We start from the raw sequence: 72,089 nt of genomic DNA on the forward strand, positions 1-72,089 counted from the left end.
CCCTCCCCTTTCCCTGTAACCTTTCTCTCTTTTTTCTTCTATATTTCTATACCCTATTGAGTGTGTATGCTGTTTCCTCTCTGAGCCATTTCTGATGAGAATGAAGGCTCCCTCATTCCCCTTCATCTTTCCCCCCTTCCATACCATTGCAAAAGCTATTTCTTGATTCTTTTACATGAAATATCTTACTCTATTCTACTTCTCCTTTCCTTTCTCCCAGTACATTTCCCTTTCACCCATTGACTCCATTTTTACAATATATCCTACTTTCAAATTCAGATCCCTCCTGTGTCTTGACTATGAAAGCTCCTTCTAACTGCTCTAATAATTGAGAAGGTTGATATGTGTATTATCAGTATCATCTATCCATGCAGGGATATACACAGATCATCATCAAGTTCCTCATAATTTACCCTGCTCACCCACCCTCCCTATGTTTCCCTTATTTCATTGAGAGGCCAATTTTTCCCCTAGAAGAGGATGTTCAGTTTTGTTGAGTAGTTGATTCTCGGATGCATTCCAAGCTCTTTTACCTTCCAGAATATTATATTCCAAGCCTTATGAGCCCTTAATGTAGTTGCTACTAAGTCCTTTGTGATCCTACTGTAGCTCCACAATATTTGAATTCTAGCTGCTTGTAATATTTTTTTTGGGCGGCAGCTAGGTGGTGTAATGGATAAAGCACCGGCCCTGGAGTCAGGAGTACCTGGGTTCAAATCCAGTCTCAGACACTTAATAATTACCTAGCTGTGTGGGCTTGAGCAAGCTACTTAACCCCATTTGCCTTACAAAAACCTAAAAATATATATTTTCTTTTTGACTTGGGAGTTTTGAAAATTGGCTATAATATTCCTGGGATTTTTTTTGGATCTCTTTCAGTAGGAGATTGGTGTTTTCTCTCAATTTTTATTTTGCCCTCTACTTCTAGGATATCAGGGTAATTTTCTTGTAGAAATTCTTTTAAAATGAAATAAAGGTTCTTTTTTCTGATCATGACTTTCAGGTAGCCCAATAATTTTTAAATCTTCTCTTCTGGATCTGTTTTTCACAGATCAGTTGTTTTTTGAATGAGATATTTCACACTTTCTTCTAGTTTTTCATTCTTTTGGTGTTGAATTATTGTGTCTTTATTTCTCACAAAGTCATCAGCTTCCTTTAGCTCCATTCTACATTTGAAGGATTTGTTTTCCTCAGAGAACTTTCTTATCTCCTTTTACACCTGCCCACTTCTGCTTTTTAAAACATTCTTCTCCTCATTAACTTTTTGAACTGTTTTATCCATTTGACCTAAAATGGTTTTTAATCTTATTTCCTTCATCTTTTTTTTGGATCACCTTGACTAAGCTTCTGACTTCATTTTCATGTTTTTCTTGCATCTCTCTCATTTCTCTTCCCAATTTTTCTTCTACCTCCCATACTTGATTTTCAAAATATTTTTTGAGTTCTGTTATAGCCTGAGCCCAGCTTCTGTATTTCTTAGAGTCCTTAGATGCAGCAGCTTGGACTTTGTAATCTACTGAATATGTGTTTTGATCCTCCATGGGATTAAAGTAATTGTCTATGGTTAGGTTCCTTTTTTTCTGTTTATTCATTTCTCCAGCCTGTGCCCTGGTTTGGGGATGCTCCCTGACCTTTTAAGAATTATTGGAACACTCCTGCAAGGACCTCAGTTCCTTCAAGGTCTTATGGGAGGCTCTGATTGCTCTCCTGGTCTGTACTCTGGTCTGTGGATGACCACAAGCACCCCCTTCTGCCCTGCAGCTGTGAGAAGGATCCCTGCTCTATGGGGGCCCCAGATTGTGGCCAGAGTCTTAATATGGTCAAATCCTCAAAATTCTGTCCCAGGGGCAGAGTACAGACCCTGACAGTCTCCCTCCACTCCCTTACCTTCTGTGAGCTGAATGCTCAGGGAGCAGCTCCAAGGCAGCTCCCTGCTGGGTGGTTCTGTGGGCCTGCTTCTGTTTCATGGAATCTGGGCAGCATTGAGGGTCACAGCCATCCTGAGGAGGGCCATGTTGGCCTGGACTTCATGATCGCTCTGGCAGAGGTCTCCCTGCTGATCTTACACTTAGTGCTCCCTGGGATGCAGGTCAGGAAACTGCTTCTGTTGCCCGGAGCCAGGGCCCACCATGTACCAGACACCCTGGGGCTGTTCCCAGAACTACCTTCCAACCACATGGAACAGAGCTTTCCCCACTATTTTCCAGGTTAGCTTGAGCTGGAGAATTTCCTCACTCGATCTTTCTATAGGTTCTGCCTCTCAAAAATTTAGTTAGAGTTAATGTTATGGTTTTTGAAATATTTTGAATAGAGCTCTTAGAGAGGCTGTTCTTCTGCCTCCATCTGCCGGCTCTGAAGGGGAGGGAAAATTATGAAGGATTTAATGATGTTGACCTGTTTGCATTCCTGCATGGGAAGATGCTACTGATAACTCAAATCAACCATCTCAATTAATAGAACAGTTAGAAGGAACATAGATAGACAAGGCACAGGTAAGAACTGAATATGAAGAAATATATACATATTATATAGATAGATAGATAGATAGATATAGATATAGATATAACATATATATATATTATGAAGATGGAGTCAATGGGTGAAACAAAATTTCATGCGAGAAAGGAAAATGAATAGAATAGGCTAAGATGTTTCATGTAAAAGAGTCAAGAAAAATCTTTTGCAATGGAGTAGATGGAGGGGGGAAGGTGTGCGGGAATGAGGAAGCCTTCATTCTCATCAGAATTGACTCAGAGAGGAAGCAACATTCATACTTAGTAGGTATAGAAATCTCTTATCACAGAGTAAAATGGAGAAGAAGGGGATGGGAGAAATGGCTCAAGGGGATGGGGGATTGTAGGTGATAGAGAAGAGGGATGATAGTGGGAGAGAGTAGTCAGATACAACAAACTTTTTTGCTTTTTGCAAGGTGATTGGGATTGTGTGACCTGTCCAGGCCTGCAGAGCTGGATAGTTGCTGGTGTCTGGGGCAAGATTTGGGCTTGGGTCCTCCTGGCTCCAGAGCCAGTGCTCTTTCTGTTGTGCTATTTGGTTGTCCCACAACATGCTTTTTAGGAGGAATGAAGTTAAAAGAGAGAGAAAATAGAGTAAATGATAGTGGGGAGGAATGGTTGGAGGGAATTACAATTAGGAAAAGCAATTGTGGGAAAAAATATTGAAGCAGATTCTCTGATGGATTTAAGATTAAGAATGTGATCCATTCCAAAGACAGAGCTGATGTTATCTGAACATAGACTGAAGTACAATTTTCTTTTTCTTTCACTGTATTTTTTTTGTGAGGTTCTTCTATTTTTTGTGAGAGAGAGGGGACTTTTAGTAATATGTAAATAAATAAAAATTTTAAAATAATCAAAATTTTTCATTTTATTCTTCAACAATATTCTCATTATAATATAACATAAGATTTGATACTACTGAATGTGTTGCCTTTACATCTTTCTTCCCCTGGATTCTACACTTTCTAATCTTTTGTTCTAACAAGTGAACTTTGTTTTTATTTTTTCTTACTCAGTAAGATAAATTTTAGTAATTATATTAGGACAGTTTTCCTTAAATAAATTAGTTGGGTAAAATTATCATTTTTTTATTATATTGGTTTTACCTAGCCATGAGCAGTAAATACCACTTTTATTATTCAGATCTTTATTTATATAAAAAGTGTTTTATGTTTATGTTTTTGTAATTGCAGTATCTGTTTAGGCAGATATAATCTCAGGTTATTTTATGCTGTCTAGTTATTTTAAATGAACTAAAACAATATTGAATTGGATGACTGACAAGTGTATTTTCCCTATTTTTGCTTTTATTGTTTATCTGAAATTACAATTACTACTCCTGCTTTTTTTTACTTAAGAAATTCTTCTCCTGATCTTTATATATGTTTGTATATATTTGTATATACATATATATATATATGTATATATATATATACCTAAAATTTTATAACATTTCTTCAAAATGACATATTTTTGAATTCAAAATTTTAATTTGCTCTCAGTTACTATCCTATAGGGAAAATTCATCCCATCTATATTCAAAACTGTAACTCCTGATTACTTTTCTGCACCATCCTTATCCTATTCCTCTCTCTTCTCTCTTCCGCTTTATTTTTCCTAATTATACTTGCCCTCCTATCTCTTTATCTACTCACTGCTCCAGGAATCCAACCTTTATCCTATCCCCCACCCTATCCCCTTATTCTCTTGTTTCTTTCTGAAATTAGAGAACTTTTACACTCTTCTAGATAGATATGGTTTTCCCTCTATACCCCATTGTGGATGAAAGTAGGATTTCAAAACTGCTCACTCTGCCCCACTAGTTTTTGTATCTTTTTAACTTTTTTTACCTCATCTGTGTGAGACAATTGCTACAATTTTGTATTCCTACACCAATTTTTTTACTTACTCCATTTTACTCAGTTCACTTCAAGCTTTTCTTTCATACTACCTAAATAAAAATGACATTCATAAAAGGATAAATAATATTATATATATATATATAAATTAATAAGTTGACCTAATTATATACTTTATAATTTTAATCTTTAATGTTTATTTTTTATTCTCCTGAATGTTGTATGTTGAATTTTCTCTTAAATTCTGTTTTTGTCACAAATACTTGAAAATCATTTTGCTCATTAAATGTTCCTTTTTTCCATTTAGTATTATACTTAACTTTTTTGATTCTATAATATTAATTTTGGTTGTAGCCCCAGTTCTTTTGTTCTATTAAACATAGTATTCTAAAGCCTATGGTTCTTCAATATAACAGCTACTGTCTTGTATCATCCTTATGGTCATACCATAATATTTAAATTATTTTATTATTTCTATCAATATTTTCACTTTAATCTAGAAGCTTTGAAACTTGGTTATGATAATTCTGCAAGTGTTTCTCCTGGAATCTTCTTTAGGTGGTGATTAGTGCTTATTTTTTTTCTGCATTGTCTTCTTTTTCTAAAATTTCAGCATAATTTTCTTTAATACTTTATTGTACTGTTATATCAAGATTTTTTTCCATCATAAATTTTAGGTGGTCTATTCTTATATTATTTCTCCTCAGCCTTTTCCTCAGAACAGTTGCTTTATTTTCTGATGAGATGTTTCACATTATTCTTCATTATTTTTATTTTGTTTTATTTCTTTGCATCTTAGAATGTCAGTTTCTTTGTCCAACTCTAGTTTTCAAAGAATTATTTTTTTCCTTAAGTAGTTGATTCTCCATTTCAAGTTGGTTGACTTTCTTTTCATAATTTTTTGATAGCTTTTATTTTTTGCTTGATCTCTCCTATCTGATTTTTAAGTTCTTGTAAAGCCTTTTTCCAGTACATCTTTTAGTGCTTGGTACTAGTTTCTCATTGAAAAGGGAGTTGTTTTGTTAGCTCCATTATCTTCATCTGAATGTGAACCCAGATCTTTTCTATCCCCTTAGGAGCTATCCATGGTTGGTTTCTTTCTTCTTTGCTTGCTCATTTTTATTTACTTATTTATTTTTATTTTGTTATTATTATTTTTAGCAACTATTAGTGTGATTAAATTCTGCTCCCAAGGTGTAGGGAATAATGCTTCAAGTCTCAGTTCCTTTTTATTGTTACTTTCTGAGATCTTTTCCAGGAGATTCAAACTTGGGCTCTGCTATCCACTCCTAAGTCATGACTAGAGCCCTGATCATATTGTCCTGCAAATGTATACCACAGTTGGCTTCTCTGCTCTGAAATTGAAACCAAGGACTGTTCTGCAAGTAGCCACAGGCAGCCAGATCCCTACCCCTCTGCTACTGAATTCTCCAGTGTGTGCTAATTCCTTCACCACAGAAATGGTGGTCTCACCTGGAATACATCTAGTTAGCACAGCTATGCTTTGCATTCCCCAGTGGTAGAAGGATCTTCCATATATCTCCTCCTGGTGTTAGACCTCTTTCTCATACACTGTCCATAAGATGACAGTGTCTATGTTTCCACAGAGCTGGCCTATTGATGTCTGTGTTTCTCTCAGGTCCAACCTCTGCCCCTGGTGTCAGCTCTTCCTGGGGTTTTCTCAAGAACAAGTGCCTTATTTTTCATTTATTTTCTCTGATCTACCGTGAGAATCAGTCATTTTTTGTGGAGGAAATTTGAAGAGTGAAAAGCTTCTTAACTTATTGTACCATCTTCCCAGAATGCTGTTATTTCTTTATAAAATTAGAAGATTTTTATATCCTTCTAAATATGTATGTTGTTCTCTCTAGAGAACATCCAGATCTGATGTAAGTCAGATTCCTTCTAGAAATACTTCCCTTCTCTTCTCCCCACTCCCTATCCTTTCCCCTCTTATTTCTTTCTGAATTTAGAAAACTTTTATACCCTCCAAGTCTAAGATACTCAGGATGGCATAATGTTGAACTGGCTCTACTTGAAGTTTTCACATGATCAGATTAGTTTGGAGGACAGTTAGGGCTAATGATAGTTCTTCATATTCTAATAGCATAAGAAGGCGAGATGCATCAGTATAAATCAGAAATGCCATTAACCCAATATGCTGGAAATGCTTCAGTGAAGATAACATTAACTACTAAAGTAGGCAAACCATAAGTGTCCATGAAATGGACTGAAGACATGAAAATTTTCACTATATACCAGCACTTTATTACAACAAAAATCTGAGGAAGGGGGAAATCTTATCAGTTATGGACAAGGTAATCATATTTTTTTGGTCAATCATGTGATCAGATATGTTAAATAACTGTATATTGCTGGGTAGTACAAGTAAATGGACTACTTCATAAACCCACAAATTCATGAAATTTAGTTGTTAATCAAATTTGAAAAGGCAAAATGGAAAACTCTACATTACCTTAATGCAAATGCAATACATTTTAGCTAATAACAGTAATAACATAATGTATAAGGAAAATAGTGTCAATATATGAAATGATTTTGAAATGGAAATAAACATACTGAGAACCGAGTAAAGTTCTCTTTGAATTTCATGTTCTGGATGCAACTACTTGATTTATCACATCAAAACAAACTGAATTGGCTTATCTATGATAAGGATAGTAATGATTATTGATTATTTATTATAGATTATAGAAACCTACTGTCAGGTTCAAATCAGAGTATAAATAATTTCTATGTGGCATTAGTTTTAAAAGAACATCAAGAATTCTAATATGAATCATCAATAAGAAGAGAAAGAATTTTCCTAGGAATATTTCTATCTTTAATAGATTAAAAAAGATGGACAGAAAGAAATAAGGAGGAGGATAAAGATGATAAACATTGAAACATCTAAAATTTTATTCTTTATGTATTCTTTTAGAAATGTAAAGTGTAACAAAAATTTAGAATGGATCCTAAGAACATAATGAAATATTAATGAAATAAATAATCTAGTACTCAAATAATTGATAGAAATTCTTAGATCAAATAATAAAGTGGTTAAAAAAGCTTATAAACATTTATTTAGAGTAAGCAGGCTATCACTTCCCCAATTTTTAAAACTGACACAAAATGCATGTCACTGAATTTGTTAAATATTAATATATTCATAGTATTCCATTTGTTAAATATTAATATATTCATAGTATTCCATTTTAATAGACTTACAGTTGATAAATATCATAAAAATTCAAATTCTAAAAATTTGACAAAACAAATTCAAATTATAAATTCTGAAAATTTGACAAAACAAAACAAAAAGCACTGTCATCATAAAGCAAACTATTACCTATAATGGATTAACAATTAAACAAGGAAACCTGTAATATTTTTATTATATTTTTTTACCAAATACTAGGAGCAACTCAAGTTGACATAAGTTAGAACTTTGAACTTGGAATCAGGAAGAAATTTCCATGAATTCAAATCCAGCCTCAGACACTTTACTGTGATCCTGGGCAAGTCACTTAACCCGTTTGCTTCACTGTTCTTATTTGTAAAATGAGTCAGAGAAGGAAATAGCAAGCTACTCTAATATCTTTGCCAAGAAAACCACAAATGAAGTCATGACAAATTGAACACAATGGAAACTCCTCAACAACAATAAAAATAGTGAATACTAATAATCTTTAATTTACAGACCTGAAAAACTTTTAAACCATATTATTGAAATCTAGTATGGGAGATCAAAATCATGTTGGAACATCATGAGGTTCAAATAATACATTTGGACTTATGCCAGAACTGTACCCTTGGATGATTTCAATAAATGTATAGCTACCAAGTGATTTTGTTCATTTCCTAAAAACCAGCAATTGTTGTCAATTTTTGCATTATTTCATAAACACTATGAAAAAGAATAACAGGATTGCAATTAGTCATCAGAATTGTTTCTGTCTGAATTTCATTGAGAAAGATGAGAGAAGCAAGATAGCAACTTGTCACAAGAGCAGAATGATTTTTCTATTATATTCCTTGTAATTCCAATAATAACATCAACAAAGACTGAAATAGTAACACTATTAATATCTGAAATTTATTTACTTATTGCATGTTCAGTGCTTTATATACATGACTTCATTTAATCAAATGCCAGATAATGCTAACAATGTTGATTGTTAGTCAAAACAGTGAACAACAGAAGATTGAAGACAAGTTAACAGCAGTAGTGCTAGTTATACTACCCACAACAAAACCTCTGTGGTCTTTTTTTTTTTGACAGATAAGGAAACTGAGACTCAGACATGATGTAACCTACCCAATGTAAAAGAATAACTTAAAAAATGGATGTCAATATGCAATATGTATCTTGCTTAGTAACATACTATATTGAAAACATATTCCAAATATATTGAAAACTGATTGACTACAGCCCCAAAGGATGACTATGTATTTAACCTACAGGTTACACCTAAAAATGTTTGACATGAATCCCAGGTGCCCTAAAGGTATTGTGCTTGGCCCATTGTCAGTTAACATTTTTTATCAATGACTTGGATAAAGACCTAGATGACATGTTTGCTGAATTTACAGATGAGATCAACCTATGAAAGATTGCTGGTACAGTATAAAGGGTCAGATTACAACAATTTATTGAAAACAAAAACACTAAGTTAAAGCTAACAAGATTAAATTTTATGCATTGAAAAGGCTTATAACTGAATAAAATTAACTTAACAAGCATGAGTTGGGGCAGATAGTCTAAGGAGTAAGATTTTTTTTTCCTTAAATGAATCATATAATCTGAGGGGAATGACAAGCTTAGTAAAATTCAGCTATAGGGCAATTGATCTTGTGCTGCATTGATAACCTCTGGAAATAAGATGATAGAATTGCGGAGTTCTCTTCTGTTCAGGCAGAATTTATTTGCAAAATTCATTTCTGGGCACAATATTTTAGGAAAAAAAATGTTTCCAATCTTAAAAGCATCCAAGAGTTAGCAATCAGCATGCTGAAAGTGCCTCAAGTCCATGCCCTGTAAGGATTAGGCAAGGCAATATTTATTTTGGAGAAGAAAAATCTGAAGAAAACTAGACATGATAGTTACCCTCAATTATGTAAAGAATTACCATTTGGGAAAAATTTACTAAATTCTTTAGTTTAGTCCAACACAGCAATACTAGGAGCAGCACTAAGGAGTGATATATCCTTTCTTGAATGCAATAAAAAAGTAAAACAATTAAAATATAATATACGCAAATGTATACATACACAAATTCATTTCAGATTAGGTGGAAATATACTCTATTTCCTGTCAGCTAATGAAGTTTCTTTAATGGGTGGATGAACCTTCTAACTGCACACCAAAATTTCATCTTCTATAGTCTTTCCACAGGGGACAGAGTCAAGTCAGCGGCATGAAGGCAGGAATTCCCAGAAACTCTTTCCCACAAAAGCTGAAATACTGTAAAATGATGACTCTAACCAAATTATTGAGTGGAAGAACCCACAGAAAGACTGGGTGAAACAATTTTCCAGCCCAAGACAACTTGGTAGATCCACAAGACAAATCTATTTCACTGGAACTGGGATTGGAAAGAGTGTCAGAGAAGCTCAGGTCACAGCTGCACCATGTCAGAGCAAACCAGCTTTAGCCTTCCAGGAATAGTCCAATGGGCACCTGGGTCCCTGGCAGCTGGAGTGGTTTTCATACTTCTTTTTTAAAAAAAAATTATCAATTTATTTTAATATATTTGAACATGCATATTTCCAAGTTACACAATTTCCCTCCACCCTCCCTTCCCACCCCCCTCCAGCAGGGAGCAGTCAGATTAACATTTTACGTACATATTTTGTTAAACATATTTACAACAAATTGGTAATTTTTGGCATGAGGAATTAGGATTAAGGGAAAGAGATACAAAAGACATGATTTTTATAAAGTGTTCATCAGATTCAGAAGAGTTGGTGGCTTTTTTTCCTGTGTTTTGTTTTGTTATGTTTTGCTTTTCTTCCTCTGGTTTGGGATAATATAATCCATAACCAGTCTAATACAGCTGCCATAGCTCTAAGACTGCCAAGAGTAGCTGCTTCCATCAAGGTTGATCATCTCACAATGCCAATGTGTACATTGCTCTGTTGGTGATTTTCATACATCTTGACCTGGGTTTTATCATAGGTCTTTCAGACAAGTTGTTTCAATATTTTTTTATTTTCCACAATTGCAATTATTAACTGTACTTCCCTCTATTCTATTCCATTTGTTCTATTCTTTTTCTCCTTTTCTTGTCCATCCTCAGATGTGTGTTGTAACTGAATACACTCCTCCACAGATCTTCCCTTTCATCTGTCTTCTATTTCGGCCATCTTCTCCTTCTGTTTGCTTCCTGCCATCCCTTTCCTCTCCTTTTTTCCCTCTAGGGTAAGATAGATTCCTCTACCCTATTGAATTTGCAAGTTATTTCCTCTCTGAATCACTTCAGATGAGAATAAAGACCCACTCATTCCTCCTCACCTTACCCCCTCCCACTCCATTGCATAAGCTTTTTCTTGCCTCTTTTACATGAAATATCTTAGCTCATTCTATGACTCATTTCCTTTTCTCCCAGTATATTACTTTCTTGCCCTTTGACTCCATCGTTATTACATATTATACCATCATATTGAGTTCTCTCCTGTGCCTTTTCTATATATGTTCCTTCTAATTGTTCTCATAATATATACATATATATAGATATATATATATATATATGGTGTGTGTGTGTGTGTGTGTGTGTGTGTGTGTGTGTGCTCCTTCTAATTGTTCTTATTGCTTAATATTCCCTTTCCATGTGAGGATAAAAGTGTTTGTTCATGATCCATGTATACACCAAGCCTAAGTTTTAACATTTTACCCTTTCTTCCCACATTGGAACCCAAAATAGAATTGTTCTTCTGGAATTAGGTGAGAGTAGAATTGGAACATTAAGGAGGTAGTTCCTTTAATAAATACATACATTTCAATGGCAATGATCTTGGGGGAATTTAATAGGAAAGAAAAAATTGAGGGATTGGTGAGGGTTGCCATTCTCTTCAGCGTTAACATTGAGGAACCTGGTTGTATATGTGTATGTATGTTTGTGTATGTGTATTCATATCTACATTCATTCATTAATATGTATAAATATATTTATTATATAAATGCATGTATTATACACTCATTTATGTATGTATATGCACCTTCATGGATATTATATTTTTTAATAATTTAAATTTAAATTTTATTTTATTTTCCCATGTTATATTCAAAAATAACTTTCAATATTCACTTTTAAAACTTCGAGTGCTTACTTTCCTCTCTTCTCCCACCCTAATCCCCCTCATTGAGAAAACAAGTTATTTGATATAGGTTAGAAATGTGTAAAGTGTTGCCACAATCATCATACTGTGAGAGAAAGCAAAAGTCTTCCCCTTCCCCCACCCAAGAATAGAGAAATCTCAAGAAAAATGGAATTAAATCTGTATTCAGGGGGCAGCTAGGTGGCGCAGTGGATAAATCACTGGCCTTGGAGTCAGGAGTACCTGGGTTCAAATCCGGTCTCAGACACTTACTTAATAATTACCTAGCTGTGTGGCCTTTGGCAAGCCACTTAAACCAATTGCCTTGCAATAATCTAAAAAAAAAATCTGTATTCAGATACCATCAGCTCTGTCTTTGGAACTGCCTTTACCATAAGGCAGTTTCTTGGGTTGCTTTGGATTACATTGTTAAGGAATGGTAAGTCATTTACAGCTGATCATCCTATAATATTGCTGTTATTTTGTATATGGTACAGTTTCCATTACATCTAAGTTTTTTTACTGAGAGCATCCTATTCAATTTTTTTTAACAGAATAACATTTCATCATAATCACATATCACAATTTATTCAACTGTTACCTAATCAATGAATATGTTCTCCATCTCCAGTTCCTTGTCACTAGAAAAAGAGCTGCTATAAATATCCTTAAATGTGTATGAGTATATACATTAGCATATGCATATACACCAAGATAGTAAATAGATAAATACATAATATATATTTAACATGCTATTAATAAAATTGCTTAATTGTTTCTGTGGCTTTTTAAAAGAATTTTAATTTCTGTTCACTAAAAAACTCAACATTTTATTGATGCTCTTTTAAAACATATTTGTCATTTGCCACTTATCCCTGCTTTCTTGCCACAAAAAAAAATAATAAAAGTACATTTACCTTTCCTGAGAGACATCTCATTCTGCAACTCACATTCTACCTCTTTGGTAAGAATTAGGAGATGTGTCATCATCAAACTTTTGAAATTGGTATTGTTCACTTTTTCTACATAGTTTATCTTTCACATTAGTTTCTTTCATATTTTCATTGTGGTCTTCAGGAAATTTATTCCCCTGATTCTGCTTGTTTTGCTAAGCACTATTTTGCACCATTTTTTCCTGATAGATACTTGTTTACTTAGCAAATACACTTTTATTAAGCACCTACTGAGTATCAGACAGTTCTAAAAACTGAGCGTACAGTAAAGACAGTTCCTGTCCTCAAGGGACTCACTAGATTATCTAATAGGAGAGGACAGCAAGTAAACATATGTACAAAGCAAGCTCTAAACAAGCTAAAGAGGAAATAACAGAATGAAGTCACTTGAATTAATAGGAACTAGGGAAAACTTTCTGTAGAAGATAGGATTTTATTTGGCACATGATGAAGTCAGTGGAAGTAGTAGACAGAGATGAGGAAGAAGGACATTCCTGGTATAGAGGATGATCAAAAAATTTCTGAAGTAGAGATATGGAGTGTCTTGTTTGTGAAACAACAAGGAGGCTAGTGTCACTGGATGGAAGGCTATAAGGTATAAGAAGAACAAAAAGGTAGATGGGGGCAAAACATCAACAGATGAGTTTGTTTTAGAGCCTGGAGGTAACAGAGCTTTTGGGTGTCATTGAGTGGAGGAATGATATGGTCAGACAGACCGAGACTTTAGAAAAGTTACACTCGTTATTGAATGGAGGATGGATTTGAGTAAGGAGAGATTTGAAGCAGGCAGACCCACCAGCAAGCTATTCTAATTGTTCAGGCTTTAGGCTCGCCATTCTTATGGGGCAAATGGCTAAGAGAAAGCAAACCAGTAATACATGTGAGGTTGGTAAAAAAGAGAAAACAAGAATATAGGTAAAGAAAATGCTGTTGAGTTAGTTGTCCCACAGCTCATCATGTTGAGAATGAGAATTTTAGACACAGAAGTTCCCTGATTTCTGATAATGATGCAGCCCTGTTTCTGTTCATTACATTGTCCCCTGTGCTTGGCAATGCCATTCAAAGAATTTGATGGTAGATTTAGAATTTGACAAGGTTCTAACTTGTTTGAATTCTCATTCTTCTACCCTGGGAGCAGCTGTCAAGAATCCAAGATTCTCCCATTGAGGTGCAAGACTTAATGGCAACCTTGAGGAATATTGAGCAACAGCACATATTATTCTTGCTTAATGCGCAGGTTGCTAATTCATCCATTTTTATTTTACAAAACGCAGTGTGGGTGAAAAGCATGTTCCAAGAACAGAGCTAGGCTGAATTTGCAAATTTCTATACCTGAAGTCCTTTGGTCTGAACTATAGCTTTTGAGAGATTTTGATGTTTAACTTATTTTGTTCTTATTTTCCCTGAATTGGTGTTTTAATTAAATTATCTTCTTTTCACAATGATGATATATGTCATATTATTAATATTGGTTGACCTGGTCAAGATGAAGCTGGGGACTGAAACAGTAACTTGAAGAAAGACTTAGAGTAGAAATGAAGTGAATTATGATCTGGGGAATTGAAAGTAAGCTTTAGGAAGTGCCACACAGGGGAATAGGACTTCTGACAATTCTTTCATCTTCTTTGAATTATTAAAACATTGTTTGAGAACTTGGTATTTTAGAAGCAGTGTGAGGTATTATGAAAGAAATCTGGTCTTTGACTCACAAGATTGGTTTTTGAGTCCTGGCTGTTATACTCCAGAACCTTGAGAGAGTTCAACTCTCTGAGTCTCAATACTTTGATATGTAAATTATTCATGATATTAAGACCTATGTCCTTAAAATTATTGCAAGCAAAAGTGACTTGAAAACCTTAAAGAGCTAAAGAAACAATTCTAGAATCAATTTCTCTAAAATATAGGAATATAAATTATTATAAAGAAGGAAGACATTTAAAATACATTTTATTTATTTCTTTTATATTCCTCTATCTTTTTCCCATTTTCCCTTTTTCCTTTTCTTCCTTTTCCATCCCTTTAACAAAGGAGTTTTTTTAAAGGGAGAAAAAAAGGAAATTCAGCAAAACTGATCAATATAGTGAGAAAAAATTAATACATCATATGCAATATTTTATAATCATGACCTTACTATATGCACATTTATTTCTTCTGAGGTAAGAGAATTGGAATAAGAAGAAAATCTTTTTATACCATATGGGAAAGAAAAAAAGGAAAGAAGGTAGTCAAATATTCCACCTGCAGAACTGGAAATGTTCCCACTGAAATCGTTTTGTCCCTGTGCTGTGAAAACCTCATCTTTTGTGGAGCAAAGGCAGATGGGCCTGACCAAAGGGATGCTAGAGAACCCCAGCCGCTCTTCCACAGTTAATTTGCAGCTCCCAGAAGGTTGTGAATTCAGCCTCCTCCCACAGCCTTTCTGCTACTCTGTAAGGCAAACACATCAGCTTGATAGATAATCAACATCTTTGCATAAAAGGAGAGAGTGGCCCCCTCCCAGCACAGCTGGGGATGAGAGAACTGAGGCATCCTCAGAGAGGATTTTTTTCCTTAAGTAGACTGCACCCCACCGTCTTTTGGCATTGCCATCCTCAGTGTAATTCCCTCCCACAGCAGGCCTGCTGCTAATAGCAGACACAAGAGTCAGCACTTTCCTGCCCATTCAGGCAGCCACTATTTAGGGGACAGAGTCTCTCTTTAAGATAGGAATGGGAGCTTGTATTAGAAGGATAGGAAATCAGGGGGAAAGGCAGGGTGGAAAGGATTTGGGGGGAGGAACTACAAAAGTAAAGAGATGATGTGCATGCTTCATCAAAACTGAAGAAGTGAACACAGTGCTGAACCTTAGGGTCCTAGGACCAGAATTCAAGTCCTAACTCTACTACTTGCAGCTCATGTAAGAAAACCTTGGCAAGAAGTTTATTAGAGGTTCAATAGGGATCAATAGAAAGGGTACTAGAACTGGATTCAAATGATTTAGGTTCATATCTCTGTTCTTCAACTTTCTATTTGTATAAGCTTAATATCATTTTATTTGTGGGCCTCTAGGTGGACCAGTGTATAATGCATTGGACCTGGAATTAGGAAAACTCATCTTTCAGAGTTCAAATCAGGTCTTAGATATTTTAAATGCTTATGACCCTAAGCAAGTGACTTAGTCATTTTTTGCCTCAGTTTCCACATCTGTAAAATGATCTGGGGAAGGAAATGACAAACTCTCCAGTATCTTTACCAAAAAGTATCCCTCAAGTACTCTTTGTCAGGATTCAGATGGGGTCTTGAAGAATCAATCAGACAGTATTGAACAATAAGAAAACATTTTTTCCTTATGATGTTATTAGACTGTGCTGCTAAAGATGCAGACTTTCTGGGCAACGATACAAGCATGGCTAGGACATTGTGGGATAGTTCAGTCTTCTTGGAATATTGGAATGCATACTCCATTAGAGAGTTGGAATTCTCTAATAAAGAGTTTTGACTATCATGTTGAATGAGTATGACTTTTTTTATATGATCTCATTTGCAACATATTTTATAGTAAATACTACTCCTCCAAACAATGAAATTATAAAGTTATATCAAGTCTATCTCACAAAGGAGAAAAATGAAGCTCAGAGAGACTAAATTGACTTACTTAGGGTTGTCTATTTAGTAGGTGACTGAGTTGGAAGTCTAATTTGAATTTTGAGAATTTACATCTAATTCTCTTTTGGTATCAAGAAGTCTAGCCTCAGAAGGCAATAGATTTTTGAATAATACAATAGCATGTTCTTATATGTGCATTTTGCAGATTAATCAGCCAAACTCCTTAAGGATAGATAGGAGAAGGGAGAGATTGACTGGAAGATAGTTCATGAAGTGGGAGTAAGGGTTCTTACCTTTGCTGGTAAAAAGGTACAAGGAACTAAGGGAATAGAAATGTCATAGTTAGGAAAGGAAATAGAAAAGATGAGGACAGTGCTTTAATTAAAAGAAAAATCATCACAGAATCTAATTTCCTGTAACATATCCTAAGCTGCTGTGAGAAAATATCATTGCTGCTGAGACTCTACCCTGGGAGTTGATATCTGTTCTTCGGGTAAATCTCTGTGGAGGGTATAAAGAATAGATAATGTGAGATCAGGACCAGTTATATAAATATGCCAAATAACTAATCTATGATGTGATCCAAATAATATTCAAACATTCTTCAAGCCCCTAAGCGGTTCTTACTTTCTTCTATCAAAAGTCTAAAATTTGATTTGTTAAAGCAATTTTCTTATAGTAAGAGAATATACCCAATTAAAAGGCAAAGGGTTAAAGATTTGGAGCTAGAAGGGTTCCTGTGTGTCATCTAGTCAAAATGCTACATTTTCCAGTTGAGACACCTCAGGCACAGAGAGGTTAACTAAGTTTCTCAGTGGAATTCAAATTCTTTTGATATTCAGCACTTGTTCCACCTATAATTATTTTTAATGACGCAATGTATTTTTTTTAGAATGGAAGTAAGACTTTTGGGACACCTTGATTTTATACTATACTGAGAAGGAATAAATGTCATTCATAACCCAAAAAAAGCAGCATTCTGGATAATTCAACAAGTTTTTTTTTGTGTACATCACAATTAACCATTCAAATTTAAAGATCATCTCTTCCAGATGGTATTTTTTGGTTTTGAGTGTTTTGGATCAATATTCTTGGAATATTTCTTCATCAATAATTGAATAAATAAAGAAAGTCATCTTCTAAATCAGTAGTCCTATGAGAGAATACAGTTTTTGCTAGGAATTTGTGTAGTAATTCTATATGTGGTTTTCTAGTATTGAAACTATGACTTTTTTCTTTTGGAGGCAGAGGCAAGATCTGTTATATGTTATGTGAGAAACTTCCTCTAGTGAAGAATATTCACAATTCTTTTATAATTTTTAGTCTTTGATAGTTGACTAAGAGGGTAACTGATTTAGCCAAAATTCACAAAATCAGTATATGGTACTAGTAGATTTTTTTCTTCTACATATTCTCTGTAAATTCACTCTGTTACAGTTTCCATTTTGTTATAACGCATACTACCAATTTAACTTCATTTTAGTATATTATATATGTTAACATTGACTTCATTTTTAAAGAAAGTGTTTATCATGTTAAGATATGTGTCTGAGCTGAGGGGTGGCTAGGTAGTGCAGTGGATAGAGCACCGGCCCTGGAGTCAAGAGTACCTGAGTTCAAATCCAGCCTCACACAATAATTACTTAGCTGTGTGGCCTTGAGTAAGTCACTTAACCCCATTTGCCTTGCAAAAAACTTAAAAAAAAGGATATGTGTCTGAACAGTTGATAAGCATTTAGACATTATTTTTTATCTCAAACAATATTTTCCAATATAGATTTCTCTTTTTTCCTATGCTGACATTTTTGTATAAATCACATGGAATGAACATCTATATTAACTTGATTTAGAAAGTCTCATAATGTTCTTCATAGAATTTCTTTTGTTCTCTGTCATCAAGTAATTATCTTTTTTTTTTTTTTGCTGGTTCCACTATCATTTTTTTTCATTTATTTATTTATTTTTTCTTATTTTGTACAAATAATTTTTTATACAGTACTAAAATATTCTTGTTTAAAAATAAACATAATACCCCCTCCCCCCAAAAAATATAGATCCACATGAGCAATAAAGTAAAGGGGAGAGAAAAAAATAAAAATAAAAATAATAATAATAATAATTGCAGATATGGCCAGATGGTGCAGTGGATGGAGCACCAGCCCTGGAACCAGGAGCACCCGAGCCCAAATCCAGTCCCAAACACCCAACAATCACCCAGCTGTGTGACCCCATGCAAGCCACCCCAACCCCACTGCCCTGCAAAAAACAAAAAAAAAGACCCAAATTAAAATAAAATGGTAATAATAATAGTAGTAGGGGCAGCCAGGTGGCAGACGGAGCACCGGCCCTGGAGCCAGGAGCACCCGGGTCCAAATCCGGCCTCAGACACCCAACAATCACCCAACTGTGCTGCCTCAGGCAGACCACCCAGTCCCATTTGCCCTGCAACCCCCACAAAAATTAGTAATAATAAAAAAATGTGCTTCAGTCTGTGTTCCAACACCAACAGCTCTGTCGTGGGGGGATCACATTCTTTATGATAAGTCCATCACAAAAGTTACTTCCATATTTTTCCACCTTTGCCATTCCTGATCACAACTCCCTCCTTTTGTATTTCTCCACTAACATGCACTATATTTTCTCTCTCCTTTCACTCTGTCTCTGCTATAAGGTGGCTGAGTGGCACAGCAGACCGACCTCCAGCCGTGGGGCCAAGAGGCCCCGAGACCACATACCACCCCTTAGGCCCAGCATCCATCTGGCCCTATGGTCCCAGAAAGGCCATCAAATCCCAGCCCCTTGCAAGAAGTAAGAAAGAAAATTTGTTATATCTGACCACTCTCCCAACATGGTCCATCTTCTTCTCCATCATTCACATTTCCCCACCTTCCCCCTATCCCCCTTCTCTCCTTCTTACTCCTGATGTCTGTACCCCATTGAGTATATCTGTTGTTTCCTCTCTGAGCCACGTCTGATGAGAGCAAAGAGTCCCTCACTCCCCCTTGCCTTCCCCCCTTCCATATTATTGCAATAGCTCATTATAATAAGAAAATGCTTATTATATGAAATATCTTAGCCTATTCCTCCTCTCCTTTTTCTTTCTCCCATTACATTTCCCTTTTTTCTTTTGACTCCATTTTTATACCACATTATATCTTCAAGTTCAGCTTTCTTCAATGCTTCATCTATAAAAGTTCCTTCCACCTGCTTTATTAAATGAGAAGGTTCATGTCAGTAATATCAGTATCATTTTTCTATACAGGAATACATACATATAGTTCATCACCATTAAGTCCCTCATAGTTTCCCCTTCCTTTCCACTCTCTATGTTTCACCTGAGTCCTGTATCATAAGATCAAACCTTCTGTTCAGCTCTGGCCATTCTAACAGGAACATTTGAAATTCCCCTGGTTCATTGAAAGTCCATCTTTTTCCTCCTGGAAGAGGGCATTCAGTTTTGCTGGGTAGTTGATTCTCAGTTGAATTCTAAGCTCTTTTGCCTTCTGGAATACTACATTCCAAGCCCTACAAGCTTTTAATGTAGTTGCTGCTAAGTCTTGTATGATCCTAACTGCAGCTCCACAATATTTGAATTATGTCATTCTGGATGCTTGTAATATTTTCTCTTTGACTTGGGAGTTCTGGAACTTGGCTATAATATTCCTGGTGGTTGTTTTTTTAGGGTGTCTTTCTTGGCGAGATTGGTGGATTCTTTCAATTTCTATTTTGCCCTCTGCTTCTAGGATATCAGGGCAATTTTCTTGTAGTAATTCCTTGAAAATGATGTCAAGGCTCTTTTCCTGGTCATGACTTTCAGGTATTTCAACAATTTTACAATTATCTTTTCTAAATCTGTTTTCCATATCAGTTTTTTTTCCAATGAGATGTTTCACATTTTCTTCTAATTTTTCATTTTTTTGGTTTTGAAGTATTGTGTCCTGATTTCTCGTAAAATCAGCAACCTCCCTCAGTTCTAAGTCTTTGTCTGAATTATTTGTTTTCCTCAGAGAGCTTTCTTATCTCTTTTTTCATCTGGCCAATTCTGCTTTTTAAGGCATTCTTCTCCTCAATAACTTTTTGAACTGTTTTATCCATTTGACCTATGCTGGTTTTTAACATGCTATTTTTCTACAGCATTTTTTTTTTGCAAGGTAAACAGGATTAAGTGGCTTGCCCAAGGCCACACAGCTTTGTAATCATTAAGTGTCTGAGATCGGATTTGAACTCAGGGACTCCTGACTCCAGGGCCGGTGCTTTATCCACTACGCCACCTAGCCACCATTTTTCTACAGCATTTTTTGGGATTTCCTTGACTAAGCTGCTGACTTCTTTTATCATGTTTTTTCCTGCATCTCTCTCATTTCTTTTCCCAATTTTTCCTCTATCTCCCTCACTTGATTTTCAAAGTCTTTTTTGAGCTCTGTCATAGCCTGGACCCAACTTCCGTTTTTCTGGGAGTCTTTAGATGAAGGAGCTTGTGCTTCCTTATCTTCATATTGAGTATTTTGATTCTTCTTGGGATCACAGGCAAAGTATTTCTCAACGGTGTTCCTCTTTTTTCCTCTGTTTACTCATTTCCCCAGACTGTGACTGGTTTGGGGATGCTTCCTGAGCTTTTGAGCATTAGTGGTCCACCTCCACAAGGATCTCTGGGTGTGAGGCTCTGTTTTACCTCCTGGTCTGTGAATGACCAGCACACCCCTCTGCAACAGGGTAAGGTGGGGGGGGGGGCTGCTGTTCTATGGTGGGGGGGGCCTAGGCTGTGATCAGTATCAGAATCCCAGAGTTCTGTTCCAGGGATAGAGGACAGAGCTCAGCAGTCTCTCTCTACTCCCCTCCCTAGGCTGAGCACTCAAGCCCTGGGGGCTCCTGCTTACTGGCTTCTGCTTCCTGTTCCTGGATCTGAGCTTCACTGGCCATGCTGGTTGCTGTGTGCCCTGAGGGCTGGGCTTCACGTGCTCGCTCTGCCAGAGGTACCCCCGCTGATTGCTCAAGTTGTGCCTGATGCTCACTGGGGTGTAGATCAGCAAACTACCCCTGTGCAGTGAGCTGCAGCTCCCAGCATCAAGTAATTATCTTTTGTGTTATCTGTTTTGCCATGATCATAGAATATCTGTTGAGTGCTATAATCCCCAAGATATAAACCTTTCCCCAAAACATAAGGGATTAAAAAGATATGAATGGTTTACAGAACAAAAAGGGTACATTATTTGGGAAATGGACCTTTAAAGTATGTTAGTGTTTTTTGATGTGAGGTAAAAATATGATTGAAACCTTTAAGAAATCAGATAGTAAAATTTAGAACAATTCACCTAATGGAATGATCTTTGTTTGAATTCTAAGGGACATGAAATAATTCACAAGGGTCTATTTTTAAATTTTTTACTCATTTTGTATAAGACAGAGAAGAGTATAGAGAAGCAAAGCATAAAACTCTGAATAGAAGGCTAAAGAAACAAATGAGTAAAGGGGGGGGGGAAGAAATGATGAAGAATTAGTATAATAGAGTAAGATGATGGTTTTTGAGTAGTTACTATTCTTCTTCTCAATAAGAGATGGGAATGATATCCTTGAAGAATTTACATTCAAGTTTGGGGGTATAAGACAAGAATCAAACTATTAGATATTGAGTGATATTCAATGTATCATAGTTTTGGTTGGCTCATATTTACATAAACTGCCTAATATTCAATAGATATTAAATTTACCTACACCCAGACCTCTCTCCACATTATTTTATGTAAGAATTTATGTTACTGAGTTAAGGGCAATGTGATAGGGAACAAGTTTGATCCCAAAAGCCAGTTGCTAAATATTCACTTATAACTAGACCAGTCAGTTAATGCTTTATCTGGTGATTATTGGTAGCTAAAGTTGTCAAATGAGAAGGAAAAAAGGAGCACTGTAGTACCCCTCCTTTTATAAATTCCAGGATTGTAGCTTTACACAATGCAAAAGTAGTGGTTATATTGTTCACTGGATAGAAAATGAGACTTTGAGGGAAGCTTAAACCCTACATTAGATGCTTTCTAGCATGGAAAGTCATTAAACTTTGATAGTTTTTGTTGCCACATCTGTATAGTGGGTATAACAATGGCATCTACCTTGCAGCATTGCTGTGAGGATAAAATGAAGGAATATTTATAAAATGTCATATAAAACTGAAACTTCTATGTCAGTTATTATTAACAAGGAATTTTATTGTTATTATAGAACATAAAGAATCAAGATGACATAAAGGAAAAGGACAGGACAATATGAAATGAATAGAATAATGACCAAAAGTTTGTTGGACATTATCATTTGGATGTTCTTTTCACGTTTATTATGTCTAAACAAGTTTATCATCATTTTCTTTAAAATATTTCCTTGTCTTAATCCCCTCTCCCCACTTTTTTTTGTTGAAGGGGTTATCATGTTCCCACTCTTCTAGGCTTGGAAATTTGGAGAGATCTTCAAAAAAAAAAGCTTATTCTTTCTTTTATATCTCATCAGAAGCCCATTGATTCTGCCTTTGAAATATACTTCATATTAATTTCTTATTTTGCACTCCTTTGGACATCATTCTGATGTTAAGACCCTCATTATCTCTTGCCTAGAAGTACAGATTTCAAACAATATAACAAAACAGTAATTGCCAAAAACAATTTGTATATTGATAATAAATAGATGGTTCAACATTGATAAAAAATAGAATGGTTTATCAATGCAATATTTTAAGGGCACCATGTGCAGAAGCAAAGGAATACAATAAACTACTGTCTGATAAATCCCCAAATCCCAATTATTGGCAGAAGACCTAATTGATTGATCAAAACTGCTGGCACAACTGGAAAGTGTCTGCCAGAAACTCGGCATAGATCAGCATTTCATAGCTCAAAATAGGTAAATGATTTAGACCTAAAGGGTGATATTAGAAGATAATTAGGAAGAGGCAGCCAGGTGGCACAGCAGATAGAGCACTGTTCCTGGAGTCAGTAGAACCTGAGTTCAAATCTAGCCTTAGAAATGTGATGCTTACAAGTGTTTTAACAGACAAAGAAAGTCCCCTCCAAAACAAAAGAAAGAAAGAAGGAAAGGAAGGAAGGAAGGAAGGAAGGAAGGAAGGAAGGAAGGAAGAAAGAAAGAAAGAAAAAGAAAGAAAGAAAGAAAGAAAGAAAGAAAGAAAGGAAGAAAGAAGGAAAGGAAGAAAGAAGGAAAGGAAGAAAGAAGGAAAGGAAGAAAGAAGGAAAGGAAGAAAGAAGGAAAGGAAGAAAGAAGGAAAGGAAGAAAGAAGGAAAGGAAGAAAGAAGGAAGAGGAAGAAAGAAAGAAAGAAAGAAAGGAAGGAAGGAAGGGAAGGAAGAAAGAAAGAAAGAAAGAAAGAAAGAAAGAAAGAAAGAAAGAAAGAAGGAAGGAAGGAAAGGAAGGAAAGGAAGAAAGAAAGAAAGAAAGAAAGAAAGAAAGAAAGAAAGAAAGAAAGAAAGAAAGAAGAAGGGAAGGAAGGAAGAAGGAAATGGAAGAAGGAAGGAAAGAAAGAAAGAAAGAAGGAAGGAAGGAAGGAAGGAAGAAAGAAAGAAAGAAAGAAAGAAAGAAAGAAAGAAAGAAAGAAAGAAAGAAAGAAAAAAGAAAGAAGGAAGGAAAGGAAGAAAGAAAGAAAGAAGAAAGAAAGAAAGAAAGAAAGAAAGAAGGAAGGAAGGAAAGGAAGAAGGAAGGAAAGGAAGAAAGAAAGAAAGAAGGAAGGAAGGAAGGAAAGGAAGAAAGAAAGAAAGAAGGAAGGAAGGAAGGAAAGGAAGAAGGAAGGAAAGGAAGAAAGAAAGAAAGAAAGAAAGAAAGAAAGAAAGAAAGAAAGAAAGAAAGAAAGAAAGAAAGAAAGAAAGAAAGAAAGAAAGAAAGAAAGAAAAGATAATTAGGAAAGGCTGGAAGAAATAACTTGTTAGGTCTATGAATAGGGGAGGATTTCTTGACCAAACAAGAAATAAAGAGGGATATAGAAGGTAAACTGGATAATTTCAGTTACTGAAAATTAAAAATTTTTTTATACAGACAACACCAGTGCATCCAAAATTAGAAGAAAAGTGTTAAATGGGAAAAATGTAGCAAGTTCTCAAATAAAGATCTCATTTCTCAAATATATACAAACCTGATTAAAATTTATTTTGTTAAAACCATTCACCAAAGATAAATGGTCAAAATACACAAAATTGAAAATGATTGTCATATTAAAACTCTCTAAAGCACTAATTAGTGAAGTAGCACCTTACACCTTTCAGATTGCCTAAAATGACAAAAAAAGAAAAATGAAAAATCCTGGTGAAGTTGTGAATAAATTAATACATTAATGCATTGTTGGTGGAGTTGTAAACTGATTCAACTATTGCAGAGAACAATTTAGAATTATGCCTAAAGACCATAAAACTCTGCATATACTTTGACTTGCCAAATCTCTACTGGGTCTATAAACCAATGAGATTGAATTAAAAAGGAAAAGGAATCATGTCTACAAAAATAATTATTGTACATCTTTTTTGTTATGGCAACAAATTAGAAACTGTGGTAATATCCATCAGTTGAAGAATGTCTAAACAAATTATGGTATAAAATATAGTGGAAGACTATTGTATTATAAGAAATTTTGAGGGAGGGCAGGTAGGTGGCACAGTGGATAGAGCACCTGCCCTGGAGTCAGGAGGACCTGAGTTCAAATATGGCCTCAGGCACTTTATATTTACTTAACTATGCAACCTTAGGCAAGTTACTTAACTTCATAGACTTACCAAAACAAAAAAAGCCCACAAAAGAAATTTTGACGGGGATTGTTTCAGAACAAGCTGGGAAGACTTATACAAATTAATGCACCCATACAAATTAATGCACCCTGAAGTGAGCAGAATCAGAAGAACATTATAAAAATAAATAGCATTATTATAGCAAAGATCAACTATGAAAGACTTTGCTATTCTAATCAATGAAATGATCTAAAACAGTTCCAAAGGACTCCTGAAGGAAAAGGCTATCCATCATCAGATAGAGCATTAATGTATTTAGACGGGAGAGAGGAGAGTGAAATACATTTTTATACTTTCTTGTTTTCTCCTGTTATATTTTATTTAATTTCATATGAATGATAACTATAATATTTCTCCCCTTTTTAATGGGTGTGGTTAGAAAAGGAGAGATAGAAGCTGGAACAGAAAATAAAAATAAACTTTTAACAAATTTTAGAAAGAGTTCTCTTTCTTTATCCACCTGTATGACATTTTTCCTCCTTTCTATGCCCTTCTGTATCTCTTGTCAAATCAAATTATTTTATGCCTCAAAGGTTAGTAATTCAATGCTTCAGAATAATTCTATTTTGGACCTATAAAAGCCATATTCCATGATTAGTCATTCTGAGCCCTCTGTAATGATCATAATAACTGGCATTTAACATTGATTGAGAGTTTAGCACATATATGGATGGAGATTGGAAACTCTGTGGTTCTATCTGGTTTGAACTCCACAGAACAAGATGTCTGAGTCCTGGGTACCCTCTTGCCCCCCCCCAACCTTTCTAGATTGTGCGTTATCTTCCTTCATTATAGTGAAAGATCCTGGAGGGTAGGAACTGTTGTTCTTTTTCTTATTTGTATCTCTAGTGTTTAGCACGGTGCTTGACAAATAATAGGTACATAATAAATATTTATTGAATTGACTATGGTTGAGGAGTTAACATGAAAGCATGAGAACAAATTGTCCTTAATCAATATTCAAATTTGTATGGTACCATCTCCCAAAAGCATTAGAGTTCACCTTACTCAAAAATAGAGTGATCTTCTGAGCCCACAGTTCTCTAGGTATATTCTTTTACTTCTAATTCCATGCTCCTTGGTGTACTTAGAAACAAATGAGAAAATGATTAAGTAGGGATGTTAATTATATGTGTATATGTACATGTATGCATGCATATAAATATGTATAAAATATATGTGTATATGGATATAGTTAATATTTTTGCAACCACAAATATTAATACATAGTTATAATAACACATATATAATCCTCGTTGATCCCCATAAGAAGTCATTGAGATAGTGTAAATATGCTAATATTTATTTTACAGACGAGGAACCTGAAGCTTGGAAAAAAGTTGTTTCTGATCCTAAAAGGCCCCAGCATAAAACTAGTAATCAATGGAAATATATTTAAACCAAAATTTTGAAGCCATATCAAGTGCCATTTCTACCAAGGAACACAAGTCTAAAAGTTTTTAATTTATTAAGTTAGCAAGTCTGAAATTACTTGACTCACCATCTACAAAAGGCAAACTATTCCAAAAAGAGTAGAATCCAGAGCTGCAAACAGAACAAAATAAAGCAAAACAAACAAAAAATCCAACAACTCATTGACAACAATAGCAATAATATTTCATTTATTATTTCTCTTTCAAAATAATTATTTCACATTTTTGTTTTTATACTTTAAAACTCATGGTGACTAACTAAAAATGTAATTAAATTAGATGGAAATAATAAGATTCATTTTGTTGATTTTAATCAATCCTATATTTGACAACTGAATTTTAAAGACATTAATTGTATTCTAAGGTTCAAATCAAATGACACTTTCTACAAAGGTCCTTACCAAGTCAGAAGACTAGAATCTATGAAATTCTTTCTTCTATATGTATCCTGTATGTATCTTGCTTTCTAAATGTAGTTTCCACCATTAGAATATAAACTCTGAGGACTTGAACTGGTTTCTTCTCTTCCTCTTGTTTTCTCAGTACTCAGTAAAACCCTTAGCATATGATAAACATTTAATAAATACTTGTAAGTTGATTAATTAATTATTTGCTTAATTGCTAATGTCCCCCCAAATTTAAGCTTTAAAAGTGAAGACCCCCCCTTAAATGGAGCTAACACAAAAACAAAAAGCTTCAATAAAAGATGATATCTATTAGAGGCACATACAAAGAATCATGCAAAATAAAGAGAGAAGAGGAACTTTTTTTTATTGAGTCGGGGTTGTGAAACTAGAAGATTTCCTTGGAGAGGCAATATGAGAATTAAACACTGAAGGTTTAGTAGGAATTCAATCAGTAACCCAATAATGAGAAAAATAATGTCAAATGGATATTGAGTCATTTGACTTAATAAAGATTCTTCATTTCATTTTCTGTTTCATTGTTCTGATTATGCTTCAAGGTATCATCATCTGTTCTGCCCTAAGAAAAAGTTCATCACCAAGACATTCATCATCATGATGATTACTTCATCTCTGATACTACATACCTCAGGAGAGTAGTTTGTCTTATTAGAGATCTGAAGGAGAGGAGTAAATGCTCCCAAGTCTCTAAATAAAGAGGTATCATCCTCTCACTGGTCCCATCCCATCATCACCACCTTAGCTTCCTTTTGTGTGTTTCTTGAATTATAAGCTTCTTGATGACAGGGACTAGTGTACATTTTCTCATTTGCTGTTCCATCATTTAACAAAATATCTAGGACATAGAATGTACTAACTGGACTTTTATAAGGATAAAATAAACTGGTTATAATTTCAGACTTAGATGCATTTATGTGTGTGAGTGTGCGTATGTATGTATAGTTTTGTTTAAATACAATGTCAGAGACCCTAGTATCAAATTCTCCTACAATCCTTCTTAACTCCCTTACACAGTAAAATTAATTCTACATTCTTTGAAGTTGTTTTCCTTTGACTTCCTGAACTACATTATAAGTGAACTTCATATTGAGAAAACTCATTGGCTGAAGTATTGCTATATATTTTTGCTGTCTATCACTCATTGTGCCAAAATTCTTCTTCTTCTGAAAATTTCAATCATTACAATTTTTTTTATTTACACAGTGCTAAATATAGAACTGATCTGCTCCTATAAGAATATATGCTCCTTTTGAAAAGAAAAATAATACCTAAAAAAATCTGGAATGCAATAAGCAGTTAGTAAATGAATTCTGATTGATTGATTTCCAAATATACAATCAGGATGGGGAAACTGACACTCTACAATAAGACACTGAAATGTAGAAGGTACATGTCTAATGTTTATATTCTTTCATCAACCTAGAAAACACTATAACAACTACTTTCTAATAGTTGCTCAACAAAATTGTTTTTGAACTGCTCCTTATGTATTTTCCTTATCATAAAATACAAAATTAATATGAGGATAATTTTATGCAGCTTTCTTCATTCATAGATATTGTTCCCAAACACAGTAATTCCCAGTTGTCTATTTTTATTGTCTCAATAAAACAATCTAATGTCAAGTTGACTTCATATTTTCTGGATACAGTCATGATAATATTTATAGATTCAAAAAAGGATTATTAGACAAAATAAGACTACATATATTTAGGGAAATCTATAAATAATTCCATTTAGAATCAACAGAATTACTTGAAAAATTGGAATATTTGACAAAACTGTAACATAAGCTAGGTCAATAAGTATTTCTTTCATCATGGTTAAAATAATTGCTAATTGTCATTTTTGTTTTTAGGGAAGAATTTCATCACAGCTCCAAAATTTCATTTTCTCAATGAGAAAATCAATTTAATTAAGCTAGACCTTAATGTTTTGAAATAAATTTGTGTATATATTGTTACTTAGCAGCAGGTATTTGGAATGTCTTATTCTTTTGGAACATTAGATTTATTATCTGATGCTTTTGCAAAAGGAAAGGAACACTTTTCTACTAAGTCACTCAAAGCAGAAATCATTTTTTTAAATTAATAAAGTCTTCAGAATTTCTTAAATAATGTTAAGGAGAAAATAAATCAAAGTAACCACAGTTATATTTTCATATACAAACATTAAATTTAAGGTCAATATTTATGTTTTTCTTAGTTTTGCTTTATAATTGTTATAAATACAGAATATCAGCCTTAGAATTTTGCTATATTTTCTGCTACATAGAAGGGCTGCTAATTATTTATTTTTATCATAAGTTCGAAAATTATGATCTGCTTAAACACTGCAGCATAGAGAGAGAAACTGCCGTATCTTTGTAAACAAAATAAAACAAAACCAAAAAAAAACAAAACCCTTTAGCTGTAGAGTCAGAGAATCTCAAAAACTGTTTCTGATATTGAGCAAAATCTTCTTGGATCTCATTTTACTCATCTGTAAAAACGTATCATTTTTACATCATTTTCCTAAAAGTTCTTTAAGTCCTTTTAGCTAAGCATTGTTGATATGAAGCCTCTGTTTACAAAGTTTCCATGTAATCAAATTACAGAGAACAAGACTAGAATGCAAAATGATAAGCATCAAAAGGAAGACATGGAATAAAAATATTCTTTGAATTTTTTAATGAAAATTAAGATTAAATATTTTGTGGAATATTATTTTTAATTAAAACTGACTTCAAGAAAAGCTATTTCTATGGATAGATAATGGGACAACCAGTCATTTCATTTGTTGAACATTCATGCTGAATTTGGAATCAGAGGGTCTAATTTAGATATCTTTGCTCTTCCTGTATACTCCCTATGTGCTCTACCACAAATTGGTTAATCTCCCAAGGTCTCTGTTGCTTCATCTGCAAAAATAGAGGGTGGTCATAAATAGCCTCAGAAGTCTATCTGAAATCAATATCAAAATGCAGGAAATTTGTGATATTATTTTGCAACCTTAGGCTGTATTAACAATTCCACACTGAAGTGATTTTTGGAACGATATTGTCCTGTTTACCAAAATGCTATTATTTCTCAAAACCTACAGGCAGAATCATGAATGCGATTAATTGAATTACACTTAATGCAATTAAATAATTCTTTCATTGGATTATGAAATTAGAGTATATAATTTGTTAGAGTATGATGAAACCCAGAAATGTAAACAGTACTAGCTAAAAAGTAGTTGGAATTATATTTTCCAAATTATACTTTACCTCAATCCTTTGGATTTTCAAAGTGATTAAGATGCACAGTGGTGCAAATACTTCATAAATATTCTCTAAATGTTCAGAGTTCATGGAGTGGAAATGTTTGGACTGAATCAGATAAGAAAGATTAGTCATTCTACGGATCAGGAAACAGAGGATGGCAGCTTCTCAAAAGCTTCAACTTGTAAACCTTTATTCAGTTCCTAACAATGGGGGGGGGGAGCATAAACGGTTGTTGCCTGGTGAGAAGTCCCAGTGTCAGCCTAACTTTAATTAATGTCATGATGACAGAGCAGATTTTTATAGCCCTTTTCCCATCATCTTAGACCTTAAGTCTTCTATCCAGAGGATAACTCTTTTTTTTTTCTTTCCTTCCTTATAATATGTTGTTTTTCTAAGAACTTCTACTTCCAAGTCAGATGATTGCAATTCACTGGGGGCTCTCAGAAGTAGAACAATAGCAAATCCTCACCTAGGGGCAGAGAGAGTCCATACTGTCTCAGTGATGGTTTCAAGACCACAGGAAAGGAGTTACAGAAATAGGATGGGATAAAAGTTCCGTCTTTAAGGTCAGAGCAAAGCTCAGGAATCCAGGTACAGTCACTCATATACAGAAACCAGACCTCATTCATGGAGGTTGTATGTATAACTAAAAAATAGAAGTAAAACAATATTGGATCAATATTAGTTGGAGAATTTTCATACACTGTTTATGACAAGAGTCAAATAAAGATTTATAGATCAAAGTATCCTGGATTAAAATGTGAAAATAATCATCTCTTCCAATCCTTTATTTTAGAAAAGAAGCTAAAGACTCAGAGAGGCTAAGTGAGAGCATAGGCTATGAGCAGAGAATGAAAGATTGAGAGGATAAGTATGGATAGGCAGCATCTGACACAGGTAGCTCCTGACATTGAAAAATGACATCTTTTTTTTGCACATCAGAAGTTGACATCATACTGGCGTTGCTATAGACATTTTGATCAGACATTCCAAATACTTGCCCTTTCATTTGGTAATTGTGACTTATGGTAAAACTCTTAATTTGGGGCATCTAGGTGGCACAGTGGATAGAGCTTTGGAGTCAGGAGGACCTGAATTCAAATATGACTTCAGAATCTTACTAATTACTAATTACCTAGCTGTGTGACCTTGGGCAAGTCATTTAACCCTTGCAAAATAAATCTAAAAAAACCTCCTAATTGGAATCTTTGAAGCTCATTTAAAATTGCTTCAAATGTAAGAAGTGATAACGAAAAGAATAATAAATGAAATATAGCATCCTGAATATTTCAAGAGAAAAAGTATATGAGCCTTTTGGTTTGACCCAAAAATACATTGATCTTTTCTTTTCATGACTTTCAGTAGTGTCTGTTATCTATACAATTTAGCATTTGAAGACTATTGAATTATGTTCCTTGTTAATTTTAATTTCTGTACTTTTTTAGACTTCTAATATCTTGATTTATCCTATGTAGGCACCATGTATAACAGAAAAGGAATTATAGTTCCACTGTTTCATATCTTAGTAAGATCACATCTGGAGGATTGGATATAGTTCTGGTAGCATACTTTAGAAAGGAGTTTTAATTATGTATCAGATTTATTGCTTTTTTTGGTAGGAATGGAGGGGAAAAAAGAGAATTTGGAAATGAAATAAAAGGAAGGAGCTTTACTTAGGCAGTAAGGCAGATAATAAACATTTCTAAATATTTATTGTCTTGTAGGTACTATGATAAACACTGGGGCAACAAAGAAAGGTCCAAGACCAATCATACTCTTAAGGACTTCCCAAGCTAACGGGGGAGATGATGATGTATAAACAAGCTATATACAGTATAATTTGGAGAGAATCAGAGAATCAACAGAGGGAAGGCACGAAAATTAAGGAGAATTCAATATCAGCTTCTTGTGGAAGGTAGGATTTTAACTGTGCCTAGAAGAAAGCCAGGAGCCTGAGATGAGGATGAAGAGAATTCCAGTAACTGGAAGCAGTTGAGGAAATGCCTGGAGATGGTGTGTCCTGTTGGAGGAAGAGTAAAGAGGTATGTGTCACTATATCACACAGTATATGTTAGTTTTTGTGTGAGTCTGTATAATTATGTGTGTTAGGGATAAGGTTTAAAAGGATTTGAACAGTGGAAGAATGAGCATGTCATGAAGACCTGGAGAAAAGAGAAAAATCAAAATCTTCAACTTGTATGTGACTGACTAGACTTTTTCCTGCTGCTAAGTCCTAGAAAACATCAGTGAAAGGAATTTTGGCTCAAATTGGGATGGCATGAAGAGGATATCTTCATTTTAATAGTATTTTATTTTTTCCTAGTTGTGTTAAGACAATTTTTAGCATGTATTTTTTGCAAAATTTTGAGTTCAAAATTTTTCTCCCTCTCTTCTCTTCTTAAAATGGTAGGCAATTTCATATAGGTCATATATATGTTTTTAAGACAAAACATATTTGCATACTAATAAGTGTTGTAAAATAAGGAATAGGTCAGAAGAAAGGAAAATACCATAAAATGAATAAAGCATAAAAAAGTACACATCCATCAGAATTCAGACTCTACGAGTTCTTTATCAGGATATAGGTAGCATTTTATCTTCTGATTCTTTGTATTTTTCTTAGATAAGTGTGTTGCTGAGAAGAACTGAATCAATCATAGTTGAACATCATATAATCTTGCTGATACTGTGTACAATGTTTTCCTGGTTTTGCTCATCTCACATTCCATCTGATTATACAAGTCTTTTCAGGATTTTCTGAGATCTGCCTGTTGATCATTTTTTATTGCACGATAGTATTCCAATATATTCATATACTACAGCTTGTTCAACCATTTCCCAATAGATGACCCCCCCTTAATTTTCATTGTTCTGATAGCACAAAAAAGGTTAAAATAAATATGTTTGTTTGTGTAGATCTTTTCTCCTTCCTTATTATCTCTTTGGGTTACATATTGGATCAGTAGGGATGCACAATTTGATTGCATTTTGGCCATAGTTCCAAATTACAGTTCATAACTCTATCAACAGTGCATTATTATCCCAATTTCCCCAGATTCTTTCCAATATTTATCACTTTCATTTTTTTATCATATTACTCAATCTGATAGGTGTGAGATGGTACTACTTACTTTTAGCAAGTACCAAATATTTTGGTGATCGCTGCTTCATAATATACAATGAAATTTAGTATTGCTAGGTCATCTTTTATTTTTTATTAATTTCCTTGATATTTTTTGACCATTTATTCTTGCAGATAAATTTTGCTGTTATTTTTCTAGCTTATAAAATAACTTTTGGAAGTTTGATGGTACTGAATAAGTAAATTAGTTTGGGCAGTATTAACATTTTTGTTCAATTGACAGCCAACCTGTGAGCAATTAATATTTTTCTAGTTGTTTGGATCTGATTTTATTTGTATGGAAATCTTTTGTAATTGTGTTTATATAGTTCCTGTGCTTGGTTTAGCAGGTAGACTTCCAGATATTGTATATTGATTACAGTAATTTTAATATAATTTCTCTTGCCAACCTCTTGCATCTGGGTTTTGTTGGTCTTATAAAGAAATACTGATGATTTTTGTGGGTTTATATTATATACTGAAACTTTAAAATTGTTTATTATTTCAAATAGTTTTTTAGTTCATTCTCTATATTTTCCCTAAGTATGACATTCTACCATCTACAAATAGTAAAAAGTTAAGTTTCTTCATTGTCTAGTCTGATTGCTTTGATTTCTGTTTCTTCTTTTATTGTTACAGTTGATATTTCTAGTACTATGTTGAATAATAGAACTGAAAATTGGCTTCCTTGCTTTACCTCTGATCTTATTGGGAAGTCTTCTAGCTTATCCTCATTTAAAATAATGCTTACTGAAGGTTTTAGATAGATAGATACAGCATATCACATTAAGGAATACTTCCTTTATTCTGGTGCTCTCCAGAGCTTTTAACAGGCCTAGGTGCTATATTTTGTTAAAAGCTTTTTCAGCTTCTATAAAGTTAGTCAGAATAATTTCTTTATTATAGATATGATCAATTATCCTCATAGTTTTATAATAGTGAATCAATGCTGCATTTTAGGTATGAGTCCCAACTGGTCATAGGGTATTATCCTAATGATATATAACCATAATCTCCTTGTTAGTATTTTTACATCAATATTCATTAGGAAAATTTATCTATAATTTTCTTTCTCTGTTTAACTCTTCTTGGTTTAGATATCAATACTATACTTGTGTCACAAAATGAGTTTAGTAGGATCCCTTCACCTATTTTTTCCAAATACTTTATGTAATATAGAAATTAATTTTTCATTAAATGTTTGGTAGAATTCACATGTGACCTCATCTAGACCCAGCCATTTATTCCTAGATAGTTAATTAGTGATTTTGTTCATTTATGTTTCTAAGATGGGGTTATTTAGGCAATACTTTTCCTCATCTCTTTATCTAGGTAATTCTTATTTTTGAATATATTGATCTATTTTTCTCAAATTATTGATTTATTAGCATATAATTGGGCAAAATGTCTCCTAATGATTGTTTTAGTTTGTTCTTCATTAGGGTTGATTTCAGGATATTTGATATTCTTCTTTTTAAATGAAATTAACCATTGACTTCTCTATCTTATTTTCCTCATAAAATTGTTATTTTTGTTTTTCTTTCCATTTTATTAACCTCAACTTTGATTTTTAGTATTTTCAATTTGCTGCTCAATTGATCTTTAATCTGTTCTTTTTCCTGCTTCTTTTTTTTTACTTGCATGCCTATTTCGCTGTTCTGTTCTTTGTTGTTGTTGTTGATGATGTAAAAATTTAAATAAACACAATTTCCCCTAAACACTGCTTTGGCTGCAACCTATATGCCAATTCATTGTTGTCATCCCTCTTATTGAAATTATACATTGTTTTTATGTTTTGTTCTTTGACTCACTTCTTCTTTAGGAAAGGGATTCTTATTTGTAATCCTAAATTCTTTGTCTTCTGGAATATCATGGAATATCTATGAATACTGATCCTTTAATATTATAGGTGCTAAATCCTGTGTAATCATGATTGTGGCTCCCAGATTTTTGAATTGTTTCTTTCTGACCTTGCAGTATTGCTGCAGTAAAATTTATAGTATTTTTCTTTTATCCTGTAATTTGGCCACAATATTCCTTGGCGTCTTTATCTTTGGATATACTTCCTGAAATGATTGATGGAATCTTTGAATATCTATTTTGCCCTCTGGTTCTAGGATATCAGGGAAGTTTTACTTTCTTCCTGAAAGATACTATCCAGGTCCTTCTTTTGATTATGGCTTTCCAAGTTGTCCAGTGATTTTGTCACTGTCTATGTTGGTTATATTCTCTAGCTCATTTCTTTTTTTTAGTGAGGTATATTATATTTCTTTTTCTTTTTTTCATTCTTTTGAATATTTGGTTGATTCTTAATGTTTCTTAATTATTAGCTTCCATTTGCCCAATTATGACTTTTAAGGAGTTGTTTTCCTCAGTTAATTTTTTGAATTTTATTTTCCTTTTCGACAATTGTACTTTTTAAGGAGTTCTTTTCTCTAGTGGATTTTTGTATCTTATTTTCCATTTGGTCTATTATACTTTTTAAGCAGTTCTTTTCTTTGTCCAAACTGTTGACTCTTTTTTCACAATTCTCTTGCAATATTCTCATTTCCTTTTTTTCAGTTTTTCTTTTATCACTCTTATATGATTTTTAAGTTCCTTTTTGAAATCTTCCATAAATTCTTTCCAGTCTTGAGATCACTTGTAGTTTTTTTTTTTTAGGATTTTGTGCATAGGAGTTTTGACATTGTTATCCTCTTCTGAGTTTGTGTTTTGATTTTCCTTGTCACCATAATAACTTATGACCATAAATAATGACTAGATTCTTTTGTTCATGGTGGTGTTGTTGTCTTTCTTGTTGGTGTCTTTGGTGTCTTGTTGGTGTCTTTCTTGGCCTTTCCCCTTTCTTTTAAATTTGAACTCTGCTTCTGGAGTGCAAGAAACACTGTCTCAGGATCATTGTGCCCAGGGTCTGCAGGCCCTGACTATTTACTTGGTGCCACATGGATGTTACCCTAAGGACTATGTCTTTCCCTTGTGCAGAGTGCTATGTTGAAGAAGTAAGTTAGGAGGTAACTGGCAATATAGGAAATCATAGGGGTCTGGAAGCATTTCTTATCTGGGTCCTAATTTGGTGTCTGGAATGTTCTGAGGCATCTGGAGTATTTTCACATTTCCAGGGTATTACACTAAAGCATATAATGACCTGGTCCCTGGCAACTTCCTTTTTATCCAAGGCTATCATATATAAAAATTAATGAATTATTTAAATTATATGAAAAGGTAATTTTCATTTTTATAAAATTTTCTCCTTCTCATTCTTCTTTCCCTCCACCTTAGGACAGCAAATAAACTGATATAGATATACATGAACAATCATGTTGCACATATTTCCATTTTAGTCACACTATGAAAGAAAAATCAGACCAAAAAAGGAAAAAAATCTCAAGAAGGAAAAGCAAAAAACAAAAAGGAAAAAAATAAATATAGTATGCTTTGATCTATATTCATATTCCTTGATTCTGTTTCCAAATGTCGATAGCACTTTCCATTGCACAGGTTTTAGAATTGTCTTTAATGACTGTATTCCTGAGAAGAGCTAAATCTGTCATAGTTTATTACTGCACAATATTGCTGTTAAGGTATGCCATGTTCTCTTGGTCTTCCTCACTTCACTCACCATGAAATCATGCAAGTCTTTCCAGGTTTTCCTGAAATATGCCTCATTTTTTATACAGTAATAATATTTCATCATATTCATATACTACAACTTGCTCAAACATTCCCTGAATTAATGGGTATCCATTATGCTATGATTATTCTTGCATATGCGGAATTTATTTCCCTTTTTATAAAGGCCTACTCGGTGTATTGCTGGATCAAAGGATACATACAATTTTATTGCTTTTTGGCAATAGTTTCAAATTGCTCTGCCAAATGAATCAGGTCACAACACACCAATTCATTAGTTTCCCAGTTTTTCCACATGCCATCCAATACTGATCCTTTTTGTTTTTGTCATTTTATCCAAACTGATACGATGATATAGTGTCTCAGAGTTGTTATAATTTTCATTTCTCCAATTTATAGTGGCAGAGCATTTTCCCATATGACTATAGTTTTACTTTCTTCATCTGAAAACTACCTGTTCATATCCTTTGAGCATTGATCAATTGGGGAATGATATCTGTTCTTATATGTATAGGGCTATCATGAAACACATAGAAATCTAACTCCTGGCAGTTTCCTGCTAAGGTATATAGGAAGTCTTGGTGGGGGTCTTTGCTTGCTTCACCACACTGGGGTTCGAGATCTCTTGCTCAATCTCTAAGATTAGATTTGCTCCTTGCTAGGATGCTTCCTGTATTGGTCTATGCTCTCTCTTTTTAACCTGAGTGAGATAGAACTTTCTTGTCAATCTTCCAAGCTTCTTGGTCTGAAAAGATTGTCTCACCCCATCTTTTTGCTGCTTCTCCTGTGACAGGATTTGTTTGGGGACATTATTTATGGAGGTTTGGAGGTGAATATGGGAGATTTACTCTTATTTACTGCTTACTCCATCATCTTGGCTACTAGAAGTCTATCTCAGGAAGAGGATTTCTAATCATCACACCTGCTCATAAATGAAATGACCTAATGATTCTCAGACAACCAAGGCTGATAATATTGGTTTAATGAGGAAAGACTAGCAAATGCTGTTGGCACACTAGCTCACAAAGGTCCCCAACTTTTAGCTTTATCTATTTGCATATCAGATTCTTGGTTATTATATGTAGCTTCCATTCCTTATTTAGGAACTGGTGGAGTTTAATTGTTTCAAGGAATTATAGACTAGGCATATGTATCCACATTAAAATTCACTGACTATAAATAGCTGCTAAATTCATAGCTGGATAATGCTTGTCACTGACTTTTGATGAAAAACATTAAGCTTGGCATTGAGAAAGATCTTAGGCTACTTCTGTGTCTCCTCAATTACATGCTTAAGAGAGGTCATTTCATGGCTTAGCAATAACAGGCCAATTTTTGTTTTTGCTTTTTTTAAAATACCAAATTTTTCCCAATAACTACCAAATCTAGTAAAGTCTTCAAATTTCAAAAGGTTGTGGTCAAGATTTAATTTTTTTCCCCACATATAATCTTTGAATTCTCAATGACCATTTATTTACATGTGACATGCTTCAACTTGTGAATAGGATAATATGTTTTGACGTTATTCAGATCTCTACTGGCAAATGCAGCTGGGTTTTATGTGCCCATCATTATTTTAGTACAATACTATTCCCACTCCCACCAAACTGGCATCTGTATGCATGATCATTTCCAGTACAAACCAACACTGGTACTTATGTGAAACAGCCTATTACATATTTGAAAGGTTATTTGCATCTATTTACCAGTTTCCAAAAGATTTTGTTAGTTTTGAAAAAAAAAAATTGTATTTCTTGTCTTTCTGCTCTGTCTCCTCAATTACATATACTTGAGAGGAGATTCAGTGACTTAGCAATAGCAGCCTGGTTTTTTTTTTTAACCAAAATTCTTACACTTACCACTAAACCCTAGCAAAGGCTTCTGGTCTTAAAAGATTGTTTGCACATGAGCAAGTCAAGACTGTTTCTCTCTTTTCTATAAAAATCTGTTTGGCCTATGGAGGTATAAAATGGCCTACACTCTTCTCTAAGTTTCTTCTGCCACTTGTCAACAAAATATATTAAGCCATTTTTCAACAGCCAATGCAAAACATATGTCAGTCTCTCTTTGTATTTATCCATACAAAGACTATCATTCTTTAAGTTAAATAAATACTTCTAGGTAATTTATATCTTTATATTTAAATGTGTGCCTATCTAATTCATTCTGTATAATTACCTTCTGCTAAGGGGTTAAACTATTATAATTTTGAAATTCTATGATTTTCATCCTTTTCACTTCATCATATAAAGCATACCAAAAGCATACCAAATCATAATTGAATTGAGGCAAATTGAATATTACAAAATAATAAATTCAACTTATTAAATGCATAAATGGACACTTTCCTGATTAGAATATTATTAAAATTATTGAATACCACTTTGATTTATTTTATTCTCAAGTGTGAGAACCCACTAGCTAAAAATATAAGATGTCTCGATGGTTTTATCTTTTTATTTATTTTCTTTTCTTTCTTTTAATCCTTTTAGAAGTACACAAATATGAAATTATATGCTGTACATAGATTTTGCTCTCTCCACTTCCATTTTCTTATTATTATAGATATTTAAGAAGAGTAGTCATTGAGTCTTTTCACTTTTTTATTTATTTTTCTTTTTAGCATCCAAATGCATATATATTGCATATATATTTATATATAATATATAATATATTATATATTATATATTATATATATGTATGTATATATATATATATATATATATATATATATATTAGTTTTTGCAAGGCAATGGGGTTAAGTGGCTTGCCCAAGGCCACACAGTTAGGTAATTATTTATTAAGTGTATGAGGCCAGATTTGAACTCAGGTACTCCTGACTCCAAGGCCAGTGCACTATCCACTGCTCCACCTAGCCACCCCACATGTATATTTTTAAGTTACAAAATTACAAGATTTCCTTCCACCCTCCCTTCCCACCCACTCCCCTCCACCCAAAGAAAAACAATCAAATTAGCATTGTATATACATATTTTTGATAAACATGTTTACAGATTATTTATTTTCAGTTTGAGGAATTAGGTTTAAGGGAAAGAGATACATACATGAGAGATAATTTTTACAAAGTGTTCATCAGATTTTGAAGGGGGTTGTTTTTTTTTGTTTTTGTTTTTTTGTTTTGTTTTTCTTCCTCTGGATGGAAATGACATTGTCCATTGTCGGTCTAATATAGTTGTCCTAGCTCTCTGAACTGCTGAGAGAGAGTGTTTTCCCTTGCAAAGGAATTAGAGGAAAATATATATATTTGAACTGAATAACCTTTTTCGTGAAACCATTTGGATGCTTAGAAGAAGAGATAATTTAAGTCTAATGGTCCAGAACTTTGTTTCTGAGGGACATCTTACTCACCAAGATTCATTGTTGGATTAGGCAGAGGAAAATTAATCATATTCCCCAATTGCTTTTTGCCTCAATGGCTGGTTTATCACTATCAACTGTCTATGGATTTTTTCAAAGCTTTATTGGGCATTGGATTTAAAACCCAGCCTCTCTGATTATACATCCATAGAATTTAAAAAGAATTAAGTTTGAAAGATAACTACTGTTGGAATCAATTTTTTTAGCGTTGTGTGGAAGATTTCCCCTCCAAAAACATGTCCAAAATTATGATTTCCTATGAGTAGCAAAATATTGATTTCCATCTCATTTTCATCTATTAAGAATTGTATTTTCATTTGTCATGAAAAAAATATTGTCATACTCTGTTTTGGGGGGCATTTTATTTTTCTGATAGTTCATTCTAGGTGTATTTATTCTCACTTCTGTTTGGGAGAATATAGAACATGATTCTCTCCATCTTATTCCCCCAACTCCATTTATTATTTCACACATTTCCTCCTCAAAAGTGTTTTGCATATGAGTACCCCCTCTCACAATCTTCCTTCTTTTTATATCACCTACCCACCCACTTCTTTTCTCTCACATCCCTTTCCTGTCCTATTTTCATCAAGGGTAAGATAGATTATACATAAGCATGACATTTTGAAAACTAAAAACCAACTACAAAAAGTAGAATGTTCTGAAAACTGTAAGTACTTATTCTACAGATTCCTAAAAGGATAAAATTTATTTAATAAATAATTTTCAAATATATCTAGGTGTGATTTACTCTTTGTGCCAATCCATTAAAAGAACTGAACATAAGAAAGAAAATTCATTTCTTTTGAGGGGGGGGAAGTATTTTAAGGCAATTCAAATTTACAAAAAAAAATAATGTGAACAAGACCCACATCAGGGCTATGCAGGTAGACCCTGATTTCAGACCAAACAAAGAACATATAGTATTTATTGTTTCCTTCAAAAATTGGCGTATTGAAGAGTTCATGGAAAAAGGGAAGTTCTTAAGTTAAAGTTTGAGTTTGTTTAAACCAGTGAAGCAGCTAACCAATCAATGGAAATGAGATATTTGTGGGGAAGATTAGGGATACTGACATCACTTTCTAGTTTAGGGTAGAACAGAACTGTGGTATCATTCTAGTAATCTAAGATAAAACTGATGGTCTTATTTTTTTTTAATGATTCTTTTGAAAGCACTATTACCTTTCTTAGCAATAGATGATGTTTACTGCTTCTATTGCAGTTTAAACATGACTTAGCAAATCTCTCTTTTAATCATGCTTTTCCTTAATGATGTATTTTATTATAATCCTCCTATGTAAACTTTTATTAGCAATGAATTCCATCATTTTACACCTAACGTTCTTTGATTTTTTCACAATTTCGAATTTTCTTGTGCTCTGTAATCCATAGTCACAAAATGTCACTTGAAGAATATTAGTATTAAAAAAGACAAAGTGCATGTCTGTCTGTATGTAAAATTGTTAGGCTGATCTTGTTTTCATATTATGCATTTAAAAATTGTTACAGATAAGCTAGATAATTTTGAAAGCCCCACAATCTATAGTGGATACATCATTTATGTGGATACTGCTCAGGTTCTTTTCTTCTACAACAGTGAAATATCCATTCATTTTTTTAATATAAGCCTTTATTGAATATCTATTATTTACAAATCATTGTTTTGTCACTGGGAATTCAAACAAAGAAGCAATAATTTCTACACTCATGTTGCTTATAGTTATCTGTATGTATATATATATATATATATATATATATATCTACACACACATATATATATATATATATATATATATATATATATATATATATATATATATATATATATATATGAGTTCCATTTAACCAGTTTAAAAAATAGACAGATTGGAGAAAACACTAAAATTAGTAGAATCAGGAAAATTGTCTTAGAGGCAATAATATCGAAAAATTTCCTTGAAGAGAGTGAAAGACTCCAAGAGGTGAATGATTATTTCATTAACTGAATTATCAAAATGTTTGCTGGTTATCTAACATATAAAGGTTTATACTTGGGCAGAAGAGAAATTTTATAGCTATAAATTATTTGGTCTACCTAGAGAAAAATATTTGTGATCAATATATAATAAACAAAATGGGATTTATGTTATCTCAGCCTTTCAGTCAATTAGGTACTTGTGAGGATGTCTACAAATGGAAAATATTTGTAAAAGATAGTTAGTCCTCATCTCCTATTTCCTTCAAGGACACACTTGATTCACCAGTACCATATTCTTGTAATGATTAGATAGAGATGAAATGGCAAAAATATAAAAATAGGAAGGAAACATTGAGAGGGTTTTGGCTACTTCATTTTTATCTTTGTAAACTCCTGCATACTCCAGTTTCTAGCATATTGCTTTTATTTTTTTAAATTTTGTGTTCCAAATTGTCTCTCAGCTAGGTCAACTCTGGGAAGTCTGTTATGGTATAGACAACACCATCCACATCCAGAGAAAACAAAACAAAGCAAAATTTAAAAATAAAATCTGAATGGATACTATGTTTCCTTTACTAAAACTTATCACTTTGCCTTCTTATCCCACGGTTTTCTTTCTTTTCCCTTAGTCCTGACTCCTCATACATAAAATGACTAAAATGCAATCATGCTAAAACACAAATGAACATGTATAGTTTTATTGTTCCTAGACTGTTCATCATTGATGGGAGAGAGGTGGGAAGAGGTAGAAAAATGGGTAACTTATAAATATGCAAGTGGATGAATGTTGAAAAACTTTCAGGACATGTAATTTGAAAGATAAAATAAAATGAGTATTAAAAAACAAACATTTTTTTCATTTTTTTCTCTCCTTCCCTCCCTTCTCCCCCCCATACCCTGAGGTGGTAAAATGTTACTGTTTGTCCATCTTTCTTGAAGAAGAAGATGACCTGAAAAAGGTTATACCTTGACTTGCAAATGAACCTGATTTAAGTAAGGGAGGACTATACAAAGTTCACCAGTCTCAGTCTTCTCTGGATCCATTTTGGTCCAATGACTATATATATATATATATATATATCAGAACTCATGAAGATGATGCCAGAGATGGTAAGCAGACAGATTATTAAAATTATTTATTTAAATTTTTACCTATTAGTAATTTTGTACAAGAAGATTAATAAATCAAGCAAATTAGAAAGTGGAAAAAAATAACTTGTTTCAGTCTGCCTTCTTTCTCAGGAGCCAGAAAGTATACTTCATTGTTAGTCCTTTGGAATTTTCCTGTATCATTGTATTACTATCAATAGCAAGGTTGTTTGCAATTATTCATCATATAAGACTGCTATTAAAATGGTTTAAGCCACCAAAAGATTATATTGATATAACTGGTCATATAGCAGTCATAGAAAGGAGCTGAGTCAGTCTTCCCTAAATTCTAAAGTCAATCTACTTATGAATTTTGCCATTCAGATACTGTTTAGGAATAGTTTACGCTTGCAAGACACTTTCATCTAGAAAAGATGTAAGTTGAGACTGTCAACATATATTTACTTCAGTCATTTGGTTGAAATAAAATATTTGGCAAAATGAAAACCATGGAACTCAGAATCCTCCTCAGTCAGAAACAATCGCATCTTCTTAACAAATGAAGTGAGATGTCAGCAAAGATCAACACCATTCTAATAACCTTACCTCATTTGGTTATTGGATGGAGAAAGGATTGAAAGGTTATAATTAATATTTTTCTTAAAACATGGTGATGAGTACTTAGGGAGTAAATAAATCTATAAAATACTTAGTATAAGACACAGCTAACCAAGACAATATCAAAAGTTTTTCTAGATGGCACATGAGTGCCAATAAATGGAATGAAAGTAAAATGAAATAAATTCTGTGAGCAATTTTAAAACAAGCTATTTTTATCTATTTTTCTTTTATCAATAATGACATCTGGTGATGATGTTTATCCTTCCTTCCTTCTCAAAGAAGACCATGACCTCAGGGAGGTGATGCCATGAGAAGCAAGTGAATTTAATTTCAGTGAGCAGGTATTTGGCTAAGGCACTAGTTTCACTTTCTCCTCTGGAGCCATCTGGATCCAATGGCCAGATATAAACCAGGATGACAGAAAATGACCCTGGATATGAAGCAATCAGGGTTAAATGACTTGCCCAAGGACACACAGCTACTAAGTGTCAAGTGTCTGAGGACTCAAACTCTCATCTGCCTGACTCTTCAGCCCGTACTCTATCCACTGAGCCACCAGCTGTGGTCATAACGAGTGAAATATTTTATAAAAGTTCAGAACTATAAAAAGGAAGGATTAACTGAGAGAGAATAGGGAATTTAGAATTGAAAGTGCTTTGATAAAATTATATTTTTCCTCTCATATTATTGAAAATGAATATAAATCAATTTTCTAGTTCTTACATTAAACAGTTAAACGATCTTTAGTCTACTGTGTAACTTTGGGTCCCTTACTTTTCTGTAGTAATGAACATGGCAGGAAAAGCTGTAAGGTGGGTCAATTAGTGTCTATATGCATATTGACAAGAGGGAAAGTTTCTCTTTTCATTGATAGATAGTTAAATTAGTAAATGACTGTATAAGGATTGAGCTTCTTCTGTTGTACCCCAGAACATGCCAGGAAATTCAAATATCTGACATAGAATTTAAAAATTCAAGAATGATTGATCCATATATTTCTATCCATGCCACTACTTAAATTCTCTTCTTTAAAATTTTAAAGGAAGAAATCTAGAATGAAAGTGTATCTGTTCTTCTTGATTTTACAAGGACATAGAGATTCTTCAGTTTTCTCCTAAAAGAATCCATTTATATATTTGAAAAAGAATCCCATCTTTTCTATAAGCCAACCATTTGTAATTCCTTGAACCTCTTTCAAGGTATTTACATTTTTGTGCTTTGTCTGCTTCTTCATATTATATGAAATTTCTTAAATTGTCTACCATTATTGTGAGAGGTAGAGTTTCAGGCTCTTATAGAAGTCACATAGAAATATTTACTTATAGATGTCCCATAGAAATATAAAATCCAGGGATGGCTAGGTGGCATAGTGGATAAAGCACTGGCCCTGGAGTCAGGAGTTACCTGGGTTCAAATCTGGTCTCAGATACTTAATAATTATCTAGCTGTGTGGCCTTGGGCGAGCCACTTAACCCCATTTGTCTTACAAAAACCTAAAAAAAGAAATATAAGATCCAAATTTGCTTTATTTTATTGATTTTTTTTCTTTTGATAAAAGAAGAGGAAAAATTTGAGAGGTAGCATTACATGGTAGACAAAAAGTTAGTTTTGGATCTAGAAGAGGAGGTTCAAATATAGCTTCTGACACATACAAACTATAAGGTGTATTTTATTGAATTAGCATCAGCAGAGGAACTATGAAAGCACAAGTCTAGAGAAGGTAAGCTTATACATGTTATAAATATTTTCATTTTATAGGTATACATGTCTAAACATATTAGCTCTTTAGTTCACCAGCTAGATCATTTTGAATGTAAGATTACTGTTTTTAGACTCACAATTCTCATGTAGAGTTTGAATGTCATGTAGAGTTTGAACTACATGACCTCTCCATTCCTTTCTTTTCAATGTTAGAATTATAAAAATAGCTACTTATGAAAATAGTATAGAAGTTAAATATATATGTTTAAATGTGTTTCTTTATGTTTTGTAAAAAAATTACAAAAATAATGATAAATATGTTCCATTTACCATTTATTTGTGGTCCCTCCCATATTACCTAGAAATTTTTTTGGAATGATATCTGTTACTTTATACTCTGTCATTTCCTATACATTCTATTTCTTTCTTTTACTGCTCCTCACTATTTTGTGAAGTAATACTACTTATAATGATTACCATCCTTTTATATTTAACAGTCACACAAATACTTAATTAGAATGTGCATATATAAATATAGAGTTTCTGGGACATCCATTTTAAACCATTAAAATTACAATAAAACATCTGGAACATTCTATGTGTATACAATACACTAATACATCTCCCCTGGATATGTGTTTACAATATAGAATGTTTACAGGTAAAATTGGTATATTTTATAACACACATTTAATATCATTATACTTGAACTTCCAGTATGAGACTACGAAGCTCTCAGAGTTTTTTCTGAAACAATTTTAAATAAAGCCCCTACACAGACCTCAAAACTCAGCTATCAAAATGAGCAAAAAATATCTACAAAAATGTTAATGAAGAGAGTCATCCACACCCACACAATCTCTGGACAGGAATCAATAAGCCATACACCAGCCCCAGACAATCAGGGCTCTTGACACTACCATAAGTTAATGAAGCCTTTGACTGTGCCAAGTGTGGGGAGTCCCTGTATGGCTGGAAATATATCCATAAAGAGGGTGGTCCCCTCTGTATCCCTGGCTAAGATGGTACCTTCACCAACACATGTGCCAAATGCAAGTAGCTTATTGGGTATGATTTTCATGAACTGTTCTATAAAGATGCCAGTGCCATGAAGGCTGCTACTGCTGCTGCTGCTGTGAACAGATCCTAACTTTCACCTGCCAAATCAATGAGCTTTTGTGTAATGAATGCTATTGCAATACCTTCTCTTCCCAGTGGTCAGCCTGTGGGAATACTGTCATGCCCATGTCTTGGAAGCTGGAGTGTAGGGGTCAGACCTGGTATGAGCACTGCTTTCTCTCCAACAGCTGTGAGCATCCCCTGGACTCCCAATCCTTTGTATCCAACAAGGGCACTCACTATTGTGTGCCCTGCCATGAAAGCAAGTTTGCCCCTCTATGTGCCCACTTCAGCAAGTCACTGACACAAGGTGGAGTGACTTACTATGACCAGCCCTGGGGCTACCTGACTGGTCAACAGTTCACATCCCAGGATGATGACTCCTCTTTATGAATTGCTTCAGGGAGCTCTACAAAAGGAAATGTAGCAGCCGCAAGGGATCACAGCAGGACTTGTCAGGGGCAAGTACCTGTCATTTATGGACCACCACTGACACTACAGCTGCTTCTCCTGTGCCTGCTGTTCAACCTCCCTTGTGGGCCAGAGATTCATAACTGATGGATGCAGTCAAACTTATCTCAGAAGGAGTTTCCCCAGTTGGGGATCTCCCAAGGATACTCCCACCTCAAAACGGGGGTCTTTTATAAACCCAAATATCCCCTTGACTGTTCCAATCCAAACTCATGATGACCCCATTCCTGTAGCTCCCCAGTCCCTGGTCAAGAGGTAGTGAGCTCCCTGTCATTGAAGGTCTTCAAACAGAGGTTGAATTATCATTTTGATCAGGTTGTAGATAAAACAATCTTCCTGCTCACATAGGGGAAGGATAAATGACCTCCAAGGTCCCTGAGACGTTCAACAAGTTCCCCTTGCCTTGTTTGAAATCCTAATTCCCAATTCTCTAACCAAAGGTTCTTAAACTAGAGACCACTCTTACCTACACCAAACCCAGGATGGAGGACCTCAAAACCCAAAGATTTTCTGATCCTCCGAGAGGGACTTCCTTAAACCCAAGCCATATCAGCTGAGACTTGACACAATCCTTCCCTATCTTCATCTGTCTGAGGCTTGTCTTGACTGATGACTAAACTGGTGTTGAGGTGTAGGGTGATCAGAAGAAAAAAACAAAAGGGTCTTAATTAGGCTGGGGAGATGGAGCAGGGGGAAGGGGGAGTCAACTTCCATAGCCTTTCCTTCCTGCTTCTGCAATAAAAGTATGATGAAAATGTGAAAAGCAAAATGCTTATCATAGAAAGTTACTATTCTAATAGGAATCGTAAAAATACTATCTCTGAAGAGGAAAGAAGTAACAGAAAACTTACACATGAAGCCTCAAATGAGTTTATGAACTGGCTTCAAGAAGGGAGCAAAACTAAGAGAAAAATGTACATATTAACAACATTGTAAGATGATCAACTAAGATGAATACCATGCCTGAGGACAATCTTAATTAGACCAGCTATGTACACTGAGGAAGAACCCCCCCCAAAAAAAAACCCTTCAGAATCTGATGAACATTGCATTCACTTTTTAAAAGATATCTCATGTATTTCTTTCCCATAATTCTAATTCCTCATCCTGAATCTGTAAACATATTTAACTCAAATATGTATGTACCATACTGACCTGATTGTTCACTGCTGAGGGGATGCTGGTGGGAAGGGAGGGTGGAAGGAAATTTCATACTATATATATATATATATATATATATATATATATATATATATATATGCATATATATATATATATATAGTATATGTATATTTATTTGCATATGGATGAATGTTGAAAGACTTTTATAACATGTATTTGGAAAAAGAATATATCAATTAAAAAATAAATAAATTGATCTCAAATTTAAAACCTCTTGAAAGAGCTAAAAGAGAATTTTTAAAACCAATGAAAAGAGGAAAAATGGAGTAAAGTAATGAAAGCTATGTAGGAGAATCATGAAAAATTGACCAAAAAAATCAATTCCATTATTTAAAAGTAAAAATAACAAACTGGAAAAGAACTGTAATTCCCCCCAAAACAAAATTGACTAACAAAGTGAAGGAATGGAAATCATTTAAAAGTAAAACTGAACAACTAGAAAATGAAAACAACTCATTTATAAGTAAAAATAACCACCTGGAAAAAAAACCCAAAAGCTAACTGAAGGGGGAGGCTAGGCGGCGCAGTAGATAGAGCACTGGACCTGGAGTAAGGAGTACCTGAGTTCTAATCTGACCTCAGACATTTAATAATTACCTAGCTGTGTGACCTTGGGCATGTTATTTAACCCCATTGACTTGTAAAAAGACAAACAATAAACATAAAGAATCCATTAAAACAAAAAAAAAACTGAAAAAAATGTAAGGTTTATTTTAGGAAAAATAAATGACCTGGAAAAAGAGATCCAGAAGAAATAATTTATGAATTATTGGTCTACCTGAATTCCTTGATCAAAAAAGAGCCTGATTTGGATCAATGTACAACATGGAAACAATGTAAAGACTGACAAATTGCTTTCTGTGGGGGTGGGATGTGTGGGGGGGAATTAAGATTGGGGGAAAAATTGTAAAACTCAAAATAAATAAAATCTTTAATTTTAAAAAAAGAACCTGGAAAATATCTTTCAGGAAATTATCATAGAAAATTGCCTTAATTTCCTAGAACAAGAAGACAAAAATCGTACTTGAAAGAATCCATTGATCATATCCAGAAAAATATCCAAGAATAAAAACTTCAACGATTATTGTAGTCAAATTCCAGAATTTTCAGCCAAAGGAGAAAATACTGCAAGTAGCTAAAAAAGAAGCAATTTAAATATCAAGGAAACACAATCAGAATATATATAGGATTTATCAGCTTCAAAATTAAAGGATCAGAGGACCTGGAATATGATATTCCAGAGGGCAAAGAACCTTTTTTGATTACAACCAATAATCAACTACTCTACAAATTCAACATAAACTTTCCAAAAAATAGATGGATTTTCCACAAAATAAAAGACTTTCAGAAAATTTGATCTTCAAATACAAGGCTCAAGAGATGCATAAAAAAGGTAAATGGAAAGGGAACAAACACTAGTCAACATTAAATTGGATACATCCCTAAAACAAAAGAAACTTGTAATTCTTGAGTAGTGTATTTTTCTTTGGATAGTTAAAAGAAATATTTAGAGAGAGGATGTATAGGTCTGGAATGATGATGAAAATGATGAGCCTTTAGCCTATACTTTAGTTAATGGGGGTTGAATATAATGGATCATGAAGTGATTTTGCTTACAAGGGTTGTATTTATATTACTTCCGAGGGTTAATCATAAAAGGATCTTGCTTTACTTTAGTTAATAATGACTGTATTACTATAGAGATAGGGACAGCTAGTTGACACAGTGGATAGAGCACCAGCCCTGGATTCAGGAGGATCTGAGTTCAAATTTGACTCAGACACTTAATAATTATCTAGCTATGTGACCTTGAGTAAATCACTTAACCCCATTACTTTGCAAAAAAAACCCCACAAAACTAACTAACTTAATAAATGAATGGATGAATGATTATAAGGACAGAGGGAGGGCGTATACTCAACATTTTAGTTAATGATGATTGCAGTACCAAAGAGATAGAGGGATAGAATATACTTAGAGGGATTAGACATAAATAGATCATGAAAGAATTTTGTTTTGCTTGATATTTTAGCCATAACTAGAGTAAGTGTACTTAGAGGGAGAATGTATAAATGCTTCATGAAGTGATTTTGCTTTACATAAGACATTAGCTTTTGATTATTACATGTTTATAGAGAATAATTGAAAAGAGTGTGTATTATAAATTGGCTTTAATTTTATGTTATTTATGACTCTCGAGAAGTATGTTTCTATTGGAACAGAAGAGGGGAGTGTTTTAGGACACTCGCTGTGAGGCAATGTTGCTTATCAGTCAATCAATCAATCAATCAACTCTTGAGAATTATATTTCTATCAGGACAGATAAAATGAGTTTATTTCCAACAGAGATTTTATGGCTACAAAATAGGGCTAAAACAACTAAGACAAATGAAAAAATTATACTAGGGAAAAGACAGGATAGATATTAGTAGATAAATAACATCAGTGAAGAGATTCATAGACCTATTATAGTAGAGGGAATGAAGGAAAAGTATGGACACTGAATAAATTCTACTCTCAACAGATTTGCCCCAAAGAGAGAATAACAGATATTCCATATTGTGTTAGAAAATTTATCCTACCTTACAGGGAAGTTTGGGCAGTGGGGTGTGGTAGAGGAAGGAAAAGAAAGGTAAAGATGGGACTGATAAAAGAGAAGGCAAATATAAAAAGAAAAGTTAGAGGAGAAAGAGAACAAATCATTCCCAAATAAGGGGAAGGGGGGGGAGTATAAACAGGGGAAGATAGAATGATGACAAATAAAGAGCTAGTAGTCTTAACTTTATATGTCAATGGAATGAACTCTTTCATAAAATGGAAACAGGTAGAAGAATAGATTAACAACCAAAGTCCTACAATAAGTTGTTTACTTAAAACTTTGAAGCAGAGGATGTACACACATGGTAAAGGTAAAAGACTGGAGCAGAAAATATTGTGCTACATCTTCCTAAAAGGTACATGAAGCAATTCAGCAATAAACTTGTATGTTTACCAAGTACTATTGGATCTAAATCCTTAAAGAAGTTAAATGAATTACAAGGAGACAGATAGAAAAATTATAATAGTGTAGGCACAACTTTCTCTCTTAGAATTAGATAAATCTAACAAAAAATTAAAAAGAAGCAAGTTAAGAACGTGAATAGAATTTTAGAAAAATTATGATAGAACTCTAGAGACAATTGAATGGGTATAGAAAGGAAATTTATTTTTGTTGTTTTCAGCAGTAACAAGGCAACTATATCAAAATTGACCCTGTATTGGGGCATAAAAGCCTTACAGCCAAATGTGGAAAGAGAGGAATGCTAAATGGATCCTTTTCAGATCAGCATGTAATTAAAAATTACAAGCAATACAGGACCATGGAAAAATAATCTAAAAATTATTTGGAAATTAAATAATACAATTTAAAAGAATGAGTGTATCAAGCAGCAAAGCATAAACATAATCAACCATATCATTATGACAATAACAATAACGAGACATCATCCCAATATTTATGGGATGCAGCTAAAGTAGTTTTTAGGGGAACTTTTATAGCTCTAAATGCTTATATGAATGAATAAAATAAAGGGGAGATCAATTAAATGGGTATACAACTAAAAAAAGCTAAAATAAGAACAAATTAAAAATCCCCAATTAAATATTAAATTAGAAATTCTGAAAATCAAAGGAGAAATTAATAAGTTTGGAAATAAGAAAAAAACATTGAACTAATAAATAAAACTGAGTTTTATGAAAAAATATAATAAAATTAAAAAACCTTGTATTAATTTGTTTTTAAAAAGAAAGAAAACTAATTATCAGTATCAAAGATGAAAAAGGTGAATCCACCACCAATGATGAAGAAATTAAAGTAATATTTTAGAGCTCTTTGGTCCAACTGTATGCCAACAAATTTGACAATCTAGGTTAACTGAATAAATATTCAGAAAAAAATATAGTCTACCCATATTAATAGGAGAGAAAATAAAATACTTATAGCATCCCATTTCAGAAAAAGAAATTGAAGAAACCATCTAAGGAAAAATCTCCAACCCCAAAATTTACAAGTGAATTCTACCAAACATTTAAAGGACCAATTAATTCCAATTGTATATCAATTAAAAAAAATAGTTCTGCTAAAATGCTTTCATTACAACAATATTGTGTTGATCTGAAACTATGAAGAGCCAAAACAAAGAAAATTATAGAACAATCTCCATAATGAATAATAATGCAAACAATTTAGATAAAATTTGGGAAAGAGATTGCAACAAGTTATTGCTAGGATAATACACCATGATCAGGTAGGATGTATGACAGGAAGGGATGGTTCAATTTTAGGAAAACAATTGATATAATTGCCCATGTTAATAAGAAAATTAGCAAAAATCATATGATTATCTCAATAAATCCTGAAAAAGTCTTTGATAAATCACAGCACCCATTCGTCCTAAAAACACTAGAGAATATAGGAATAAATAGAGTTTTTCTTAAAATAATAAGCAGTAGGTGTGGCTAGGTGGCATAGTGGATAAAGCACCGGTCCTGGAGTCAGGAGTACCTGGGTTCAAATCTGGTCTCAGACATTTAATAATTACCTAGCTGTGTGGCCTTGGGCAAGCCACTTGACCCCATTTGCCTTGCAAAAACCTAAAAAAAAAAATAATAAGCAGTATCTATCTAAAACCGCCAACAAGCATTATATGTAATGGGAATAAACTGGGAGCATTTCCAATACAATCAGGGGTGAAGCAAGGATGTCCATTATCACCAATATTATTAAATATTTTGTTAGAAATGTTAACTTTAGCAAAAAGAGAAGAAAAAGAAATTGAAGGAATTAGAATTGGGAAGGAAGAGTCAAAACTCTCACTATTTGTGGATGACATGATGGTATACCTAGAAAATCCAAAAAAAATCATATAAAAATTATTAGAAATAATTATCAAATTTAGTAAAGTTACATGGTCTAATATAAAATAAACCCTCATAAATACTCAACATTTCTATATATCACTAGCAAGATACAACAGAAAGTGCTCAAAAGAGAAATGCCATTCAAAGTAACTTCCGACAATATAAAATACCTGCCAAGGCGGACTCAAAAACTTTTTGAAAACAATTAGAAAACACTTCTCACGCAAATAAAATCAGATTTAAATAACTGGGCAAATGTCAACTGCTCATGGATAGGCCAAGGTAATATAATAAAAATGACAATTCTACAAAAAATGAAATTGTTTGTTCAGTGCCCTACCAATCAAAATTCCAAAAAAAATGATTTAGTTAGAAAAATTGTAAGTAAAAATCATATGGAGAAATAAAAAGTCAAGAATTTCCAAGGATTCAATAGAAAAAAAGTGCAAAAGTTTAGCCCTATCTCATCTAAAATCATATTATAAAAATTATATAATAAAATTATATGTATATATATTATATATTATATAAAATTATATATAAAATTATAAAAATTATATTATAAAACATCAGTCTTCAAAACCATCTGGTCTTGACTAAGAAATAGAGTGGTGGGTCAGTGGAATAGACTAGGTGCATTAGCAGGAAATATTTATAGTAATCTGCTGTTTGATAAACTCAGAGTCCAGCTATTGGGGATAAAAACTCTCTCTTTGATAAAAACTGTTGCCAAAATTGGAAGTTAGTATGGAAGAAACTTGAATTAGGACAACACCTCATCCCCTATATCAAGATAAGATCAAAATGTATACAGAAGGGGCAGCTAGGTGGCGCAGAGGATAAAGCACCGGCCCTGGAGTCAGGAGTACCTGGGTTCAAATCTGGTCTCTGACACTTAATAATTACCTAGCTGTGTGGTGCTGGGCAAGCCATTTAACCCCATTTTCCTTTTAAAAAAAAAAGAACTAAAAAAATGTATACAGGATTTAGACATATAAAAAAACCAATATTATAATCAAATTAGAAGATCCAGGAGTAGTGTGCCTGTCAGATCTATGTAAAGGGAAGCAGTTTATGACCAAGGAAGATATGGAGAACATTAAAAACAAACCAGATAACTTTAATTACATTAAATTAAAAAGTTTTTGTACAGACAAAACCACTTTAACCAAGATCAAAAGAAATATAGTAAATTGGGGAACAATTTTTACAACTAGTATTTCTGACAAAGAACTAATTACTAAAATATACAGAGAGGGGAAGCTAGGTGGCGTAGAGGATAAAGCACCGGCCCTGGAGTCAGGGGTACCTGGGTTCAAATCCAGTCTCAGACGTTTATTAATTACCTAGCTGTGTGGCCTTGGGCAAGCCACTTAACCCTGTTTGCCTTGCAAAAAAAAAAACCCTAAAAAAATAAAATAAAATAAAATATACAGAGAATTGAGTCAAGTTTTCAACAAAAAATTAGTCATTTCCCCAACTGATAAATGGTCAAAGGATATGCAAAAGCAATTTACAGATAAGGAAATCAAAACCATCCATAGTCACATTAAAAATTGCTCTTAATCATTACTTTTTAGAAAATTGTAAATTAAAGCATCTCTGAGGTAACACCTCTCAGATTGGCCATTATGACCAGAAAGGACAATCATCAACGTGACATTAATATATTGTTGGTGGAGCTGTTAACTCATCCAATGTTTCTGGAAAGCAATTTGGAAGTACACTCAAAGGCCAACAAAAATGTGCATACCCTTTGATCCAGCAACACCACTACTGGGTCTATACCCTGAAGAGATTATGAAAAAGGGTAAAAGCATAACTTGTCCCAAAATATTCATAGCAGCTCTGTTTGTGGTAGCAAAGAATCTGAAATTAAGTGATTGTCCTTCAATTAGGAAATGGCTTAACAAATTGTGGTATATGTATGTTATAGAACACTATTGTTCTATTAGAAACCAGGAGGGCTGGGAATTCAGGGAAGCCTGGAAGGAATTGCATGAGCTGATGCTGAGTGAGATGAGCAGAACCAGAAAAACACTGTACACCTTAACAGCAATATGGGGATGATGATCAATATTAATAGACTTGCTCATTCCATCAGTTTGGGATATCTGAGCTGGAAAGCATCATCTGTCACCAGAGAAAGAACTGTAGAGTTTGAACAAAGACCAAAGACTATTACCTTTAATTTAAAAAAAAAAGTATTATTTCATTAGGTAATTTTGCTATCTCTTAGACTTTATGTTTTTCCTTAAGGATATGATTTCTCTCTCAACATGTTCAACTTAGATCAATGTATACCATGGAAACAATGTAAAGACTAACAGACTGCTTTTGGTGGGGGATGGGGGGAGGGAAGCAAAATTAGGGGAAAAATTGTAAAACTCAAAATAAATAAAATATTTCCAAAAAATGAAAATAAATAAACAAATTTGAAATGTCATTGACTTAGAAGTAGTTAAAAAAGACTTTGAAAAACAAGTATGGAAGGAAAAGAAAAATTGAGAAGAAAAATGAGAGGGATATGGGAAAATTATGAAAACCAAGACAGCAACTTGGTGAAGGAGATCCAAGAAGTTACTGAAGAAAATAACATGTTAAAAACCAATTTAGGTCAAATGGAAAAAGTGACCCAAAAGGCACATGACGAAAGGAATGTCTTTAAAAAGCAGAATTAACTAGTTGAAAAAAGAGATTAAAATGAACTCTCTGAAGACAATAACTCCTTCAAATGCAGAATGGAACTAAAGGAAGCTGATGTCTTTAGAAGAAAACAATAAACAACAGAAACAGACCCCAAAGAATGAAAAACTAGAAGAGAATGTGAAAAACTAGAAGAGAATGTGAAATATCTCACTGGAAAAACAACATAACTAGAAAACAGATCCAAGAGAGATCATTCAAAAATTATTGGGCTACCTGAAAGTCACGACCAGGAAAAAGCCTGGACTCCACTTTTCAATAAATAATCCAGCAAAATTACCCTTGAAATCTTAGAAGAAGAGGGTGAAATAGAATTTGATGTAATCTACCAATCACCTCCTGAAAGAGATCCTCCTACCCCCCCCCCCCCAAAAAACTCCCAGGAATATTATAAACAAATTTCAGAACACCTAAGTTAATGATAAAATACTACAAGTTGTCAGAAACAAGTTTACTACCATTCTGCTAAAGTAAGCATTATACAAGATCTGGCAGCATCTACATTAAGAGGTTGTAGGGCTTGAAATATGATATTCCGGTGAGGGAAAAGAGGTTGGTTTACAACCTAGTATCAACTACCCAGCAAAACTGAACATCCCCTTTCAGGAGAAAAGGTAGATTTTCAATGAAATAGGGGAATTTCAGATTTTCCTGTTGAAATGTCCAGAGCTGAACAGAAAGTCTGATCTCCAAATACTGGACTCAGGTGCAGCATAGAAAGGGTGGATAGGAAAGATTAATTATGAAGGATTTAATAATGTTTATCTGCTTGCATTCCTATATGGGAAGAAGATACTGATAACATGAAATTTCTCATTTATAGGAGTTGTTAGATGGAGAATGTGTAGACAAGGCACAGGAGGGAGTTGAATATAATGGTACAATATAGCATAAAGATGGAGTCAATGGGTGATAAAGGAAACTATTGAAAGAAAGGGAAAGAAGTGGTAGAACGGGCTAAGCTATTTCATATAAATGAGTGCAGAAAAATGGAGTGGAATGGGATGAAGGTGAGGGCAGAATTAGCATTCTCATCATAAATGACTCAGTGAAGAAATAACATACACATTCAATCTTATCTTAGAGAAAAAAAATTAGAGGAAAGGGATGGGAGAAAGGAGATAGGGAGAGGGGAGGGTGCTTGTAAGTGATAGAAGAGACAGATCATAGGAGAGTAGAGTCAGAAACAACACAATTATGGAGAGGGACAGGGTGAAAGGAGAGAGAATGGAATAAAGAGGAGTGAGGAGAATAAAATGGAGGGAAATACAGCTAGTAATAGCAACTGTGGGAAAAGATATTGAAGCAACTTCTCTGATGGACATGATAAAATAAGCAACTCATCTCAGAGATAGACCTGATGGAATCTGAACACAGATGGAAGTTCACTTTTTTTTCCCTTTTTTTCTCACTTCATTTCTCTTGAGATTTCTCTGTATTTTTTGTAGGAAGGAGGATTATGTTTATTTTCACAAGATTATTGTAATAATATGAAAATAAATATTTAAGCATAAAAAAAGACAGACTCAAATGGAAACTTAATAGTGAAATTCTAAACCAATTGGATCAAAAAACAAATCACAATTACAATTACATATATATATGTGCATATACATATATATGTATATATAAACTGAATTAGCATTTGCAAAAAAAAGAAACTATAAATGGTCATACTCTAGAGAAGCATGTAATGAGTTAGAGGGTCTGATGTTGAGTGAAGGTAGCAGAACCAAGAGATCAATGTAAACATTAACAAAATCATTGGAAGATGATTGATCTTGTTGGAAGCAGCTCCTCTCAGCAGTTCAAAAAGCTAGGACAACCATATTAGACCAGGTATGGGCAATGTTAATCCCCATCCAGAGAAAGAAGAACAAAACAAAACGCGCGCGCGTGCGCGCGCGCACACACACACACACACACACACACATACACACAAATAACCTTTCAGAAACTGGTGAACACTTTATGAAAATTATTTCCCATGTATCTTTTTCCATTAATCCTAATTCCTCATACCAAAAATGACTAAACTTTAAATATGTTTATCAAAAATATGTGTGCATATTAGTAATCTGACTATTTGCCACTGAGAGAAGGGAGGTGGGAAGGGAAGGTGGAAGGAAATTTTGTAACTTAAAAAAATACATGTGCATATGGACAAAAAAATAAAGATACTGCTTAAAAAAAGAAATCATGAGTGATTGGACTATAGGCATGCATGGGAAGCCTTACTTGAATCTTTTTTTATTTTTTTAGGATTTTGCTAGGAAATGGGGTTAAGTGGCTTGCCCAAGGCCACACAGCTAGGTAATTATTAAGTGCCTGAGACCGGATTGGAACCCAGGTACTCCTGACTCCAGGGCCAGTGCTTTATTCACTGTGCCACCCAGCCGCCCTGGAAGCCTTACTTGAAGTGATGCTGAGTGAAGTGAGAAGAACCAAGAAAACACTGTTTACATTAGTAACAACATTGTGACACGATCAGCTATTATGGATGCAACTCCTCTCAGGAGTTCAGAGATCTAGGACAATTCTGAGAGATCTACTATGATAATGCTATTTACATCCAGAGAGAAAATAAAATACCATGGAATTGGAATGCAGATCAAAACATATTATGATCACTTTTTCAAAACTTCTTTTATGTTTTTTACTTTTTTTCCTCCCTTAGTTCTAATTCCTCTTTCACAGCATAACTAATATGGAAATATTTTAAACACAGTTGTACATGTACAACTTTTATCAATTGATCAGGAATGTGTAGAAGGTAGTAGAAAAATATAGAACTCATAAATTTGCAAATGGGTTAATGCTGAAAACTTCTTTTGCATGGAAAATAAAACAAAATATCAATTGAAAAAAAAATTCATTATATTAATGATACTTGGGCAGCTTAGGTAGCACAATGGATAGAGAGCACTGGCCCTGGAATCAGGAGGATCTAAGTTCAAATTCAACCTCAGGCTCTTGACACTTGCCATCTGTGTGACTTGTGTCACCTGATTGTCTCACATACAAGGCCATCACTAGTCAGCCACATTCATTTCTGACCACTGGACCCAGATGACTCCAAAGGAGTGAAGTTGGTCATTTAGCACAGCACCTCCTCACACAAATCCAATTCATGTGTTTGTCTATGACCATCCTGATGTCATAGACTTCTTTGAGAATGAAGGACTAGGGGCAGCTAGGTGGCGCAGTGGATAAAGCAATGGCCCTGGAGTCAGGAGTACCTGGGTTTAAATCCGGACTCAGACACTTAATAATGACCTAGCTGTGTGGCCTTGGGCAAGCCACTTAACCCCATTTGCCTTGCAAAAACCTATAAAAAAAGAATGAAGGACTACCTCATGTAATATGTTCTACTTATAATGTAGTAGTTTAATGAGCTAGTTCTTTTCAAAGATTAAATGTATTATGTTTTACATTGCAAGTTTTAATGCTGTATAGGTATGAACTATTAGGATAAAGGAGTAGTGGTATGGTGTCAGTAATCTTATTTGCTTAACACATGAAATTTTCTGTTATTAGGGATCACCGCTGCTTGAGTTATGCAAGCTGGTTTGCTCCATAGATTCATGGATAGTGATCATTCCTTTCTCTACGGTATTGCTTCCTTAAACTATGACTATGAGGAATCAACTGAGAGCATGGCTAGCTATTTGAAAATTTGGAAGATTACTGCCACCCTAGATCTTTTGAGTTTACAAACCTGATAATAGATTAGCTATTGGCTATTTGGTATTGTGTATTGGGCATGGTAAATAAAGTGGAGGCATTCTTCACTTTATTTTCCTCAATGAAATACTGAATACTGAAAACTTGTTAAATGAATCATAGGTTTCTATTTGTGACTAAAGACCTAATGAGGACATTCTTCATGTATTATGAAAATCAGTCAATAATGTTGAGAGAAGAGAAATCCATCTAACAATAGAAGTGCAGAAGACACCTAAACCATGCTATTTCAAAGATTATTGATTTTCTTGAAATAGACTTTTGATGAATGACAAGTACATCACCTATTCAGAAATGATGCCTAAAATTTCTGACAGTATATGGAAATAATAGGGTAAAATCCCATCTAAAAATTACTATCAACCTGTCACCTGACATGCCATCATTTTCTTTAAAGTAAATGCATTAGGTCAGACTATTTAAGATTGAAGAGAAGCAATTTTTAAATGCTTATATGACCTTGGAGAAGTCCACTTAATTTCTCCAGTCCTTAGTTATTTATCTGTCAAACAAATAAATGATTCCTAAAATAGCTTTCAACTCTTTTATTTTTATTCCTGTGTGATTAATAAGATAATTTATTTCATTCCCTATTAGATATAAATACCTCTTATTGGGAGATTGGCATAGTGTAGAGAGTTTTAAAATTGGAGTCATAATGGCATGGGTTTAAACAACACTTCAGACCTTTCAAGTAGCTATGTGACCCTCTGTTAATTAATAAACCTCTCAGTGATTACTCTATTTTAATGCTAAAATAAGGTGGTTAGAATTCACATCCAACAAAAGAACTATCGAGTAAATGCAAACCAAAATCATACTATTTTCACTTATAAAAATTTATGTTTTGATTTTTTCTCTCATAGTTTTTTTCCCATTTGTTCCAATTCTTTTTTGCAACATTACTGATTTGAAAATATGTTTAACATGATTGTTCATGTGTAACCTATATCAGATTACTTTCTGTCAAGGGGAGTGGGAGGAGGTTAAAAATGTGAAATTCAAAATTGTACAAAAATATTAAAAACATGTAATTGGAAAAATAAAATTAAAAAATAAAAATAAAGTTATGTTCTATGGTTCTATGATTTTGCTATTTCCTGTAATGCAGTGCAGTTATGTGCTGCAAGTATTGCCTGATATTTTTGAGAAACAGTGCAAGAGATCTGACTTGTTCTATGAATTGATTTGAATTGATCCTTCTACTTCTCTTTTTTTCTTCACAGTTCTCAGAGATGTGAAGAATTCCTATCATAACCAATGGTTAGTTTGTATACTCAATTCAGACTTAGGAAGGCAAAGTTCAAAACCTGCCTTTAAAATGTATTATCAATGTGACAATGGAGAAATTATCCAAACATTCTCCCTCTCTGACTCTTTACCCTAAAACATAGGATAACAATACCTCATTATGTTCATTTGAAGAAAGCATTTTGCAAACTTTAATTACTATAAAATTAATTAACATAATACCAAGATTATGAATTCAGAATTATGAAACCATTTGTTTTGTTCAAGAAATATTTTTTCTAAATTAATGGGTCCCATGAGATGTGACAAATTCTTGAATTTATTAAAACCCTTTGCACTCTTCGAGAAAACCTACACTATTCAAAAACCAATGGGATTTTCTTTTTTTTTCCACCCTAAGCTTCCATTTCTTTTCAAGGACTTGCATTTAAACTTTAACTTCCCACTCAGCTCTGTAATAAAAAAAAGTAATTACTTTAAAATGTCATCCTTTGGCAGGACAATAGCCTTGCTAATGCTTTGTTGCCAGGATACTCTCTATCTGAGATAATTGACTTAGGTGACCAATGAGAGATTTTATGGAAGGGTTGATCCAGTCAAGCCCCTGATATCATTTAAAAATATTAATGTATTTTGTTTTCACAATATAATAATCTATTAATGTATTTTTAATACCCTGGATCTGGATCTGGATTCTCCTTAAAGAAAAATAATTAAGCAAAAACAGAGGCTATAATGACCCCATCTAAAAATGTACACAGTTTTTCCAACTCCTTTGCATGGAGCAGATTTATATCATTTTCTGTTTTCCAGGCAACAAAACTATTTCAGTTACTCAGAAATAAACTGCTTTTTTTTAACCATTCTTCTAATTTATTAATAAAGTCATGGTTTATATTCTGTGAGTTCTATTTATTTCACTATGGATCAGTTAATACAAAGAGCATTTTTCAGAATTTTTTAATTTGTGGTTTCTTATTTTATGCTAATATCCTATTGCATTCATATAGAACAGTTTAGTTGTTCAGTACATTTTTTCTTCCTTATGGATAACAGATGGTCTAGTATATCTAGTTTTCTTATTACTAATTTATAATTCTAAAGAAGCAGTCTAATTATAAATCACAACTGATAAAATCATTATACCAAGCGGTATTTATAAGACACTTTACATTTCTTGTTTCAGTTGATTGCTGTAACATTTATAAATCAGGAAACTGATCTACCCTTAGCCTGAGAGATGGTAGATGACTTACCTATGATCTATGAATGGCAGTGTCAAGACTGAAACAAGGTCTTTGGATTCTAAATTCAATGCGCTTTCCATAACATCACAATGCCTCTCTTGGATATTAATGTAGCATTTTCAGAGCAATGTTTTGTATCAATTTTCAACAAATCAAGTTATAGTTTTTTTCCTTCTCCAAACACATGTTCCATAAAGCTAAAAGAGATTGCCTACACCGATTTAGGTTCAGCAATCTGAAATACATAATTTGATTGTTAAATTGCCAATTGGATCAGGGAACATTATTTTTAATGAAACTATAAGACTGACAAAACAGATAACCATTGTAGGCATGAATCAGTCAGATATGCAATTTACAATTTGATTAATACATTGTTTGAGGAAGTTCTTCCCATCAAACAAGTCACCATAATTGACATGTAGACAGAGACTCTATTGAATTTGGAAAATTCTTTCTTGGAAAGGAGTTTTATTTTTTTTCTCAGCAGGATGTTAAAACTTTTATGGAATTCTACCTGCTGTGACTTTTTCTGTCCCTCAATTAGAGTTCCCAAGAGAAACTTAAAGCATCTGTTACTGAGACAGGAAATAAAGTGTTTCCTTTCTAGCAAGTGCCTCTTTGATAATGAACAGTAATCTACAAGGCATTTCAAAAGCTTGTATCTGGTGTCACAAACATACATATAAGTGAAGTTCTGTAACATTTTGTAAGTATCTTGCTTGTTTAAACATACCATTGGGAAAAACAATCTGTTTTTCTAATGTCTTAAGCTCTTAAGAGAGTAACTTCTGGGCTTTATATGCATGATTTTCCTTATATTTTATCTCAGTGGTGGGAAAGAGGGAATCTGCTACTGTATTTTGTTATAAATGTAGTTTTAGAAGAACTGACAGATGACCTACTTTTTACTAACTAAAAAAAAAAATTAAACTACTTCCAAGCTAGATGAGACAGATGTTGTTAAAGAGCATGGTTGTTAAAATTATATTGAGTTTCTTTAACTGAATGAGAATATTTATTTTTGTGCTGTTGTTACTCACTCCTTGAATTTCTATCCTTTTTTCTTTTTACATTTGTTAAATGTTGCCATTCATTTTTTCTCTTTCCATTTATGTAGCTAGTTTTGCAATGATCATGTGAATATAGCATTTGCAGTCATTTATATTGATTGCAGAAGAAGAGGGCAAATAATCTTGTGTCTGTATTTGGTTTCTATCATTAACAAATTGGGCCAGTTTCATTTGAATATTAGCTCAAATTAATCTAACTAGCATTCATTAAGTTTCTCTCTGGCACTTTTCAACATACTAAGGATAAAAAGACAAAAACAAAATAATTCTTGATTCAAGGAGCTAAATTAAGTATACTGTTTTATGGCAGGGAAGTCTATTTTCAGTTTTGTTACCACTATATAATAATATATGCAAAAGGGGAAAAATTAATTAAAATTCATCAATTGTTAGTTAAGTGCATATAATGAACAATGTACATTAAGCACTAAGAAAATTACAAATAAGGGACAGAGCTTCCCTCAAGGAGCTTTCAAAGGTAGGCTAACGTGTTAACCTCCAGAAATTGATCTTAAGAAAGAAAAAAATGGCTCTTTCTTCCATCTTAGAGCTGGGAAGGCTTGCTGAAAACAGGACTTCTAGAACAGCAAAATGGAAGACTAGTTCAAGGCCATTTTTGTTGGCTTCAAGAGAGTCCTACAAAAAAAGAGAACACATAGCTCTTCTTAAAATTGAAGGAGTCTATGCCTGGGATGAAACTGAATTCTATTTGGACAAGAGATGTGCTTATGTATACAAAACCAAAAGCAACAAACACAGTGACTCCTGGTGGGAAACCCAACATAACAAGAGTTATCTGGGGAAAAGTTATTCAGGCTCATGGAATTAGTGGAATGGTTTGAGCCAAATTCAGAAGCAATCTTCCTGCTAAGGCCATTGAACACAGGATCCAAATGATGCCCTATCCCTTCAAGGATTTAGAATATGAAAACTGAATAAATAAAATTACACATTTTTTGCAAATGTAAAAAAAGAGAAAAAAATGGAATTAGATTTACATATAAGCATTTATTAGTTTTCTAAGTTTGAGGTTATGAATGCATTTGGGACCTGGTTAGCACTGAGTTAGATTTGGAGAAAGGTATAATTTACAGAAATGAGATAAAGTGCCATAAAACCAAAAGTCAGAGTCGAATGAGAACTGACAATGCCATTAAACTGTCACAAGTTGTCTTAGCATTCATCACAATTTCATTGGGGAAGTGTACCTCAACTAAGAATGCTTGCTTCATGTCAGAGTCTCATTAGGAGAGGAAAAGTGCTGTCTAGAGTACTATTAGGGAAGGAGGAGTGCCTCTCCTGACTCGGGATATTTGTGCTTTTATGGTACAGACTTCCATAAAACATGGGTATCTTGCTCCCCTTCCAGGATAAATGTGTCCATCTCTGACTGTTGATACAATGGGGAGAGTAATATTTATTATAAGAGAAACAGATAAAATTTATATTTATTTTTAGGTGACAATGTCAATAGGTATGAGAGAAATGACCAAAAGTTTGTGATTCATTTTGCTTCCATAATTAGTTGCATAAAATCTTAATAAATCCAATCACACCTTTTTCGAGAGGTTCTCCACATGGTTATTCAAGTCACCTGTTTTCAGGGACAAAATGAACTATATAATTTTGGTTCCTCTTTCAACACCTATGTGGCATGAATAAACATTAATTATTTAATTATAGATCTCCTTTATATCTTGATATAATGTCTTATTTTGATCTTCTGTACAAAATTTATTCTTTAGGTATAATAGTGGTATGTGTGATATTAGTATCATACCAGAAAAATTGAGACATTTGATTTCATAATGCAATTTAGCTAAACCAGATTGTCATGAAGCTTGATTATTTTATGATAGCTGAGTGAACCCTAACCCTAACCCTAACCCTAACCCTGATTGGTTATTATACTGTTTTGCATTGTAAAATAGGTAGAAATGTCCTGGTGGCCATCTAGTCTCTTTTTCATTTTGAAGCTGAGGGAAATGGTAGTTTCAGGGAAGTGATATGATTTTCTGAAAGTCACCTGGTTAGTAAGAGATAAAACTCGAATTTGAACTCCTTTCTGTGACTTCAGCTAATTCCATTGTACCATACTTCTTCAGATTATGGCAGTATGAATGGTTTCATGACAAGCTGCCTTTAACAACTTGGCATGTCCAAATTATTCTAAATTCTTATTCCTCCTAGGAGTTCTAGGCTATGTGGGCAGCTAGATGGCAATGTAGATAGAACAATGAATGACCCTGGAGACAGGAGGGTGGGAGTTCAAATCCTGTCTCAGATAACTAACTTTTACTAGCTGTATGACCTTGGGCAAGTCACCTAACCCTCTCATCCAGGGCCAACTCCAGTCATCCTGATTCATATGAACCCAGATGACTCTGAAGGAGAAAGTGAGCATAGTGGGCAAAGTGGGCACCACTCCCCCTCACTCAAATCCAGTCCATGAGTTTGTCATGACATCACCTTCCTGATGACATGGTCTTCTTTGAAAATGAAGAACAAAAAAAAAACCCCAAAACAACAACCTAGGCTATGTTCAAATCATGATAACTCAGTTCTACAGATGAAAAAGGTACATAGGTGCGGCTAGGTGGTGTAGTGGATAAAGCACCAGCCTTGGAGTCAGGAGTACCTGGGTTCAAATCCAATCTCAGCACTTAATAATTACCTAGCTGTGTGGCCTTGGGCAAGCCACTTAACCCCATTTGCCTTGCAAAAAAACACCCTAAAAAAAAGTACATAGCTTTAATAATGACCTTCCTCAGGCAAATCTGGTTTCCTATCTCTTATAGATAGAGAGACATAGCATCTATTATAGATACATAGAGTAAAAAAGTTTCTAGTATAAGAAGATATGAGAAAAAGATGAGGGCTGGGAAATGTCTAGAGAGATAGTATCCTGTTTGAAAGAGAGAGAGAGAGAGAGAGAGAGAGAGAGAGAGAGAGAGAGAGAGAGAAACTGAGAAACTTTAGGACATAACCACATTGCACCTATTGCAGTGCAGATTAATAGTATATATTTATAAATACCTGCTGACTCTTTTTGCTTTAGACTATCCTATGCAGTACTAAAATTTTCTGTATTCAACTATGAGGTCTTTCTTTTATTCTTATAAATAGAACAAATGAAGACATAGCTCATTTAATGTATTTCAATTGGCATATATATATATATATATATATACTTTTGTTAAATTTTACTTTGGTAACCTAAGCTATGTTATACAAATAACATGAAATTCAGAGTTAAATCTTTGCAGAAAGATAAAGAATATTTTTGAATTGTGGGCTTTATCAGATGTGGAGTCAGAAAGTCCTGAATTCAAATCTTGCCTTCATCTCTTAGTTGTTTGACTGGCAAGCCTCTTCCTTCTCTTTTTTTCATTTTTAAATGGATAAAAATAAGAACCTAACATAGAAGGTTGCTGTGGAACCAAATAATGTTAGTAATGTACTTTGCAAACTTTAAAGTGTTATGTAAATGTTAGATATTACATATGTCCACTGAGAATCGTTCAGGATAACTTCAGCAATGAATGAATTCTTCCCTATATCTAATATATCATCAGAAATTTCAGCCACATTGCTTAACCCCATCCGGAGTATATTCTAATCTGTCCTATCTATACATTGATTTCTTTGCTCCTGAGTGATTCCCTTCCCCTCTTTTCTTTTCTCCCTCCACTTACCTGTTGTTTGCTCCCTCCAAAGTAATTAATGATCTCCTAGTTGCCAAATCCAAAGGCTTTTGCTCAGTCTTCATGCTCCTTGATTTCTCTTCATCCATTAACACCATTGACCATTCTCTCCTCCTTTACTCTAGGATTCCCGTCTACCACTTTCTGCTAGTGTTCCTCCTAGCTATTTAGTGATTCCTCTTTTGACTCCTTTCCTGATTTCTCCTCCAGATCATGACTTCTAACTGCAGGTGTCCTTTAGGGATTGTTTTTTCCTGAATGATCTATTCTTCTTCTATACTATTTTGCTTGGTGATATTTCTATTTTTAATTATATGTCTATTCTGATGATTCTCAAAAATAACTTTTATTTTTCTTCAGTCTCTCTGCTGACCTCTAAGTGTGAATCTCCAACACATTTAAAACTCTAAAGACCTCATTATTTTTTCCCAGATTCCACCCACCCATCCACCTTCCCTATTAATGTAGAGGACAGTAGCATCCTCCAAGTCCCTCAGGGTCACAACCTAGGAGTCATCTGAGATTTCTTACTGTCTCTCACTGCCCCAATAGTGAACTTGTTGCTCGGGTCTGTAGATTCTAACTTTGCAATAACTCTTTAATGTGTTGTGTCCTTTCCTTTGACTCTGTCACCACATTAGAACAGACCTTGATTGCTACAGTAACCTGCTGTGGAATCTACTTACCTCAAGTCCCTCCCCACTTCAATGTATTTGTTCACTAAAATGATTTTTTTCTAAAATGCATGTAACGCTCCTGCTCAATAGATCCATTGGTTTCCTATAGCCTTTAGCAACCGATACACAATTCTCTGCTTGTCATTCAAACCCTTAACAGCATTATCCAACCTCCTCTTACCTCTCCAGTTTTCTTACACCTTACTCTCAGAGATGCACTCTATTATATAGTGGCACTGGTTGGTCATGAAAAAGGCAGCCCTTTTTTGGTGCTGAAATATTCACAGGCTTTTCCTCCTCTATTCTTCCAACTGACCTCCCAGTTTCCTTTAAATCCAACTTCAACAGGAAGCTTCCCTAAGACCCCTTAATTTCAGAACTTTCCCTCGTTTAGCTACTTCTTATTTATCTTGTATATAACTTGGTTTGAATATACGTATTTGGATGTTGTCTCCCTCATTAGATTGTAAACTACTTAAGAGCAGGAACCCTCTTGTGTCTCTTTTTGTATCCTCAGTGCTTAGCTCAGGGTCTTAATAAATGTTTATTGGATTAAATTGAATTGAATTGATTTACCTCATTAGAATATAAGCTCCTAGAAAACTGTGTTTTTGTCATCAGCATTAGCACAACTGATACAACAATTTTTTCTTCCTCCCTCCCTCCCTCCTTCCCTTCCTTCCTTCCTTCCTTCCTTCCTTCCTTCCTTCCTTCCTTCCTACCTTCCTTCTTTCCTTCTTTCCTTCTTTCCTTCCCCCTCCTTTCCCTCAGTTCCTTCCTCCCTCCCTTACCTCCCTTTTTCCTTCCCTCCATCCCTCCTTCCCTTTCTTCCTTTCTCCCACCCTCTATCCCTCCCCACCTCCTTCCCTCATTTCCCTCTTCCCTTCCTCCCTCCATGCTTCCCTCCTTCCCTCCCTTCCTTTCTTCCTTCCTTCCTTCTAAAATTAAGAATTTTGAAGACATATAAACTTTGGAATAATAAAATGAGTAGAAACCAGAAGCACAATGTATAGAGTAGCAAAACAACTGTGAAAACCACAACTTTGAAAGTCATTAGAATTCTAAACAACAAAGTAAGCAATCATGATTCCATAGAATGAAACTTACTTTCTTCCTCCTATCATATAGGTGACAGGTTAAAGAGCCAAATGAGATTTTTTAAACACAAAAAGCGAAATGATTTTGTTTGTTTATGCATATTTATTACAATAATGTTGTGTTTTTATATTTCCTAACACAACAAAGTGAAGTATAGGAGGGAGTAAATGTATTTTTATATTAATTAAATAAACGATAGAAGTTACACATGCACATTTATTTGATATTACCAGAGGGAAGAAATTATTTAATGGGTCTGGAACACATAATACTTTGACAAACTCCACCCTATCAAAAACCCTACAAGTTTCTGCACCAAACAACCCAGTGCACTTTGACTAATTGTCCATATGGGAACATTTTTCATTTGTTTTACTATTAGACAAAATCGGTTGTCTTTTATCTCCTACATTTAAGAAAACATATTTTTAGAGACATTAAATGAGTTCTGGGGTTTGGTGAAAATATAAATTATCAGCACTCAGAAAAAAATTCAGAGGCATTTCTATTAAAAATTTTGCTGCCTTGTCTTCTCAAGTTTGAATTTCTTTTTACAATTCTTCCTGAATTCTTAAATGCTTTATTTTTAGTTCACTATAGTGGATGTACAATAAGGTGGTATTTGGATTAGAATCCCAAAATTTGCATTGAAAAACAACATGTTTTGCACCTGCATGCTTCCCTAGAGGCATTTAATGTAACATTTCTGACAAGATAATTCTATCTTCCCTGTGGCTGACTTTGCAGTGGGTTCTAGGAGAAAATAAACATGAACCTATATTGGGATAGGAAAGAATGACTTTCAGTATGCTGAACCTTAAATTAGCAAAGTCTGGCAAGAGGAGATATCAACCCAAATCATGTTTTTTCATCTGTCCTCCCGCCCAAAGGATGCTAAAGTCATGTACAAATTTAGGCCTTTGCTGCTTCAGGGTGCCTCGGTATTGGTGAATGGCTTTGTTCACCAGTGAAAAGCAGTCCCTACAAGGGCAGGAGGGAGACTGTGTCACAAGAGATGCCTCACTTTAGGAGAGGAAGTTGGGAGGTGTACCATAGCTGCTGCAGAGAGTACTTGGCAATAGGGAATGAAAAGGATCATTTCTTGCCTCTAGCAAACTAAGGAGATAATTACAATTCAAACATGAGCTGCTGCAGTGTAGAACTCTAGGCAGAGTTTAGAGCCAGGTACATTGACTTCCATTTCTAGTCATGACCATTTTGATTTATTGGGAAGGGGAAGATTTTATTTATCTTTTTATCCTTTTTTAGAATTTGAATTATTGATCCAGTCAGAAATTTTTCAGATAAAACTCCTTTCCTCTCTAAATGTATTTTAGTTTTCACACTAAAACTATGTAGTTAAACCTTGATAATTAACAGTTGAGAAAAATGAGACACCAATAGCATGAAGAGGATTATGTACTCTTGGCTTAGCAGGGTCTTAAAAGTCTTCAAAAACAGCCTCAACAACTTAAATCCTATTGAGAATTCTTCCACATTCTACATAAAGGAGCAGATAAAGGAAAGAGCAGAGAGAGGAAGACACAGGGAATAGTCTTTCCCCTTGAAATATTTACCTTTAAGATATGACAGTATTTGGTATTTTGGTACCACCTCCTCAGAAGGCCTTTTCTGATCTCCAAGTCATCAACTGTTGTTCTTGGAATTATTTTGTATTATTTTACATAGTCTTTGTAATTACATATCTTTGCTTACCTCCAGCTGGTAGAATATAAGGTCCCTGAAGGCAAGTGGTTTTTATTTGTGTTTTTAAATATCCAATATCTTTGTTGAGTTGGATTAAACTGCCCCATTGTACATAAATCGCAGATTGCACAATTAGAATGCAAATCCAGATCCTCTGTCTCCAAATTATTCCATGTTGCCTCTCACAGACAGCTACAAACATATTTTCTTCAAATCCAGTGGTATGGGGGTGTAGACAAGATGGTGGCAGAAGAAGAGCCTCTCCTAGGTGCTCTCTCCAAAATATTTCAAAAATCTAAAATTATGACTCTAACTAAATTTTCAAGAGACAGAACCCACAGAAAGATCCAATAAGGCAGTTCTCCACCCCAAGGTAACCTGGAAAATAGTGGAAAAACTTTGGTCCACAGGGGCCAGAGGGACCAGAATGAAGGAACTCCAGGCTCCCAAGGATAGCCCCAGGGCACTTGGGAGCCATGGCTCCTGGAAGCAGAAGCAGTTTCCTGACCTTCACCCCCAAGGAGCACAAAGCACAACTTAGAAGATCATCAGGGAGACCTCTGCCAGAGCTAACGTGAAGCCCAGACCCTCACCATAGCCTGGCACTCTGCAAAGCCCAGGCTTTCAGTACAGTCACAGCACTCTGTGAAGCCCAGGCCCTCAGCAAGGTGGCAATACTCAGTATAGCCCAAATCCAGAAGAGAGAAGCAGTGGAGCCAGCCAGCAGGGCCCTCCAGGAAACTGCTCCCTGAGTAAGTCCACCGAAGGTAAGGGAGTAGAGGTAGACTTCAGAGGTCTGCCCTCTGTCCCTGGAACAGGACTCTAGGGCTCTGACCATTCAGATCTGGATCACAGTCTAGGCCCCCCATAGAACAGACTGCCCCTCCCCCCAGTCCCATGACAGAGGGATGGGCTTGTGGTCATTCACAGTCCAGGATGACAGTCAGAGCCTCACACACAGAGGAACTTGTGGGGGTGTCCTAATAAAACTCAAAAGCTCAGGCAACACCCCAAAGCCAGGCACGGGCTGGGGAAATGAGTAAACAGAAAAAAAAGGAACTGGACCATTGCTAAATACTTTGCCTATTATCTCAAGGAGGATCAAAATACTCAATCTGAAGATGAGGGAGTCCAAGCTTCTGAAGACACCAAGAAATATAGAAATTGGGCTCAGGCTATGACAGAGCTCAAAAAAGATTTTGAAAATCAAGTAAGGAATATAGAAGAAAAATCAAGAAAAGAAATGAGAAAGAAGTAGGAAAAACATGAAAATGGGGGCAGCTAGGTGGCACAGTGAATAGAGCACCGGGCTTGGAGTCAGGAGTACCTGGGCTCAAATTCGACCTCAGACACTTGATAATTACTTAGTCGTGTGACCTTGGGCAAGCCACTTAACCCCATTGCCTTGAAAAATCTAAAAATAACCAAAAGCAAAAAAAAAAAACCATGAAATCAGCAGCTTAGTCGAGGAGATCCACAAAAAAAAATGGTGAAGAAAATAACATGTTAAAAACCAGCTTGGGTCAAATGGATAAAACAGTTCAAAAAGTTGTTGTGGAGAAAAATGCTTTAAAAAAAAGCAGAATTGGTCAGATGGAAAAGGAGATAAG

General features: G+C 34.2%; 1 pseudogene; it reads left to right on the forward strand.

Annotated features, from left to right (window-relative positions):
• The first annotated feature begins 20,834 nt into the window (after positions 1 to 20,834).
• On the forward strand, positions 20,835 to 47,450 carry LOC141496535 (four and a half LIM domains protein 3 pseudogene; annotated as a pseudogene).
• The last annotated feature ends 24,639 nt before the right edge of the window (positions 47,451 to 72,089 follow it).

This window comes from Macrotis lagotis, chromosome 8 (genome assembly GCF_037893015.1).
Source record: "Macrotis lagotis isolate mMagLag1 chromosome 8, bilby.v1.9.chrom.fasta, whole genome shotgun sequence".
In the NCBI taxonomy this organism is placed as follows: Eukaryota; Metazoa; Chordata; class Mammalia; order Peramelemorphia; family Peramelidae; genus Macrotis; species Macrotis lagotis.